Raw genomic sequence first — 72,089 nt, forward strand, 5'->3', positions numbered from 1 at the left:
ACACTGCCGGGTGTTCTAAAAGCAGAACTATAAAAGTAACACTAATTATAACGAACTGAGAGAAGTTGTGCTACAGGGTAATTTTCAACAATCTCTTGAGGGAGGGTGGTTCCCCCTCCCCTCTTTCTATCCCTGTTTGAAGTACTTCCCACTCTTGGATGCCCTTTGGAAGTATTTTTTTAGTACTGGAGTTCTTTTTGAAGTACTTTATCACACCATCATTCCCTACTCTTAACTTCTTCATTTTCTCTATCTCATGAATCCTTCAGAAATCCATGCTGTGAAACATTGGTGAGAGTTGGATCCCTGACACCCATGAAGTTACACTTAAGGTAAAGGTAAAGGGACCCCTGACCATTAGGTCCAGTCGTGGCCGACTCTGGGGTTGCGGCGCTCATCTCGCTTTACTGGCTGAGGGAGCTGGCGTACAGCTTCCGGGTCATGTGGCCAGCATGACTAAGCCGCTTCTGGCGAACCAGAGCAGTGCATGGAAACGCCGTTTACCTTCCCGCTGGAGCGGTACCTGTTTATCTACTTGCACTTTGATGTGCTTTCAAACTGCTAGGTTGGCAGGAGCAGGGACCGAGCAACGGGAGCTCACCCCATCGCAGGGATTTGAACTGCCGACCTTCTGATAGGCAAGCCCTAGGCTCAGTGGTTTAACCCACAGTGCCACCCGTGTCCCAAAGTTACACTTAGGACCCATCAAAATCAATGTGGAAGCTGCTACAATATTTCAGCCTGAAATCCTAGCCACACTTACTTGGCAGTAAATGCCATTGACTTCAGTAGACCAGAAGTTGCTTGGGTTGTGCTTCATGGCTCCTCATGGTTGGTTTTGTATAGTTGCCTTTTTCTGGAATAAGCAGAATGTCACATTTCATACTTGGAAATATGACAACCTTGCTTAAATTACCCAGCTTTGCCTCACAATGTGGGGCACACACAGCACACCCCTACTCCCTGTGTGAGCCTACTACCATCAGGTGTGCTGCCACACCATTGGGCACAGTCTTGTCCTTTGCCTCAGGCAGCAAAATGTATTGGGCCAGCCCTGGGACGGTACAGCTGCGGATATAATGTTTTAAGTGCATTATAAAAACGTGACACTAGATGGCAATGGTGAGCTAATGGCAAATTCAATATATTTTTAAAAGCATTTATTTTAAAAGCATTTTCACAGTGTTTTTTTTAAATACAAATGTAGATTCCACCCTTTAAGATCGTTTAAAATCGTTTAAGATCTACGGCAGCTGACAACTCCATTGCCGCAGATACTGCTGTGCTGATAAATCCTATTCTAACTCTGTGCAACCCAATTATATCAGGGAAGGGAATTATGGTATATTTTATAAGGGTTTGGTTAGCTAAGGGCCTGGACCTTCCAGGTAAATACTTAATTATTATTATTTATTTTAAAAAAACAGTAAAAAAGAAAGAAAACAGAAATTATTGCAAGTAAAGGAGACCTGCTTTACCTGATTTAGGGCAAATGGTTGGTTGTTCTACCATAAGCAAAACCAGCCTGTAAGACTAGATTGCCCAGTGTTGCTGATCTTGCTAAAATGGCTTAACTTTCCATTGCACCCGAGATCAGCATCACTCGGCCATTATCTTGATAGCACTGATAACATGCAAATATGAACCCAAATCTTCTTCTGCTTTATCTTGAGCAAGTCACGCAAGGCCTATCATCTTAGCTGAGTCATTCTTGTCCTAGCAGGAAGACCGATGCTCTCATCCTTTATGTGCCTTTGTTCTGTGTGCACTTTTCATCACAAGAGTTATCTTATCTGGTTTTCATTTGTGTAGGCTCTCGCTTCAGAGTATAATCCCCTGAGCGCTAGCTGCGTGCAACTCCCGTTTCAAAACAGCTCGTGATGAGTCGCCACTTTGTGGAGTGTGCTCTCATTGTTTGCTCCACTCCACTGTATGATACTTAACATTATGATGATGGAGGCACTATGACAGCAACACAGACAGTAGGCTTCCCATCCATCCACTCCAAGTAAATTACTAAAAAAAATGCTATGTCAAACTGTTTCCTAAATTGACCCAAACTTGAAGAAAATAAGCACATGAGTTGCATGAAAAATAATTCCGCCATGGACTGGAAAGTGAAAATAAAATTATATGCTATACAGAGAAGGAGAATATGCTGATATAACTAATTCTAATAATTTCTGGGCAAGCTAGAAAGTCTGCCCCCTGTGTTCATTCATTCTACAGGTAATAATTTGAAGGGAGGGTTAAACATTCAAAGACTTCACAGGCAAAGGTTGTTCCTCATTTCCAGTTCCTTTATTCTACACACCAGCAATTTGAATAAAGAACATTCTGATACATCCCTTTGTTTCCCAAAATAACCTTTGAGGGACTCCATAGTCACAACACTGCTATAGGGAAACTCTCTGCTGTGAGATGATCTAGCACTGTGTCTGGTCCAAAATGTCATTTTCATACAGGAAGCAGGAAGCATAATGCCCCGATGGCAAACATATACCTACCAATAGGAAACTCAGGATTCGGCCACCCCAAAATGATAAACTCCTGCCACTGGGAAATAGTCTCTTTTGTGATGTCCTAACATAATATCAGGTCCAAAGCATTACTTATGAGCCAGGTGCTTAAAAGGACAACATCCTCACTCTTGCCACTGTATCCACAAATAAGGACTCCGAGGCTTTGCTACTAATTTAACTTTGTGTTAGCCCAGGTCATACATCCCTGTTTCTGGGATATTTCTCCTTTGGCATTGCAACTGGCCCAAACCTTTGCAAGGTGAAAAGGGGTATTTTTTGGGAGCAGAGAATGCATCTGTACCTCTGGGTTGAATAAAAAAAGGGGAACCAGGAAACAATTTGAGCCTCATCAAACTTTTGCTGCTCTTCTGACTTTTCCTAAGTGTGTGTGTGTGTGTGTGTGTGTGAGAGAGAGAGAGAGAGAGAGAGAGAGAGAGAGAGACCAGACAGAGACAGAGAGAATTTACAAACCATTATTCAATACTATTGGATAAAAGTCTGCAAGAAGATTCAAAAATTGGGGATAAATCACCCTCAGAATTGTGCAGAAGCACATGATGTTTTGTTTTGCAGTCGCACTCTGAGTAATTATCCAGAAGAGCTCTGATCAATGATTCAAAATTAAAGTATAAGCGCATGGTACCTATTCCATCGCAAGCACGAAAACCAGCGTCTCCATTTTAGGGAGCAATGGTGATCTGGATTATCCATGTCAGCACCTTGACAAACTCATTACTTTTTATCAGATGAATTATAAAAATGGCCAGTGCTGTAACAAGACGAAGAGTAAATCCCCCAACACTCCTTTTGCTGCTGTTTATGCTTAGCCAGATAATTTCATATGGCAGGAAACCACATTATGGTTGTTAAGTTAATGGAGAAGAAAAATGTTATTTAATGCAGCTGCATCTTTCATAGACATGAGCTCCCAGTCCTTTGCGAAAGACCCTTGTGGGTAATGATAATAAATTTCTAGTTGAAGCGTTGTTAATATGACTGAAAATCTATTGAATGACCATCCCCTTGTAAATTCCGTCAAAAGGCACAAAATGATAATATGTCTAAATAGCCACTTAAATATTATGGTCAATTACTCTGTATCTCTCTTCTTTTGGATTCAAGCTGGAAACAAAATGACCTGCCATATTTACTTTCTATTTCTTAAGGAAAGAGGCCTTCCGGTTACTTAATACGTGAGGGACGGCATTAAAATGCTTGACATTATGACTGATAACGAGAATGAAAGATATATTTGAGGGATAAAAATAATAATACCTCACCCATCTGACTGGCTTGCCCAGCCACTCTGGGCAGCTTCCAACATAATTTAAAAACTCAGTAAGACATCAAACATTAAAAACTTCCTGATATAGGGTTGCCTTCAGGTGTCTTCAAAAAGCTGCAGCACAGAGATGTATGTCATTTGTTGACCTACACTTGATTTGAGATAGAGTTGGCCTAAAAAAACAACCAAAACTCTCTGCCAATTGTGTAGAATAGATCAATGGTTCTCAAACTTTTTTCTCTGGGCTACACAGAATAAAAAATTACTCGTGACATACCTTTTTTTTATTGATAAGAGATACATTGGAAAAAGAAACAACTGCTAGGAGGGCTTGATTTATAACACAGAACACCAACAACTTGATAATATGATCACAGGACAGTATAAAACAATGCAGCTACATAAAAACACAGATCATTCCCAAAATATAATTATAAATGAACCTTCTCCAGCACTCTGTTTGAACAACAATTCTAGATCACAATTAGAATTGTGCTCCATATCACTTGGTTCTCTTGCTCTCATTCTGACAGGATATCCATCCATATTCTGCAAATAACAAAAAATATTTTGGTGCTGTTATATATTATACTACACAGAAATATTTAACTGTTTCTTTGATTGTTCTTGGAACTTCCCATCACACTTATCCTTTCCTGCCACACCAATGTGGCGTCCCACACCCTTTTAGAACCACTGGTCTAGATGAGTATTTTCTGTAGACAGTATTTCTCTAGATGAATAGTTTCACCTAGACAATTATCAAATCATGGTCAAGTATTTTAAACATTAATTTACTGAAACAGCAGAAATACTTTTTAACATTGGGATCACACCAGCTAAGCCACTTTGCACATAGTGAAATTAATAACTTTTTAAAAAGCAATTCAGCCCCATGAGGCAAATATTCCTTCATAAATGGTTTGAATCTTTCAGCCCTTTAAGTCCAGAGTTCTGTGCATACATAAGGCAGTGTTGTTATCCACCCAGACACATCTGTTTGTGGTGACTCCTCTGGACTCAAGCCAGACTAGTCATTTCTTCTAAATCTGCTGTCAAAATAATCTGAAGCGCATGCCACACTCATACCGTGTAAATATCGCCGAGAATGATCTAAATCAGGAAGAGCCAAAGTGGTAGCCTCCAGATGTTGGACTACAATTCCCAACACCCCTGTCCACTTGCCATGCTGGCTGAGGCTGATGGGAGTTGTAGTCCTAACGACTTTTGAAGAGCACCACAGTGGCTATCCCTGGCTTAATCGTTAACTTACCAACAACCCAAAGAGCAACTCTCAAGATTCTCACTGGAGAAAGCAAGAGGAACAATGCAAGGAAATTATGGAAACATAATACACAGTTTGGCAGAGTACAAATCCTTAAAAAGAGGCCCTGCATTGGATTTCACAGGAGCAACTCTTGCTACGCCCTTGGGATTTCTCATGTGTTACTTGCCTTCAGCTTTGGCAAGACCATAATTCAGTGGCAGAGGACATGCTTTCTTCAGTTGCCTTTGATCACCCATACTTCAGATCAAGTGCCAAGCACCCAGTGGGCTCTTAGCAGTGCTAGAAACAGACCAGTGACACCAATATGCACTGACTGCCTGAAATCTGCAAGGTAACACTTCTGAAATAGGGAGACCACACAAAAATATGATGACATTAAACCATTACTTGAGCAAAAACTACCCACACAATGTATGGGGTCAGGGGATTACAAATGTGGAACACACACTGCTTTGATTTAGCCAACCTATTGTTTCCTTTTGAGAAAATCTCCATCTAAATACACCTTGAGAGACCTACAAGTCCTGACTGGTTTTGTTATGTAAAACAGGTTGCTGACATGCTGACGTATTCCCAAAAGTTCAAAGAAGGAATGCTTCTAACAACCGATCACCACAATGTGTTTGAAAAGAGCTGATTTGTACATAAAGTGTGTGTTTGTCAGGGTGTGTATGGCGGTGGGGGCAGGTTCAAAGGGTTGGGGAAAAGGAAGAGGTGACATTGTGCCAAGAAATCTGCATGCAATGAACACCAAGCTTTCTAAGCTTGTAAACACATTATTCTGGCTCTAGTGTGCTCCCAATGCTGGCTTTAAAATCCATGTACACATGACATTACCCACAATGCAGAGCGATTCTGTAGTTTCTTGAGAAATGCTGCTGTTTGATGCATCTTCCCTCAAACCTGCTTCAATCCAAAAGGAAAACTTAAGCCACACTCAAACTGAGGCAAGCTAAGCATCTTAAAAAGCAGAGACATCACCTTGCCAACAAAGGTTTGTATAGTTAAAGCTATAGTTTTCCCAGCAGTGATATATGGAAGTGAGAGCTGGACCATAAAGAAGGCTGATTGCCGAAGAATTGATGCTTTTGAATTATGGTGCTGGAGGAGACTCTTGAGAGTCCCATGGACTGCAAGAAGATCAAACCTATCCATTCTTAAGGAAATCAGCCCTGAGTGCTCACTGGAAGGACAGATCCTGAAGCTGGGACTCCAATACTTTGGCCACCTCATGAGAAGAGAAGACTCCCTGGAAAAGACCCTGATGTTGGGAAAGATGGAGGGCACAAGGAGAAGGGGACGACAGAGGACGAGATGGTTGGACAGTGTTCTTGAAGCTACCAGCATGAGTTTGACCAAACTGCGGGAGGCAGTGGAAGACAGGAGTGCCTGGCGTGCTCTGGTCCATGGGGTCACGAAGAGTCGGACATGACTAAATGACTAAACAACAACAACAACAAAGCTGTGTTATTTTGTGGGTAGGGAGACCAAACAGGTGAAAATGTGACTTGAAGTGCAGCAGGGTGGATGTGAAATGCTGTGTTTTAAGCCACCAATGTGTACATAGCCTGAGTTTCAATTGTTTCCCTTAAACTGTTTGCAGTTGCTTCAAGGCCAAAGTAGCAAGAGAGCCCAGCAGAGTCAGATAATCTCCATACTCCCTTTACAAGACTAGCACAGGAAGAAGGTGGACAATCAGGCTATGAGAGTCTGCATCGGCTGTCTATTATTATTCGTCTTTGATTTATACAGCTCCACTGGGTCTGCTGCAGACAAACTACCAAATAAAAGCCCTTAACACAAGAAAGAGAGTTTTGGACAGACGGTTTTAAAATGGCATGCTAAATTCTGTCTGGAGCATTAATATAAAACTATTTATTGAAAAAGACCTCAGAGTGCAGTGTTTCAGTATGATGACTTTAACAGCTCTCCAGATGAGGAGAAGAAGAGGAGGAGGAAATTAGCTTATCTGTAACTGTTTTACTGACTCTCAGGAAACTTTGTCACATTTGCCTATCAAGCGTGTGAAATGGGGATTTCACAGCTTGCAACCCATTTTCTCCATGCATGCATCTGATATCTTCCTTACCCAGGAAAGATAAATAAATAAAACAACATCTCTTTGAAAATCTAAAGGAGACAAATTGGCGGGTCGCTTTAAGATGGAAAGTCTGTGTAAAAAGAAACTGGATCTGAAAGTTAGGGGGCTTTTAAAAAATATATCAAATAGCAGAATTAAGGATGAGTTGGCAGAAGTAACAGCGATGCTTTCGGAGGGAAAAAATGGGTGAGGTTTCTTCACAGGTTTTGGAAGAGAGACATAAGTATGACACTAATATCTAGGATCAAAGTTAGCCTGGGTATCTTCACTGTGCGTTCAAAGTTCCTGGTTCTGGTAATATGCCTGAAGTAGCTCATCACCACTGTAGTGGCTACTGTAATGGCATGTGGGTGGCACTGTGGTCTAAACCACTGAGCCTTTTGGGCTTGCCAATCAGAAGGTCGGCGGTTCAAATCCCCTCAACGGGGTGAGCTCCCCTTGCTCGGTCCCAGCTCCTGCCAACCTAGCAGTTCAAAAACATGTCAAAAAGTGCAAGTAGATAAATAGGTACCGCTCCGGAGGAAAGGTAAACAGCATTTCTGTGTGCTGCTCTGGTTTCGGTGTTCCGTTGCACCAGAAGCGGCTTAGTCATGCTAGCCAGATGACCAGGAAAAACTGTCTGTGGACAAACGCCGGCTCCCTCGGCCTGTAAAGCGAGATGAGCGCCGCAACCCCAGAGTCATCTGTTACTGGACTTAACTGTCAGGGGTCCTTTACCTTTACCTTTTTACTGTAGTGGCATGACTTAAACTTGCCTTTGGCTGTGCACATATCATACATTTATAACACATTTAAAGCATGTGGCTTCCTCCCAAAGAATCTTGGGAACTGCAACCTGTCAAGAGTGCTGGGAATCCTAGTTCTGTGAGTGGCAAACTGCAGTTCCCATGATTCTCTGGGGAAGTCATGTTCTTTAAACATGTTTTACATGTACGGTGTGTATGCAGTCTTACTGGGAACAGACTCTCTGAACATGCACTTGGGTGCTGAGAGAGGTTTTTGGAGACATGTTACTTGAAACAGATACCCCAAAATAGATACTCCAAATGCACTTTCAACTGTATGACCACCAAGCTATGACGTGTGTCATGCATACACAAAATCACACTTAAAATACATAGCCCTGGGAAAGATTGTTTCTGGCTGCTGATCTTGAAAAACTGCCATTGTTTTCATTCAGAAAGCCAATGTCAAAAAACCTCTTATTTTGTTAGCTTTTCATTGTTTCCCATATTATTTGTGCAAGTTTAGCATATTTTCCACTGTCCGGCAGCACAGTAGTCCACATATCCAGATGCAGTTTTATAGTAATAAAGTAATCTTCCCCAAAGAGCAGATCAACCACCCCAGGGTCTGTCTTCATCAGAAAAGACAGCCTGAGTTCTTATAATGTTTTTGTGATAATATTTTTATTTTATTTCTTTAAACAGTTGGAGTTTGTGAAAGAATGGCTGAGAGGTAGCAACTGTCAGCACAGACAACGCAAAAATCGAAAGCAGAGCAGACACGCGGAAATATCTCACCAGAGTTCTCATGCTAAGCTCCTGCATGTAGCTCTTGAGACTATACCTTAACTGCATATACACACTTTAACATGACTTGTTTCTACTTCAGAAATAGCAGTTGTGTGGTGATGACAGTCATGATGGAATCAGGATCAGGAAGTGGTGCAATGTTTCCCTCCGGTAGTGTGTGCTCCTGTGCAAAACCCTCTCCCCCAGCTGATAACCATACCAGGAAGGAAGCCAAATGGAAAGAAAGACCAGCTTGAGGCAGGAGCGAGGCTCCCCTACCCCATGCTCTCCCCTTGCACCCTCCCCAGTCATTATTTTTCAAAGTAAAGAGCAAGGCATATTCAAAACATTTACCATTTAGCTTTGCCCTTGGTCTTCAGCTGAGCTAAAAGGTACTTAACTTTGACATAGGTGGGATGCAGCAGCGGAGCATGTCTTCCTAGCGGCTGGGGCAGGTGCGCCTGGGTGTGCTGAGGGGGTGGAGAGTGATGTGAGGAGGATGCAGCAGGGCAGGCATGTGCCCTTCCAATCAGCCCAATTGGACTGATTGGAAGGGTGCGCGCATGGTGCGACGGCACAATGGCACTTTCCTCCCTAGTGCTGTTGGGCCCACCCTCACTTAAATATAGTGCACCTACCTCACAGAACACCAATTCCACAAATTCCTACAAACTACCCCAGATTATCTTGTGGGGGACTTGGGGGGCATAATAATTTGGAGTCTCAGGCAGGATTTGATCAAATAAACAATAAAGATTTTATTAAACAAAGGAAGTTTATGACAAAAAGTGGGTAAAACATAGGATGCTTCAGATTATAATGCTATTTCACTTCAGTTCTTTCTCAGTTGTTGCACAGCTGCTGCAGCTTAATACTTTGGTTCTTAAACAAGGTGGTACTTCCTGTCAGTTACACACCTCTTTGACAACCCTACTCCTGAAGTACTCCAAGTAACAGACCCAAGGGATCTCCACACCCCTCTTAACTGGCTTGGGAGTCTTCTCTTTTGGTAGAAGAATCTCTCCCCTCCTGACTGGAATGAGTCCAGTGCCGGATTTATGTATAGGCTATGTAGGCTGAAGCCTAGGGCCTCTAAATCTAGGGGGCCTTGTCAGCCCTCCCGCTCCCCAGTGGGCAGTCTCCCCTCTTGCAAAATTGCAAACCCAAGACTTCATGTGAGGGCAGGATAACTTGGGCCTCTAAGTCTAGGGGGCATTGCCAGCCTGCCTGCTCCCCAGTGCCACAGTGTCTCCTCTCACAAAATTGTAAACCCAATACAGTGGTACCTCGGGTTACATACGCTTCAGGTTACAGACTCCGCTAACCCAGAAATAGTACCTTGGGTTAAGAACTTTGCTGCAGGATTAGAACAGAAATCACATGGCGGCGGCAGCGTGGCGGCAGCGGGAGACCCCATTAGCTAAAGTGGTACCTCAGGTTAAGAACAGTTTTAGGTTAAGAACGGACCTCCGGAATGAATTAAGTTCTTAACCCGAGGTACCACAGTATTGTGGAATTGTTCTTGCAACTGTTGATTTTCATGATGCATCACTGTTCTCCTTGTAAGCCATCTCTCTCTCTCTCTCTCTCTCTCTCTCTCTCTCTCCCCCCCCCCCCTTGATGATGCAAACTGGCCCTTAACTCACTGCAAGTCCAATTTACAAAGATGGCACTTTTAATTTAACTGAAATAGAAAGCCAATATATATCTAGGGGAACCCCTCACCTATGACATGGACTCCTTTTTCCTTTCAGAGAAATCAAAATAACATGCCACAAAGAGCAAACGCTGGCTTATTTCAAAAGAGAAAATCAAAGCGCTGACACACAATTTTGCAACATGTGCTATGCAGCTGCTAGTTCTAACCCAAGATATAATTACAGAACCAGGGATGCTTATGAGTAGCTAGCTTTCCATGTTCCCTTGGGGGCTTCTTCTTCTTCTATGTTTGGTCCTCCACACCACACAGAGAGATGCACGTGGGAAGCCCAAGGTCCCCTCACATGCCAAAGGTCGCAAGCTCAATTCCTGACATCTCCCAGTAGGGTCGGGAAGGACTCCTGCCAGAAAGTCTGGCAAGTCACTGCCAGTCAGTGCAGGGAATACTCAGCTAGATGGATCAATGGTCTTATTCAGTATAAATCAACTTCCTGTGTCCCATAGCTGCTATTCATTGGCGCCTCTCCATGTGACAGAGAACACACTATGCAGAGGGGGAAACGAGAGCCCAAGCGAACGGGCACAGCCAACGGTCACTCGTTGCGCTTTGAAAGTTAAGTGGCTTCATCTATTAGAGGCAAACACTCATTTGATTGCTTTGCTGAATCAATACCTCCATGGCGCGTCCAAGGTCATACCTGCACATCATGAACTGGAACACAAAATCTGTTCACATTGCTTGGGTAAATTCCTGCTTCCTGTCTCCCCTCATTTCCCCTGGCCGTGTTTTTATAGGATGTTTGAGTCTGCTCAAACACTCCCTGCCATTTTCTTCTCCCAGCAAAGGCGGCCTTCGCTTTTCGGCTACTCCAGCTGCGGTGTTTAATTACATCCCGTTCCACTGGTGTGTGTGTGTGTTTTGGAGCTAAGCACACACGTAGCCCAGGCAGAGTGTCTCTGCTATTTTGGAGGATTGACTCTGTGAGTGTGCATGCGAAATGTCTCCCCAACATGCACACTCCCTTTGTCTCTCTAGGGTTTCTGCTTCTGTGCTTAGTTTATGGCCTGTTGCTAAGGTGAATTTCCCAAGCTGGGAGCTGACTGGCTTTTGCTAACGTCTGGCATGTGCTGCTTAGCTTTGCCTTTATGACAAAGTTTAGCAGGAAATACCCTATTAAGATGTTATCATGTGTTCAGCAGGGCCCTAGTGAACGCAGTAAGGACATAAAAAGGGATGTTGCCCTCCTACCTCATCCTCCCAGGACGATTTAAACAACCTAGACTTTTTTATTATGATGACACTGGCCTTGCTGAATACACTGAGGACATTTTACAGCTTTCAGTTACCAGACAGCTCTTCTCCCCTGGAGAAAATTCATGTGTCCTTCACTTCCACTCTGGATTATTCACTAAGCGTACTTTTTTTCTGCTATGTTTGCAGCTCACCATATCTGGGGTTGAAGACGAATGCATTGAACAAAGCTCTGGCACATATGGAATGGGGCAGTTTCATCTTCTTGTCACTGACAGTAACAATATCCAGACCCTGAGCCTCCTTATTACGGCCCATAATGTCCTCCTGCTTAACACAGCTTTCCCATCACAAACACACTGGCCTCCCCACTCCCTTTTTTCTAAGAAAAGCCCTGGAGATAAATAGACCCAAACAGAACCTTTTTACCCAAAGAAGAATGCAAAGGAGAAGATGCTAGGAGAATCTTGCTCAGCATCTCATTTTAGCTCCTGGATGTGTCTAGGGCAAATTAGAGGGGCATGATTAAAAACTTCCCATCTATTAAGAAACAGAAGTGTATTTTTCTTTGATGTAGCCTATGTTGTTGGCCAAAAGAAGGAGAAGAAAAATCTGCAAACTTTCACCCTGTTACACATTGCTGATTGAAACCAATGGGGCTGATGTCCAGTCAACCGGGTATGCTTATTAGAGCCAGAAACTTCAAAGGCGGACTCAAGATTGTTGTTCACTGAGTCATTTTCCATCGTAACTGGATAATTTCTGCCGTCCTTGTGGCAGGATAGCTGGGAAGTGCTTGAATAACCACTCTTCCTTAGAAGCCTTCATAAATCATAGTTCAAACATCGAAATGCACCATCATTCAGTTGGACAAATGGCTGAGGGCAGGAATGATCCAGTGGGGGGTGGGCCCAGACTAAGCAGATTCCTAGGATTGTGATCAGCCGCATGTTGTGCAGGATCCAGAGATCTTAAAAAGAGTTAAGAAGTCCTAACAGCAAAAGATGCAATGCTTGGCACAGAAAGCAACCACTTACAAACTTGAGAGCTCAGCACCTGTAATCTAGTTATTGACTGCAGTTCATTTATTGTCCTGAGGTCTACCATTTTGTGAATGAGGGCCATTATTCTCATCTCACTTAACTGATAGTAAGCCTTGTGGTCAGGCAAGTGACCGGCTGCCCTTTGAATGGCTTTCACTTGGCTCTTGTTACGCTGCATTTGGACGAGGTTCGGTTCCAGTTCAGTTCTCTGTTACATAGGTAAAGGTAAAGGTACCCCCTGACCATTAAGTCCAGTTGCAGACGACTCTGGGGTTGTGGCGCTCATCTCGCTTTATTGGCCGAGGGAGCCGGCGTTTGTCCACAGACAGCTTCTGGGTCATGTGGCCAGCATGACTAAGCTGATGTAAATGAGTCCTAAGTTGATGTAAATAAAACATCAACAAGTCTACAAACTGAACAATTTCCACATAATTGATAATCAGATATAAAATAAATACAAAAAATACAAAATAACAGCAGCAACACACACACACACACACACACACACATACCTCAACAAAACCCCATAAAAAATACCTCAGCCCAAGAGTCCATTAGGGACTCAGAAAACTGGTGCTGATGGGAAAATACTCAGTAGAGCCGGTCCACTTGCCTGTGGGGCCATGTTGCTGGCAGGCCACCTGCTCTCCCCATGCACAGTGGGGGTGTGGCAGTGCCCCCATGTCATAGGCGAATCCTGGCTGCGTCACGCCCCTGGCCGACCAATCTGGTTGGTCGGGAGGCGTGATGTTTGGTTGGCTGATGTCATTAGGTGTTGGTTGCGGGTGTGAGGGTATTGGCTTTGAGCCGTGTGGCTCAAGCGGTGGTTAGGCATTGGTAAAACCCAGTTCATGGGAGGGGAGTTTGTGGCCATCACCTGCCCCTCCTCTTTATGGGTATTCCATTAAAGGGATCCGGGGTGTGTGGATCTTGTCATGCCACAACCCCATCGGGGACCCTGGGGGAGCTCTCAGTTGATGTACATGAACAGGGCTTCCCCTACTTGTGGCTGACCCTTACTGGACTACCTGCATCGTGGGCAGGAGTCAGATATAGTCGGTTCACTTCCTGCCAATGCCACTCACATTCTGTAACCAATAAAGTTGTGGCCTTAATTAGCCCATTAAACTAAAATACTGGTGTCCATTTGTTTTATTATTCAACAAATGGGGGAGGGCTCGGGGCCTTGACATACAATTGGAAGTTTCAGTTTCAGTTTATTACGACCATAGACCAGCATTTTAAAAATAGCTAAAATACAAAATTATAAAAGCAAGATACAATAAAATGAAATAAACAAAAAACAAGCCAGAATAAGAGCAGGGGGGCAAGAGTCACTGACCAGCAGGTTAAAACAACTAAAATTACAACTAATATAACTATTACTAAAGCAATCCAGTTGAAGAGTCATGTGTCTGAAACACAAGATTTCATAAACAAAATAGCAATAGTCCCTCTATATGGCATTTGACTGAAGTAGTTGGAAGCATTGTGAAAGTGTCCTCATCTTTAGAAAACCTGCAACAGTATTTTTCTGGGCTTCATCCTATATTTAGTGTTCTGTCTGAGATATGTTTCAGTGGTTTCAATATGAGAATGCTGACAAAGTACTTGAGGGATTTGGCCAGCCACTTATTCCTTGCTGAAAACCTAAGCATCCCTTGCTTGCCTAGCTTGGCCATTCACAGTACATCTAGCCATAGACTGACCAGGTGGCTCCAGGTGTTTATTAAGGTCTCCTTAAGACAAGAAGTGGTCCCAGCCACCTCAAAGAAGCCAGGTGTGTGGGTACTCCTTGACCACCTTGACTCCTTAAGAAACTTCCTTGACATCTGACAGGAAGGTATTCCACAGAAATATTTCAAGCAGTCCTTATTTTGTCACTAATACAACCTTGGAAGCCCCAGTGAAGCTGTAGAACCAGTGCTAGGATTTGTAATGGACTGGATGAGAGCTGAAAAGCTAAAGCTGAATTCTGACAAAGTTCTAGTGTCTAGAAACAAGTTCTGCACAGACATGAGCGAGCGTCTGTGGAGGTAATACAATTATCCTTATTTGATCACAAATAAAGATAAGACCTGGTGAATTAAATGGGGGATGAAAGGATATTAAATATGGAGCTTTAGAATGGATTTGTTTTCAGAATTCTCTTGAGTGCATCGTCTTGGCATTTGTATCAGTTCATTTGCATTTGTGTTAGTTTACTGGGTTTCTTTTGAAGCACAATGAAAAGTCTTGAATTGGTTGTTTTTGATTATGTGTTTTGTTTTGAAGTCCTTTGGAGCTTGGTGAGATGAAATTATCCAGAGGACAATACATTTTATTCAGCTTTTCCATTGGGAAAATGTGTCAATCTTTGAAAGCCAAGTGAAACGTACAATGCTGAGATTCAGAATTCAAAACTATAGTTCACTTCGAAGAATGTGAAGCTCACTGGAGGATTGTATTGAAACACATAAAAATACTTTCAAAATGATACAAATATTATCATATTATGAAGTCTGCATAAGAAAACCCAAGCTGGAGTGGAACAAAGACCCCTGTATTCCAGCAGTCTCTTCTTATAGTGTTTAACCAGCTGCCTATGAGAAGGCCATAATCAGACTATGAGGAGAATAATACTCTGCAGTTTCTAATCTCCAGCAACTGTTGTTCAGAGGCATAAATATACATCATTAGTAGCCCAAGATAGCCTTATTGTCCATGAATTTGTCAAATTTGAAAGCTGTCCAAGTTGGTGGTCACTACTACACTTTATGGTAAAGGTAAAGGGTCCAGTCGCAGACCATTAGGTCCAGTCGTGACCGACTCTGGGGTTGCGGCTCTCATCTTGTTTTAGTGGCCGAGGGAGCTGGCATACAGCTTCTGGGTGATGTGGCCAGCATGACTAAGCCGCTTCTGGCGAACCAGAGCAGTGCATGGAAACATCATTTGCCTTCCCGCTGGGACTTTGACCTGCTTTCAAACTGCTAGGTTGGCAGGAGCTAGGACCCAGCAACGGGAGCTCACCCCATCACGGGGATTCAAACTGCCGACCTTCTGATCGCAAACCCTAGTTTCTGTGATTTAGACCACAGCACCACGCGCGTCCCACACTTTGTGGTAGTGAGCCCCATATTTTTTATCATGAACTGTGTAAAGAAGAAGTTCCTTTTTGCCTTTCCTGAATCTGCTGACATCCAGCTTCCTTGACTGACCCTGGGTGCTTGCTTGTGTTTCTGTAGGTGTATAAGGACTACACAGCTTCAGAAATATACTGCTATTCATACAAAAATCCACAATTTATTGGGTAATAAAACATAATACAATTACTCAGCTTTCTTTAACGAGAAGGAAGTCTTATGTATAACTTACATGACGCACCAGAACTTTCACACATAATAGTGTTTGGAGTGGAATGGCAGTAACTCAGATCCTTGCTCCAAATATTCTGTTGGCCACGTTGAAATGCACCCTGTTCTCACAGATTCAAAGAATGCAGGTTTGTGATGCCTCTTCAATGCTACCACATTATTGTTGTCTAGAGGGGCTATATTGCAACAATATAGACATTTGTGGTCTGAAAAGTTACAGTATTTCAGCAGGAGGTTACCGGATGTACATTGATAGGAAGTGAAGCAGTGTGACTGCCCCCAAACTTTTGCCAGCGTAAAGACTATTAAAAGCAGGTGCCATTCCCCTTTGACTCACATCAAGGACACTATACATCCCATGATGCAGTGTGTAACACCAAGTGCATGTTGCATACACCTCGGGGGACTTAGAAAACTTGTGCTGAGGAATTTAAAAACAGCACAACAAAACATCCATCTTTCTTTCTTTCTTTCTTTCTTTCTTTCTTGAGCAATTAAAGTACCATGCAATAGAAATAATAGTCACTTTGTATTCAAATTGTTGCTCCTATTGGCCAAACTGCAAGTGAATATTCTTTTTGTGTTTGATATGCAGGACTTTTTTTTTTAATGCAAATTGCAGTAGTTGTGAGAGGGCAGGTAATTAATGGGATCAAAGCAGGTATGGAGAATGAATTAGATTAAGGCCTTCCCATTCCACTGTGGCTGCTAGCAACCCAGTTTAAGTTCTCGGCCAATTTATTGCACCAATAAATTCATGTCATTTGATTCTGTGAAGAAACCAATTATGACATTCTATTATTTAACGTTAAGTAAGTGTTAAGAGTTATGAATGGTTATACATTTGGTACTGTTATTAAATACCTCAGCTTGAAACATGAGAAAAAGCAGTGCAGTATCTGATTAGGCCTCAGACCTCTGTAAAGGTAATAGTGTATGGCGAGCGCCACTGCAAACAGAAAGCTTGATTACAGTTGCTAAGAAGGAAACGCCTTTCCAGCTAGCATTACTGAAAGTGAATGTCCTGGGTGTGTATTTATTAGACATGTAAACCAACTAAAAGATGCACTTTGTAGGCTGCCCAATTCAGCTTGTGATCCAGATGAGCCTGCTCCATCCAGTGGCGTAGCGTGGGGGGTGCAGGGGGGGCGGCCGCACCGGGTGCAACATCTGGGGGTTAGGGTTAGGGGGCGCAAATCCACGGGTTAGGGGGCACAAATTACTTGCCTTCCCCGGGTGCTGACAACCCACGCTACGCCACTGGCTCCATCCCAACTCCTGCAGTGCACCACTGGGAAATAACAATAATAATAAATGGATATAACTTTTATCCCCTCTTAGGTAAAATGTAGAGAAACTTATTCATGTATGCCACTACAGCGGCAAGAATGTTACTTGCCCCTAAACGGAAAGAAGCAGAAGTCCCAGCAAAGGAAAAATGGCTACAAAAACTTAATGGAATATGCAGAAATGGCGAAACTTACTGGAAGAATAGGAAATCAAGATAACAATTTTTTAAATAAAAGAATGGAAATGGTTTATTGAATATTTACAGTTGAATTATAAACAGATAAAAACCTTGGCAGGATTATTGTAATCATCTGTAGTTTTATAAGAGTATATATTTAAAGAAGATGAATAAATGAGTGAATTAAGTTAATTTGGACATGCAGAAGATATTAAAAACAAATTTAAGGAAATTGTGAGGTGGCTGCAGATTATTGGCCAGAGGCTGTGGTCAGGCAGTAATTGGAGATGGAGTAGGGCAGAGAAAATCCAGATAGAGGAAGAGAAGAGAAGAATGAAGAGAAAGAGAAAAAGAGAATGAGGCTGTCAGAGCTGGTAGGTGGCTGAGCCTGAGAGAAAGACTCATAGCTGGAATAAATCTTAGATAAACATGGCAGGACATTTGATGTTATAACATTTTACCTCACAACAGTATATTATCCTATGATTTTTATAATCCCATTTGTAAATATACTGATCCATTTACTAAACGTACTATTTTGGTATAATTTTTGTTAAAGCTTAGTCTCAGTTGTGGGTCATTCTCATGCCTACACACTATTAATCAGACTACTATTTCTTAAAGGTGAAATTAATAAAGTAGTTATTTTACAGGTATATGCCAGCAATGGGGATTTATTTGCAGAGACAAGTTAAAAATATATATCATCTTCCTGAAAAACCCAGCAATCATAATGGGAAATGTCTGCACATTTTAAGTATCAGGAATGCTTGAAAGCCATAAATGAGTAATAGTGAACTCAAATGTTAGATTATTGTCATGATAAGAAAGCAATGATGCTGGGAAATATTTTCTGCAGTCTATGGACTAATTGATAAAAATGGGGTTTCAAAGTTCATGCAGAATTAAAAGTTTCCCAGAGAAGGCTTGCTCCAACCACATTTTTTTTGCAAACACATTAGGGCATTTCACCTATTTCAGCTATTTCAGAATGCTCCTTAGGAGGAAATTAGCAATTAGGTCTGTTTTCTTTAATTTTTGAAATATCTGAATATAATATCTGATATAATATCTGAATATAATTTTTGAAACTCTGGTAAGCCAATATCATGATCAGCCCTGTGGAGACGAAACAATTAGCTATGGCTAAGTGTCATGTCTCTCAGTCTTAACCATGGTTCCAGTTGCAGATAGGTAGCCGTGTTGGTCTGCCATAGTCAAAATAAAAAAATTCCTTCCAGTAGCACCTTAAAGACCAACTAAATTAGTTCTTGGTATTGGTATCTGAAGAAGTGTGCATGCACACGAAAGCTCATACCAAGAACTAACTTAGTTGGTCTTTAAGGTGCTACTGGAAGGAATTTTTTTATTTAGTCTTAACCATGGTGAGCGACTGTCAGTGACCAGCTTGTAGAAACATCACTAATGCAGGTTTGCAAACAATAGTTTATGTTAGCCATGGCTAGCCATTATCTCTGTGGCTGGGAATGTTTTCCCAGAAGTCCTTCCTTTCTGCTTGCAAGGTCACAAGCAAGGTGTGTTGATGTCTCCCACCCAAGCCTCTTGGAGCAGCGCTTGACTGAGCAACCAGAATTAAGTCAACAAATCATGGTTAGAGATTGTCGTGTTTTAGCAGTGTTTTTGCCTTCATTGGGCCTATGTGGAGCCCCATCTCTGAAACCCAACTACAGTGGTACCTCGGGTTACATACGCTTCAGGTTACATACGCTTCAGGTTACAGACTCCGCTAACCCAGAAATAGTGCTTCAGATTAAGCACCTTGCTTCAGGATGAGAACAGAAATCGTGCTCCGGTGGCGCGGCGGCAGCAGGAGGCCCCATTAGCTAAAGTGGTGCTTCAGGTTAAGAACAGTTTCAGGTTAAGTACAGACCTCCAGAACGAATTAAGTACTTAACCTGAGGTACCACTGTACAAGCTAATTTAGAAGATGGAATACACACATGTAGACACATTTTAAAAACAGCTAACCATCTTGTGATATTACTTAATGCATAAGCAGGCCCTCTATCAAAGTGCTCTCTCTAGTTAGTCCCAGTGCCTTAACCTGTATTGATAGCTTTGAAGCAAAGTCAGAAGGACCCCCAAAATCTGACGGCATCACACAGACCCCATCAAACATGGGGGAAACTATTCCCTCCCAGATCATGACTGTTGCAATATGATTTCATTACCAAATAGATTTCATTTTGTGTGTGAAATAAATTTTTATGTGATTTTCCCAGATATAAACATACAACAAAACCAATTCCAAATCTAATTATCGAGTTTACTCTGAATCTCCTGACTTTCCCCCCATCCTATTGATCCTATTTTCAACTGCATATCAATGCTTCTCCAATTTTTCATCTTCCTAGGTTATCTATGCAATCTGTTACAAGTGTATTTAAAATCCTGCTACTGTTTACAGTAATTTTGTATATACATTATAAACATTTCCCATTCTTTTTTTAAAAAATCTTGTCTTCTTGATTCCTTAGCTTCCCAGTGAGTTTTGCCATTTTGGCATAGTCCATTAACTTGATTTGCCATTCTTCTCTGGTACCAAATAGATTTCAAAGTTTTAGCTCCATTTCACACATTCCATTGGAGCAGGGCTGGAAAATGTCATGGAGCTCCTTCTACCATGCTAATAACATCCATTATGAAATTTTTGATGATGGAGAAAAACTAAGTGCTCAGCTAGTCATGTGAGCTGGACTCCTCCACACATGGAGATAAGATCTGATGGTGGAATATAGAGAGTTGTGTTGTTACTCCTCAAGGCTATTTCAATGCCATCTACAGTTCATGGTATGATAGGGGGCTTAGTCTAATGCTAATTACATACTTCTCTCTTTTACCTTTCAGAACTCGAACTCATTCAACTTGGCTTGTGCAATTGAGGTAACAAATCCAAGTGCTAATAACCACCTCCTTTTACCGTCTTTCCAGTGACTCACTGAAGCCTTCCTACTACATCTGACATTGCTCAAGAGATGTGAGACAAAAAAGGAAACTGGGTCACAGATAACGCTTCTGATACAAGAGACTTCAGAGAAATGAAAACACAGAGGGGTAGGGGAAGGAACAAAATGGAATAAATGCTCTTTTTAATTCTCTGCAGTGATTTCTTTCTAGTGTAAATACAGTTAATTGGGTCTAGCCAGTTTTCATCAAAAGAAAACATGCTCACCCATAATATATATATTTTTAGAATTTTGGGGTAACATTCACTTTTGATCATCATTGAATCTATAAATATTTAAATAAATGAAGACTAAACATATCCTCCCTGCACACTGTCATGCTGATCACATCGTGTGTGTGTGTGTATAATTTTATTTTATTTTAAAATGGCAAGATTGCTAATTGTGCCATTAACATGAGTAGCTCAACCCTTAGTACTACTCTCTCTCTTTCTAATTTAGCTCCACCTACTGAGAAAACCCACTAGGTCCTACAGTCTATGTCTGGTTAACAGCTAGATTCTGACATTGACCATAAGTTTCTCCAGGTGCTATCCAAGCTCTCACATTGCTCAGTTGTATTGCCTCTTTCTCTGATCTCTCTATCTACTTGCCTTCTCTGCTCTTCTTTACTAGATCAAACATCTAGTCCCATTTCACCTCCAGATTCTGCATCCTTGTCTGGGACACATGTCTCAGCACAGGCTTTTTCAGTACATTCTAGAGTCACTTGGGAAGACAGGCGAACTAATATCAGTGTACTGGAAGAAGCAAAGATCACCAGTGTTGAAGCAATGATTCTTCAACATCAACTTCGTTGGACTGGTCATGTTGTGCGGATGCCTGATTATCGTCTTCCAAAGCAACTACTCTATAACAAACTTAAAAATGGAAAGTGTAATGCTGGTGGTCAACAAAAGAGGTTTAAAAGCTGTCTCAAGGCAAATCTATTAAAAAAAAGTAGTGTAAACACCGACAACTGGGAAACACTAGCCTGCGAGTGCTCCAGTTGGAGAACAGCCTTTACCAAAAGTGTCATGGGCTTTGAAGACACTCAAACTCAGGTCGCAAGGGAGAAACATGCTAGGAGGAAGGCACGCTTGGCAAATCCACACCGTGATCAACTCCCACCCAGAAACCAATGTCCTCACTGTGGAAGGACACGTGGATCCAGAATTGGCCTCCACAGTCACTTACAGACTCATTGTTAAAACCGTGTTTATGGAAGACAATCTTACTCAGCTACGAGTGACTGCCAAAGAAGAAGAAAGAAGACATTCTAGGGATATCATAGTGGTTTTAAGCCAACAGGTCTCAGTCTCCACCTCTGCCCATATGAGACATTTGAGTATTGGCATAAGGGAGAAGGCTTCCCACCCATGTTTTCATATACAATGGGCCAAATTTTCAATGTCCTTACATGCATATGCCTCCACATGACTCCACATTTTTGAGAAACCTGGAAAGGCAGGGCAGTGTGCAGTCTATCACCCCTGCATTCAGAGGCTGAGCTCTGTTTGTGAATGGAACTCAGGTCTAAGCATGACCTGAAAGATCATCTCACCACTTGAATGCCCATTCAGTCACTGCCCATTGCAGATGAGGCCTTCCTGGCTTTTAGTGTTGTGTCACCTCGCCTTTGCATTTCCCTCCCCTTGAGTATCAGACAGGTGCAGTCTCTGCTGTCATTCCAGTGCCTACTGAAGACCTTAAATTCTTTTAAGCTGAAAGCTTTCCCAGTATGCATTGGTTTTATCATTATATTCAAGGTGGATTTTAAGATGTTTTAAAGATGCTTTTAAAGATAATGTCAATTGTTCTATCACTTGTTGTTTCACACACACACACACACACACACACACACACACACAATATCTTCCTACATGCACCAGACATTTTATTTCGAGATTTGTGCTTAGGGCTTTGCTTTTTTCCAGTTCTATTTTTTCCTTTGTTAGTATTCACCTGTATTTAAAATGCACCTTTTCTGATCTAACATTTATCTCTTTCTACTTACTGTTTCCCTAGAGTTTTGGCTTTTAAACACCCCCCCCCCCAATGTCTCTGTTGGCCAGTTCCACCTACATATGTTCAGCTTTTCAGTGACTCATTTCAGATGTTCCTCCTGCTTAAATTCTTGTCAGTATTTGTTTCCATCCTTCCCCATATGTCATCAGGTTATTTTGAAATCATCTGCCTTCCCATTTAGGCAGTGGAATTAGCTAGGTTTTGGATGCAGAGATTGTTGGCAAGTTGAAGAGAAGCATTACCACTACCATAATGTGTGTGTGTGTGTGTTTTAAGTACTTAGAGTTGTAGTCCTGTACCCACTTCCCTGGGAACAAGCCTCACTGAACTCAATATATTAGGATACTGCTATAAAATTACTAAGTGCTGTACATTTTTTAAAAAGATGATCTAAAAGACAAAGACGACCATAGAATTGTAAAGTTGGAAAGGACCATGAGGGTACACTAGTCCAACTTCCTGCAATTCTTTGGCCCAACATGGGGCTCAAACCCACAACCCTGAGATTAAGTCTCACGCTCTACCAATTGCACCAATACAATAGGAAGGACACAAGAATGAATGAGAGAGAGAAAAGTAAGAAAATTAACCATTGGTGGTGCTTCAAATTATTATTTTTTTAAGCATTATCATTTTTTAATATCATCTGCTTGACAATCTGAGCAATTATGTATCCTATAAAATAGGTGTTTCAGAAACCGGATGCTGTCTTAAAAAGGAAACAAAATCAGGGTCAGCAGCTTTCCAATCTCTGCCATTGTGTGAAAGAAACGTGTGCGGCCCATCACATACATGATCATAGAATCATAGAATCCTAGAGTTGGAAGGATCTAATCCAACCCCCTGCAATACAGGAATCTCAGCTAAAGCATCCATGACAGATGGCCATCCAAACTCTGCTGAAAAACCTCCAAGGAAGGAGGGTCCACCACCTCTGCTCCATGGCTGAACTGCTCTTACTGTCAGAAAGTTCTTGCTGATGTTTACCGTATTTTTCGCTCTATAAGACACACCAGACCATAAGACGCACCTAGTTTTTGGAGGAGGAAAACAAGGAAAAAAATATTCTGAATCCCAGAAGCCAGAACAGCAAGAGGGATCGCTGTGCAGTGAAAGCAGCAATCCTTCTTGCTGTTCTGGCTTCTGGGATAGCTGCACAGCCTGCATTCGCTCCATAAGACGCACACACATTTCCCCTTACTTTTTAGGAGGGAAAAAGTGAGTCTTATAGAGCAAAAAATACGGTATTTGGAATCTCCTTTTTCTTGAGATAATCACTTGGTGCTGTATATGTGGCTGCCTTAAAAACACACACAAGGGCAGTTGATTATTCAGTGAGTTACATATTCTGGGAAGGTGAAGCTAACTCACTAGAAGGAATGACTCAACAGGAGGTGTCCAAACAGAGATCAGCAGAACAACAGACAATGGAAGCCTTCCCAGATGACCACAGCCTCCCCTCTACTGTGCCCTTTACTATCAGTTAACTCCATCCCTAAGCCATTCTTTTTACTTAGTCATTCAATTATTCTGTCTTGGCCCTTTCACCTTTCACCTGATGGAGTAATGCAAACCTTCCTTCTGCATTCCATATGGTGCCAGCCTGGCCATTGCTGCCATTTCAGAAATATGAATGGCAATATAGCAAAGACGCTGGCATTCATGCCGCATAGCCGATAAGGAAAAGCAGTCAAGCCAATGTTGGACTGAGATATTTTTGTAGCTGCAGCAAAAGTCAAGTGTGCACACATGTCTGGACAAGTCTTCTATGGAAAACAGCTGATATAATAAAAATTGACTCCCACAAAATATAATCTTTGAATTAGTGGTAGGGAGGAACCTGTGACCCGCCAGATGTTTTTGGACTGTATCATCCTTGCCCAGTGACTATGCTGGCTGAGGCTGAGGGGAGATGGAGCTGTACAACATCTGGAGGACTATAAGTTGCCCACTAAATACATGTCTCTGGCTTTTGCTGCTTTACCATATAATAATAAGACGTTATTCATAAATTTGTATTCTGCCTTGAGAGTGGAGCACCCCCCTTCAAGTGTCCAACAATGTGCACAAAATAAAATTTTATGTAAAACGTTATAGTTAAAAAATTAGAACAAATATCCCCACTAGAAGGGATTGGGAGGTAAGAGAATAAAGGAATAGTTTTTTAAGCAACATATATATATATATATATATATATATATATATATATATATATATATATTTAAAAAGAACCTGAACTCAACAAGGGGGGGGGATGACAATTGTGGGTGAGGGAGACATAAGTCCAATGATTAAAGAATAAGCATCTAATCATGTCTTTAGCTAACTCTGTCCTCTTAGAGTTCCATGAGGCAAGACAGAAGTGTGCTTCTGCAATTAGGGGCACCGACTTGCCCTCCAGATTGAGGGGGGTCCAGCATCACATGGCATGTCCTGCCCCCGCCTGGGGTGCCAGCGCTCTCACATCGGTGGCGGGAGATGGACAGCATGGAGGGTGAACTTTGCCATCCATGCGTTCTGCCCCCGCCTGGCACACGAGTGCTTGCCTGGCAGTGGCAGGGGATGGGGAGTGCAAAGGGTGATCTTCATCCTCCACACGCCCTGCTCCTGCCCAGCAAAACAGCACCCACTCAGTGGTGGGGGGGGATGGTGGCCCCCTCAATATTGGGGGGGGATCTCAGCCACCTGCCCACAAATATTGAGGGGGCCAAAGCCCCTTGACGCCCCTGCTTGCAATAAAATGTTGCAGCATGGAGAGTTCTCCATTTCCCAGGCATTCTGTTCCTACACGCGCACACACACACACACACACACACACACAGAGAGAGAGAGAGAGAGAGAGACCAATTTTCCATTTCTCCCTAACACTCAGTCAGCATTTTGTGCCCATTGAGCATGTTCAGTCCTCACTAGGTTGTTTCTGAGGCCTCCCTCTGAGCTGCTGCCGCTGCCACTTCTTCTTCTTCTTCTTCTTCTTCTTCTTCTTCTTCTTCTTCTTCTTCTTCTTCTTCTTCTTCTTCTTCCCATAAGAAGTTAAAATAAACAACCGATGTTTAAAAGAAGCTGTGCCTTTACTGCCTCGTTTAGAAGCCTGTAATATCTTCTAAATTTAGTATAATTATAAATTAGTTAGCTGTTTCCAGAAACAACTTCATCTCCTGATACATCATCCTTTATTAATGCCCAGCAAAGAAAGCTCACTCCCTCGTATGTTTTATCTGTGGTCAAGGACAGTCATTAACTCTTTCATTTGTACAGTTGTAAAATTCTTAGAATGTATTTTGTATAGCCAACCGCTTAGTCATATCTGTACTTCATTGTAGTTGATTCCTTTGCTATGGCTTGTGGCTGATTTGCGTGTTCAGACCCAGAAACCTCCCCCCCTAAATAAATTCACACATGACTCAAATTTTGGTTTTGGTTTTTGGCAGAATTTAAGCCACAACTTAACTGATTACAGAAAGTGAGTGGTTGCATAGGCTCTGGTTCGACTAGCTCCCCGCACCGTTGCAGGTAGCACTGACCCAGGGCACCAGCATAGGTCAGCCAAAGGTGAACACCTGGATAAGCAGAAAGCCAGGAACGGGCTAACTCCGCCACCCAAATGTCCCCCTGGACTCAGGAACGGGCACAACCCCCTCTCAGGGGTTGACCAAACCATCGAGTCCCTGGATTCCTTTAATGGAATACCCTTCACATAGGGATGGTGAGAGCCTTCTCCCATTCCTATCACCTGAACCAGAGCCTATCTGCAACCTTACAAGTTGTGACGATTTGCTACGTGGCAGGCGAAACCCAAATGGCAACAGCCAATCAGCCAAGCGGGGGAAATTCCTGCCATGCTCCTGTCCCAATGACAAATGACACAAGATGGCATAGCAAGGTCAAGCACAAGCCCTAAAAGTAGAGAGAGGTGTGTGTGTGTTCCGAATGCATGTGCTGAAAGAGGAAGCTCTGGGTCACAGGCATGGGCATAAATAGGTCCCTCGAACCATTTGGACTGCACCCCATTGGCCAGATTGCACCCAGCTTCGAGGGACCTCCCAATCGGGTGTTGTGGCTGACCAATAGTACCCACCCACAACACAGGGTGTCGGTTGTCCAGGTCTCACTGCAATACGTGCCCTCTTTAAGGGAGGACCCAATTTGTTTTACCAACTTTGTTCTGTAAAATAAATCTTTTCTTATTTGTTCAACTTCTACCTGAGTCTCCAAGGATCTAAGTTTACCCCTCCACACACAAAAACCAATATGATAACCCATGGTGGTTATATAGAGTATAAACATGGGTGGGATCCACCACAACTGATAGCTAGAGTGGTGGGATCCACTACACAAGGATAAAATGTGACCCTGTTTTGACATTGCTAATAGAGTAAAAAAAGCTAATGCTGTATATACGGTGGAATTTGACAAATGTTTAAATATGGAAAGATGGGGCCCCAGACCCATCAATATAATAAAGGGGCAGCTATTCTGTCAAAATACAGCCAAAATGGAAAATTAAGTTTCCTGAAAGAGGAAAGAGCATCTGTCTTTTTCAGTCATAATGACTCATAGATCATGTTTTCCACAGCACAATCAGTCCAAACTGAATTTGCAGTTGGTGTTCATCAACCCACATAGCTTCATTTCTTTAGGTGGATTCAGAAAGCTGCTTTTCTCTGAGCAAAAAGAGATTTTTAAGTAAAATAAAATAAAAATGCTCTCCTGGACTTATGTTATGATCCTAAGAGCATTCTGAAGATTGAGGGTTAACGTATCTGATAGAATCAGTGTGCATAAGCTTGTGCACATGGTGAAATGGCTAAACAACACCTCCAACATATTTATGCCCAGCTCTTAGTTTTTCAATGACTTTTTACAGACCTTGGAAGTCTTTGCAGCAGCACAAGGCACTGTCATATAACTGACCTGTAAACAAGTCAGAACAATTCTCGTCAAAGTCTGGATATAAGCTTTGTGCAAGCAAATATGGATGAATGCTCAATTAAGAGGTCATGCGAAGGAGCCCTGAGACAGACCATTTAGCCCAACTGAAGCAACCCGTGTGCATAAAAAAGTGAGTTACACAAATGCTCCAATAATAATAATAATAATAATAATAATAATAATAATAATAATAATATACAATATGTATACTCCGCCCATCTGGCTGGGTTTCCCTAGCCACTCTGGGCAGCTTACAACATATATTTAAACATAAAAGAGAGTTTAACATCAAGAGAGTTTAAATCTCTTCATATTTATGTGGTGGGAACCACTATGGCACAGACATTTCCTGGTGCCATCTTAGAAGACCCCTGCTACGGTTCTTTTGATCACCAGTGTTGCTTTCCTCAGAAGTTGTGGAGACGTTGGCATGAGGAGAAGCTGTCTCATGGGTCCTCTCACACATGACCTCAGGGCATCTCACATTATCTTTGCAACATGGGAAGGTGCCATGCTGAAACATTTCCAATGCTGCAGTGTGTATGAGAAAGGGACAAGGCAGTCGATACACAACAGAGTCCCTTTATGAATAAAAAGGTAGAGTGTAATGGGAGGGGAAAGGTCTATTAAAAACAACCACGGCGGCTTATAAATAACAAACTCTCTGATTGTAAATGCCCAGTAACAATATGACTCAAGAGATCACCTCTTGTGGTTTCTGTGACTTCTTTGTTGCCAACAAATGAGCATTCCTGGAACACAGATGAGTGTTCTGAGAATTCCCTGTCTGTCCAGAGTCCTCTATTTTATCTCTGCTTTTTATCAGTCATTTACAAAAGGCTCTCCAGCTGCAGGCAAGCAAAGAGATGAAAGGCTTCAACAACATGGAAGCACAAGCTGATCTGCCCTTTGTAGTTAACCCGAGTTTATCTGAAGCTCATTGTCAAAACAGTTAAATGATACAACGTGTATGATGCAACCATACATACAAGAACACCTTGTGAATCACCATAGAACCCATACAACTGGTGAAACTGGGGCAAAAGACTGGTGGATTCATTAATTCCCCATGAATTCAATGGGAAGGATCCTAATCCCAAACATGTCTACATAAATGTTAATCTCATCCATTTCAGTGGCCACATCCCTGCTACATTCTGCATAGTTTAACTTCAGTAACCCAACTCATGATGACCATTCCTAAATAAGTATTACTTATTTATCTGTTTTCATATTCAGCCCATCCTGTCTGAAGACCAAGTGAGGAGGATTTCTGCTTCCAAATGAATCGATATCAAATACAAGATTGGCATGGTTTTTAAACAGGGAAATATCAGTATGAAAAGAAATTAATTCACCTTCCCCCCCCCTTGCTAGCTTTATTACCACCCTTCCCCCTCTGTCCCAAATGCTATGAAACAATACATGCAACTATGGAAATATTTTCACTGGAAACGCAGTCATAAAATTCATGCTTGTACGATGGCCAAATTAGATGTCACAGAGCAGGTGTATTCAACAATCTCCCATCAAAAAAAGAAGGAAACAAAAACAGGTGCTATGAGCTTCGGTGGAGGAATGGAAACAGTTGCATTACCCTTCCTTTGCCAACCATTTCCCCACTCAAAAACACTCCTTCCAATTGTTTTTCCACTCACAGAATCATGGAATATGGAATCTTTACCCCACTGGATGGAAAAACAGGTGGGTGGGTGCGATGAGGGGGGATTAGAATAGAAAAATGGCACGGTCAAAAGATGGCTATCAAAAGCTTGTTGTGCAAAGGTCTGCTCAATGCTGTATTTGCAGGGCTTTTTTTTTTTTTTCAGTTGAAGCTCACCAGAACTCAGTTCTGGCACCTCTCAGGTGGGCACTATTGCCATTCTAAGAGAATGAGGTGAGTTCATGGTGAGTTATTTTTCTAGGAAAAAAGCACTGTGAATTTGTATGTCTTTACCTGGTGTGTGTGTGTGTGTGTGTGTGTGTGTGTACTTTCCCTTTCTGCAGTTCCTTACATCATCTGGCCAGAAGTTGAAGAAGGAGACGGCTTTCTGGAGACTGCCCTGTGAGGAGCTATGCAAAAACCTTGAGTCCATTTGGGACCTGGATTGAGTCACCCCTGGATCACTCTGTGTCCCATCAGGGTTTCTCCAAAGTGCCAGATCAGGGCCAAACTCAGATTGGTTTGGGGCCCTCATTGATACATCTTTCTCACCTGAATATCCTCTTCAGGAAGTTCTGCTTTCCTAAATGTGATGGTGATTATCCTCATAACTATATTAATCACCTTGTAGACAACCATTTCCTGGCAAGGTACAATAAAGACAATTTTAAAACGTTAAAAACCATAGCTGTCAACTTTTCCCTTTTCTTGCGAGGAATCCTATTCGGAATAAGGGAATTTCCCTTTAAAAAAGGGAAACGTTGACAGCTATGTTAGAAACACGAAACAGCAAATACATTTAAAACAAAACTAAAGCCGCACAAAATTGCCATGAGTGTCTAAGGCCCATTTATCCAGCTGGAAAAGCCTGTCAGAACAAAAAAAGAAATCTTCAATTGTTTCCGGAAAGTGCAGACACCGGGCGCCTGTTGTATCTAGACAAAAGTTAATTTTACTTTATATTCCAACCACTGATACAATCGTATTCTAAAATGGGGTAGGGAATCTGTGGCCCTCCAGATGTTGCAAGATGCCAACTCCCATCAGTAAGAACTGCAGTTCAGATGTCTGGCAACCCTGAAGGAAAAAGATATGCTTGAATATTGTGGTTTCGTTAAGTACAAAAAAAAAATGTAATCACTCGTATTGTCCAGGAAATCAACAGAATTCTCTAATGCGATCCTTTTTGGCTTTCACATATTTAACTGTAAGGAATACTCTAACAAATGAATGTATTATATGACTCAGATTTGATGACTAAACCGTACAAACTCTTGCCTGCGTACTCTCAACCCCAAATTCAGTTTTGCCTGGGAAAGAAAAGCTGTCAAATTTCATATGCATGCTAATGAGACAAGGCTGGGTGACGTGGTGTCATCTGTCTTTAGCAAGTCATGCTCTTTATAGAAGCAATTGGGTCACAGAAAGGGTGATGGGTTGGTCATGCATTACTTCATTGCCTTCTGCTGAAACAGGGAGCAAGAGGAGAATATAAAACATATTCTCTACTTGGTTTGGCATAGCTCGGTTTGTGTTGGCCACAACATTTAAGGAATAAGCTGCTTATTGATTATTATTTTTTGTACAGCTTTTTCCAGCACAATAGCACAAGAGTGTGACCACCTGGGGTGGTCACATACTCTGGTAGAGACATTTTGGGGAAAGGTCTTCACAGAAACTAACAGTACGACCCAACAAACTATTGCTCATGTTCCAGTACCGTATGTTCCAGCGTATAAGACAACTTTTTAACCCAGGAAAATCACCCCAAAAGTCGGGGTCATCTTATATGCTGGGTATACATGGAGCCACCTGTTGGGAAGAAGGACGGGGAGCTGGTGAGCAGAGGCGTTCCTTCTGTCATCACTCCTCCTCCCTCCCCACAGAAGGGGACACAGCCTCCTGTGATGCAGCGTGAGGCCTGCCTCTTCCATACAGGGATAGCGCATATTCGTTGGCCGCCGCTCTCTCTTCACGCAGAAAGTCCTTCCGAGCACAGTGCTCACCCACCCACCCGCCCGCCTGCTGCTGCCCTTGTGGGAGCCGGATCCGGCCTCCGTTGTGGCTGTGCGGGGCTTCGCTCAGCCATGAAGAGCCTGCCTCGGCAAGGTGGTGTGCGGCTTCGGCTGGGGCTCCAAGGAGCTGGGCATCCCCACGGGTGAGGGCAGCAGAGGCCGAGGCGGCCACTCTTGGCCTTTTTCCAGAGGGAGAGAGGGAGGTGGGCCGGGCCTCCCTCCCTCCGGATGGCGGGTTTTGGTTTCTTTCCACCCACCAAACGCCTTGCCTCGGGTTGCTGCTGCTGCGACAGCAGAGGCAGTGGGAGGGGTGCGCGCTCTACCCCTGGTGGCGCTTGGTGGGCAGCCAAACTCTATAATTTAACACCAAAAGTTGGGGGGTTGACTTATACACCTAATCACCTAATACGCCAAACATATGGTGCTTGCAATTTTGCATATAGACTTTATTTTACACCCTAACAGCAGCAGGAATAATAATTACTGTAGAGCGCATTGGAAAAGTTCAGTGAGAGTTGGTGTTGGAGGCTTGTGGTCATTTATTAATGGAACTTTAAAGTTTGCTGTTTAAAGTTTGTCTTTAATTAAACAGGTTTTTTAATCTTGAATTCAGAAGATGTAGAGCAAATAAGCAGAAGAATATAGGAACATTAAGAAGAGAAGAGTTTGGATTTGATATCCCGCCTTTCACTCCCCTTCAGGAGTCTCAAAGCGGCTAACATTCTCCTTTCCCTTCCTCCCCCACAACAAACACTCTGTGAGGTGAGTGGGGCTGAGAGACTTCAGAGAAGTATGACTAGCCCAAGGTCACCCAGCAGCTGCATGTGGAGGAGCGGAGACGCGAACCCGGTTCCCCAGATTATGAGACTACCGCTCTTAACCACTACACCACACTGGTGTAGCCTGCTGGATCAGGCCAAAGGCCCATCTAAGCAGAGAGCATCCTGTGCTTACAGTGGCCAAGCAGGCAGTCTTGTCACAACACCAGCCCCCTTTGAAGGTGAGCAGACCTGTGGGAAACCTACAAACAGGACCAGATTGTAACATACAGTTCTCAGAGGCACACTGTCTCGGAGAATGAGCTATGTGATTTTACTGGATACCGAGTTGCTGATGAAAATGGCAAACCGTCAGGTATGGAAGGCAAACGTCACAAAACTGTATTGTTTTTAGACTTTGCACCTTGAAGGAACCTTTTCCATCTCATTTGTTTACTGAGGACCTCCCACATTATTATGGTGGACTCCCCACAACATGTTTTGAAGCTAGAAAGGACTATTGATCCCCACTCTAAAATATACCACCCAATGCTCCCCTGTTCATTGACTGTAAAAAGGTAAATGACCATTGTTGTGGACCAACTGTCTTTCATGGAAATGTCTCCAACATTATTTGGGACACATATCCCCTAATAAGCAGCTGAGGAATTTCAGTGTTTCTTTGGAAGATAATTTGAAAAGCATACTAGATTAAAAAGAAAGGATGGATACAAAACTCAGAACATGAACTGTCTAGGTACTTGTCAGTTTCATTTCCTAAGCATCTTATATCCTCACTAAATCAAATACACACCAATCAATATTTTTTTCCCATTTCTATGGCAGGGATAGTCAACCAGGTGCCCTCCGGATATTGCTGGGCTCCAACCCCCAGCCTGGACTATGGTCATGAGAAATCCCAGTGGATCGTGCAACACATGCTGCACTTACGATCACATCCTCCGCATGGCATGAATCCATCTGGTATGCTTCCAGGTAACAGTCACCAACCAGCACACGACTCTATTCCTTTCCAAATGAACTGCTTATAAGGTATTCCAGCTCAATCCCCACTGAAATGAGTCAAAGCTATACAGCAGCACAGTTTGGTGAACTGCACTTTCGGTGAACTGCTGCACAGCCTCAAGAAAAAAGGGATTTGTTCTCTTCCATGCATAGGATAAGCCAACCACGAGCACAATTGGTACTTATTTCTTGCAAACGTGTCATAATCTTCTGTTTGAAGGTACAGTAAGTCATCAATCATTCGTAATCAGGTGAAAATGTGCTTTGCAGAGTAATTACCATGGGGTGGCCAGCTTTAAACTAAAATCAAAGATCCTGTTACTGAATACACTAAATATGAGATTAATTGTGCTGAAGGGACAGATGGAAATAATTGCATGGGGGCTGGGTGGGGAAAGCCTGGAGTGAAATCACAATACTGCTTTTTGTTTCAAAGGGCAGGATTTGTTTAATCCTGATTGCGCACACAAAGGATAAACCCCCTAACCTGCAATTAATCATGCTGCCTAACACCTTTCCCTTTATTTCATTCATCGAAATAATGGGGAAATAGTCATCCGGATCAATAATCCTATAACAGGATGACAGTTAATGTAGCTAAAATGAGACCCAGCCAGCCTGATTAAGTATGACATACAGTCCATTGGCATGAGTTTCTGGAGAGGGGAGGTTGATGTGGTCACTTGGCCAGAAGCCCACAATCTCATCACTCACAGGGGACTTCCAAATGGAAAATAATAAGAGCTCTCAACCTGTTCGGCAAATGAGGCACATAAGCATGTGCTTCAGTTTAAGGCTAATTGTGTATAGTGGGCTAAATGCCGAAAGGTATAATTGATATGCAGATGCCTAAAGCCAAGCTCTGATGCCAACTGCTACAGTCCGAAAGCCCACTTACTCCCCAATCTCGCTGTTCATTTCCATTTCAATCTGGTTCCAGGATCATGGTCTACATGAAACATTTGCCTTTGGAAGAGCTTCCCAAATTGACTTCAGGTGTTTCACTCAGTATTGAACCCAGATGCTTAACACATGCTTATGCAGTTGACTGGATGGCCTAGGGAACACTTAACCCCTTGTAGGACTGAACTTACAGTGATACAATCATAGCTTTTTAAAGCCAAAAGGACAGGAGGAATGAAAATGACCTCACGTCTTCGTGTTTGCACAGCCTTCAACATTCCATCCATATGTTTTGTTGGAAGTGGGCTCCCTTCCTTAAGAGATCTTGTATCACCCCATCCCAATGTCCATCAGGTACAGAGGATATATTATTTTGATAGGTGGACTGCTTGTTGTGTTGAATCCTGTGAGGCACACATGACTTTAACATTCTTATACCTCTTATCTGATTTTACTTATTTAATTCAACAGGGGGGGGGGTTGCTCCAAGGCTTCTGAATAATCATGAGCATGGAAAATCACTTGTTTCCATGTGGTGATGGCAGTACTGAATCAGTAGCTCATGTACTGCTAGATTGTACTCTTTATAAAGATTTGAGGTGTGCGGCTATTACCCCTCTACTACTATCCATACCAGGTCACTCAAGCATTGCTATGGTGTCTTTTCTTCTGGCAGATCAAGATAACCAGGTGACAGCAAAAACTGTAAAAGATTTAGCAGGGGCAAGTAGAATAAGATCTATTATTTGATTAACTTTCGAACATTCCTCTGCTTTTTTTCTTTTAAAACAAAAGAAAGATTATTGGCTCACATGTTTTATCTGTAGCTAAAGAGTCATGTACCAATTGTCTCATTTTTGCTGGTGTAAACCTCTAGAATGTATTTTGTACAGCTAACTATTTAGCTCTAACCCCAGTATATTTTATCTTATTGCTATGGCTGGTGGCTAAGGCAAATAGTTTCTATCTATCAATCTATCTTCTGAACAACCATGAGCAAAGTGATCTGTGCCAACACAGCATCAAATCAAATTCAAACCTTCAGAAGACCCCCAAACTGGAACATCTCACACAGGCACCATTGCTTAGCTCTGGCCAATACAAGAAGCTCAGAGGAAACCAGAAGGAAAACCAGTAGACCAGAATCCATCAGGTGGCACTCCTCTGACCCCTATACAGACTTCAAGTCAGGCTTTATTTCTGGTATGAACAATTAGGAGATTGATGGTCAGCTTCCATTTCATTGTTGCCTTGGGGGGGGGGAACAGAAGAGAAGAGAATGGCAACAAAACTGCAATTAGTTTGCTCTGCCTGTCATTGGCTCTGTCTCCACCTACTGCTAGCCATCTAAGCCCATGGCTTCCCCCAAAGTGTAGTTTGTTAAGGGTGTTGGGGACTGTTGCTCTGTGGTGTATGATGTAGGTGTCACCTTGGTCTCCCTGCCCTCCACCCTACCAATCCCATTGGGCACCAGCTGCCATGAGGAGTTTTGTATCACATTAGATTTGTGTATTGACATATTTCACTCTAATGCTCTGATACCAAACATATCTTCTCTGAAATAAGGTCTATTGGTTTTGAGTTAAACTTCAAGTAAGCATGCTTAGGATTGCGGAGTCATTTCAATTTTTAGCTTATGGTTTTGTTATTGCTGTTACATGAAAAGGGCCTTTTCTTCAAGCAATCACATGAGTCCAGCAACGAGGGAGGGTGAATTATTTGTTGGGTGTGGGTGTTTATGGTGATGCCCCCACTTTGGCACTGTCTGTGGTTCCTGGATACAGACTGCCTCCAGTATAACCCTGCTACATTAGCTGAGTCATGCCAAGTACTCCAGCTAATACACCGTGTGTTGGTACACACTAAAAATTGCATTTTCCCAGTAGTGATGCATGGAAGTGAGAGCTGGACCATAAAGAAGGCTGATCGCCGAAGAATTGATGCTTTTGAATTATGGTGCTGGAGGAGACTCTTGAGAGTCCCATGGACTGCAAGAAGATCAAACCTATCCATTCTGAAGGAAATCAGCCCGGAGTGCTCAATGGAAGGACAGATCATGAAGCTGAGACTCCAATACTTTGGCCACCTCATGAGAAGATAAGACTCCCTGGAAAAGACCCTGATGTTGGGAAAGATGGAGGGCACAAGGAGAAGGGGACAACAGAGGACGAGATGGTTGGACAGTGTTCTCGAAGCTACCAGCATGAGTTTGACCAAACTGCGGGAGGCAGTGGAAGACAGGAGTGCCTGGCGTGCTCTGGTCCATGGGGTCACGAAGAGTCGGACACGACTAAACGACTAAACAACAACAAAAACTGCATGCATTTAGGACAAATGTCTAATAAACAAGCATGCATGACCTTTTCCCATTCCAAAATAAGAACTGCAAGATGAGCGCCCTTCCAAGTACATAGGTGTTGTAAGCCATAAGCCATTCACATTTGTAAGTGCTTGGAACTACAAAGAGTTATATGAAGTGCTAAATACACTTCATTGTTCGTTGTGGGAGAATTCAAAATCTGGCCTCTTGTCTGATAAACTCGTGGTAATCATACTAACATAACACATTCTGAATGAAGTGTTAACATATTTTGTTGGCATCTCTCTCTTTTTTCAATAAATGTGCAGAATATATAGGGGAGGAAATACAATGAGCTCTGCGATCATGCACACTCGGGAGCAAACTCAATTAATCTGAGCGGGACTTAGTTCTGATGTATAGGATGGAAGTGATCAACAATTGTAGAAACTGTAGGAAGATCACAACAAGACACAGGAGGTTACGTTATATCTAGAAAGTTGGCAATTACTAGTTCAATATATTAGAAGAAAGCCCTGGGAAAAGATATGTGCTCTGAACAAATGGGCTTGTGGCAAGATTTTTACATGGCAAAGTTCCTAGCATTTCACTAACAGTTCACTTTCATGCTTTATGTAATCTTTCATACAATGTAAGGGCCAATTCTGGAAATCTAATGGAATCTGGTGGAAGCTTAGCATTCATTTCCATGATAATTTTTCCCCAGGAAAAAAATGCAACCTCGTTAACTCAGAAAATAACGAGAGTTTTACATTGTCATTTTCCCACGGTTTTCACAATCATGCGACCACCATTTAAAATTTAGCATGGCATAGTAGTATGTCAATTGAAAAAGCCATAGTTCTATAATGCAACAGTTATTCCAGTGTAAGAGGAGTGCTAAAAATCAGGACATTTTAAGTAGTGAAACTAATGCAATGAACCGCTCATCTGAATGCAACCTTGGAGAATTGGATCTGAACATGATAGGCAGCTGAGTAAATTGCTAACTCACCTTGGCCAAGTCACGTTCTTGTAGTATTAGTTCCTTATCCAAAACATGGGGAGAATAATAAGCTCTCAATTAAGTTTTGAGGACAAGCAAACTCATATTGTACATTTCTGTCCCGTCCCCTCCTTTGTAGCACTGATACTATGGAACCCCTTTCTAATGGAACTTCATCTCTTTCTATGGAACAGAAGGATTTATGTTGGAGGAAGCTCCTATAGGGAGCCTTCGGATCCATCCAGCGCATAGTTTTCTCAGCAAATACAGAAGATCTAAGTGCATCGTTTACCTTACATTTTGTTCTACCCGGTAACCTTTGTGGTTTAGACATGAGTTCTCCTTGCTGATTATAACACACTGCAAACCTTCTATCTCAGGGAAAGAATGTGCGGCATGCTCAGTGCTGAAAAGAAGACAAAAACAGGCTTGCTTTCTCATGCGATAGAGTTCAGGTCTAGGCTACTTAGGAATCTTGAGGAATGAGTTGTGTTGTGATGTTGTGACAGTCTGGAGGAGGTGCTGAAGGGAAGGGCCGTGTCACACCGGTCTGCCTTCTGAAATTGTAATGCGAGTCAGGTATCTGCAACAGAATGTTGCAATATAGACTTGCAATATAGACTGCTCCAATTCGGGGTTCCAGCTGGCCAGCCAGCCAGCCATGCTGTTTTCCATGATGTTCTATTTATCTCACACACACACACACACACACACACACACACACACACACACACACCATTTTCATTTCAACCTTCTTTCAGCAATTAATCAGCTCCCTCTGCAGTGAAGTTCCCACAGTTACTGAAGACTTCTTTTAAAACTCCAGCAGACTTTAAGATTGAATCCTGATTTTATTAACTCACTTTTGGTGGTGAGGGAGGAAGTAGTTGGCAACCAGAGCAACTGTGAGACAGTGTGTAGAGCAGTGGTGGAGAACCTCTAGCCTGCAGGCAAAATTTGGACCAGCCTGCTTCCTAAGTTCTCCCGCAAGGCCCAACACAATGCCCACCTGGCCCTCACCAGGTGTGTTATGTGACATCAGGTGTGGAGCAGTTAGAGATGCAGCTACATCAGCTGTGCAATGAGTTCCCATGGAGAGTCTGATCCATTAGTCAATCCCTGCAGATAGTGGGCTTCAAGGAGGCCAATCTGTGGTGCTTCAGAGCACTGTACAGCCCTCCTTGCCAGCCTCATGTGATGCTTTGATCACCCGATGACGTTGTGACGTCATGTGATTGACAGGTGAGTCCAACTGCTTGTTAAATTTGGCCTGTGAGGAGTAGGGAAGATAAGGATTTGGCCCACTAGCCTGATCAGTTTCCCTATATCTGATGTAGACTAATGTGTAAATATGGAAGGGCTGGAATGCTAAGACATGCTGAAGCCAGGTTCACAGTTAAAAGAGCTTGCTTTGTGGGTCCTCTTTTAATATTACTTCTGTCTCCAGCTGACATTAAACACCTGATTATCTTTCTCATCAAAACCACTAGTTCCTGTACAATGCATGTGACCTAGATGCATTCACCTGGCAATAAGTTCAATTCATTTTGTCTCACCTCCAACTTGTTGCAAGTAAATACGCATAGGATCACCCTGTGAATTTGATGAGATCGTAGATATTGTTAATCACAGACTATACCAAAATGCCTTTAATTAATATTACTTTTTTATATACAGCTACCTACAGGAGCTTGAGAGAGTTCCGGTACGCAGAATGACAAGACAAAGTGTTACGTGAAGAATTGCAAGTGCAGAAAAACTTTCTTTTGTCCCTAATCTCTTGACTGTTTATTGAAGATACATTGTGAAAAGAAATTCTCAAAAATAATTTGTATTTATTGATTCAAAACCCATTGGATCCTCACAAGTGTGTTTAAACATTCATAACTCAGTGTAATCCATCCCCACATAACTGCTTTGAGGCTCTCCCTTTTCATGCCAGAAATTAGAAGGACAACTTCTATGGACTCTGATCAGACAAATAATGACAATACCTTATTATTGTAAAATGAGAATGCTTTTGTGAATCCATCATGCAGCTGTCTTTTGCATTAAACTGAAGCATAGACTGCCAGTGTGCCTTTGGTCACCAGAGAGAAGTTGGTGGTGTTGCTTTCATTCATATATTTTTCCTCAGGACAATGAAATAGCCCAAAACTCTTACTGGGCTCCTCCGGAAAACCTCTTTATTTAGTGTTCATCCTGATTTGCTTACACCATGCAAGGAAAATATTTGAGCAAAACCGATACCATTCTGCTGCAAAGTGGATATTATTTGACAAGAATCTCTGCTACATGATGGTCTCGAGCTTCTGCCTTGGATTCCTAACTAGAGTCCAGAGCTGTGTGTCTGCTGCAACTTGTGGCTCTGGCTCTTGTGGCACAGAACTGGTAGCTCTGGTCCTACCTTCAGAGAGCCTCTGCAAGTCAATGTAGGCAGTACTGAGCTAAATGACCCATTGGTCTGACTCAGTATAAGGCAGCTTCCTATGTTTCTATTGTTACAAAAGTTGCGTGCCTCCCCCCCTCTCTGCCAAGTGGTGGCAAAAGCCCATGAGGTTCCAAGCACTCACCCAGGGTCTGTGTTCCTTTGGAGAATTGAGGCATGACTGAGACTGTTGTAACTTTAATAAATATGGTTTAATCACCTGTTTGCACATTTAGTCTGCATGGAGAGAGTCCAGATCTTAGAGCACAGTCATTTCAATAGAAGCTTGTCCCCCACAAGCAGGGCAACCCATGGAGTCCAAGGCATCTCTCCTAGCCAGCCTTCAGCCAGCCTGCCCAAGATGGAACCCGTTTCTTCTTCCCCTTTTTCTTCCCAGCAGCTCTTGCTCAAGACTCCCCTTTCCTGTCATCTCAAAACCAGTCACCCTGGGAACCTCCCAAACCCCCCCATCTCTGTTCACACCTCCAGTGGTGGGAAAGATAGTTCTCTTGCCTTGCCAATGGCCCCCAGTATTGCTTTTTAATGGCCCGAGCTTGGCTAGGTTGTTTTGTATAGGCTAGCCTAGGAATTCCTCCACAGCTTGTATTTCTCCCTTCACATCCCAAATAATCAAAATCTTACCATTTATTCTTTTTTTTTAGGTTTAAGGGCCGCCGCCCCCCCAAAAAAAATTCTACATGGAAAGTCACTGGCCAAAGACATTTCTGTCTCATCGGAAGGAATACCAGTGATATATCCATAACACCCCACTAGAACTAAACAAAAATTAATGAAGTCTTGAGCATGGAGGGTTTCTGGATTGCATTGTTTCCTGATTTCTCGTTGTCTGTTTGCTTTATCTGTGGAAAGTGGGGCCACAGCTGATAAAGTAGCAGTTCATAGTACTCCACAGAACCAAGCACATTGTCTATCTGCCAGTCCTTTGCACTAGTATCTTATGCTCAAGTTGACACTAATGGCTTTCCTAGACCAGAGCCATATGAGGTCTTAGAGGCCTTGCCAGTTTTCTTTTATATCATGTTTCTGTAGCATTGCTATAGCAGCGCTCCTATAGAGCACTAATGTGATGCAGATATATAGTAGGCTTTTAGCAAAAAGAGATATGAGAGTAGAAATGGAGTCGGGTCTTCAAAGATGTCTGTTCTCTGTCCAAATGTACTCAGTTCCCAGAATAATTCAGCGTGTGTTAGCTTTATGGCCAAAAAATGTCTAGTCTAGAGATGCGCGAGGAATTGGATTTCTGTCAGCTGACATGTTCCACACCTCCTAAACTAATGTGCAAATAAAAAGGTAATTATATTTCAGATTTTGCACTTCTCTGGATTTGGCAGTGCTGTTCTCGACTCAGGAAACTTACCCAAGCCTTTAAAAGCGCCTATTTCAGAGTAAAATGCATTTAGAAATTCTTGCATTGAGCTAGAATACCATTTAAAAACATATTTAAATATGAAATTTCATGTGGAATTTAAAATATTGCCTAAACAGGACAGACCCAGCTTACGAATGAACAGATGTGAAACCAATGTGGACTAGGAGTAGAATAACCCCTAGCCTAGATGAACAAAGACAGAGGGAATGCCATATTCCAATAACCATATTTTTAAGAAGCCGCTGTTTGCCGTGAAGTGCATGGGAAATGCAGTTACCTTTCTCTCTTGGAGGTTTGTGCAGAAAAACCATCCTAATTCATCCATGTAGCAAACACACTACATTTCTGGGCATGGGAGAGTCGAATATTGGAATTCTAACACTAACAAACCAAGCCCCCATCCGTACTATACATTCACCCCAAGAATCCTGAAAATTGTAGTTTGCTAAGAGTGCTGTGAGTCTATACTGAGATTCCTGCATCACAGGGGGGTGGACTGCAGCTCAGGGGGGGGGAGGGATAGAGGTCTCTCAGCAACTTTCAGTACCCTTAACAAATCACAGTTCCCAGGATTCTTTGGGGGCAGAGCTTTAAATGCACAGTGCTGATTACCCTCTGCTCCCTCCCCTCACAGTAATGTCCAGTCATTTGAAGATGTTCTCCTTGCTCTTCTTCTTTGTACTCTTTTGTGGCATTCGTACGGAGCCCCCGGTCGTCTCACGGACTATTGACCCGTACACCACTAATCCACTGCCACCAACCAGGTTCTCCCCGGTAAACCACTTAGTCTCAGTCAGGATCTCAAGTTAAGAATGAAGAGTGTAGTTTATTGCAAACACAAATACAGTGGTACCTCGGGTTAAGTACTTAATTCGTTCCGGAGGTCCGTTCTTAACCTGAAACTGTTCTTAACCTGAAGCACTACTTTAGCTAATGGGGCCTCCTGCTGCTGCCATGCCGCCGGAGCACGATTTCTGTACTCATCTGAAGCAAAGTTGTTAACCCGAGGTAATATTTCTGGGTTAGCGGAGTCTGTAACCTGAAGCGTATGTGACCTGAAGCGTATGTAACCCGAGGTACCACTGTAAACTTTAAATGCATTTGAAACGCTGTTACCCTTTACCCTCTAGTCTTATTTTATCTTGTCTCTAACTCTTCTACCTTCCCTCATACAAGAACCAACTGCACTAACTGTCTCTCTATTTCCATCTGTCTGCCAACTGCTTTCCCAACTGCCTTTTCCCAACCAACCAACAACAACAACAAACAACTAACTAAACCTCAGGCTAAGCCCTTTTTAGACACAGGTAGTCTCAGCCTCTGGCTTTTCTATTGGTCTGCCTATTAATTCTTTCTCTCCCCCTGTACAGACATTTCCAAAAGAACAGGCAAACGCCACATCTCCTTTAATTAGTCATTTATTTATTATTTTGAAAAAGAAGTAAACCTGGCCTCCTCTTACACAAACCTCTCTCCTCCATTGAATATCATCATGATCTCACATTACATATTACAGAGGCAGAGAACCTTTTTCAGCCTGAGGCCTGCATTACCCCATGGCCAACCTTCAGAAGATCACCCCAGACAAAAGTGGGCAATCAATGTGACCAGAGCTATTTTCTATAGAACAAGAGGTGCCAGAACTCACCATGAACACCCCCTCTTGTTCTCTAATAATGGCAATGGTGCCCACCTGAGGAGTTCAGGCTGGGAAAAAATAAAAGCCCTGGATGTGACTCTTTCTTTTGTACAATTGTCTACATTTGAGCCACACAAAGTCAGAGGTCTTTCTGTCTATCTAATACACATACCTAAATCCAAGCAAGCAAGAGGCATTACCAGACAAACAACACTCTAGAAAGGTGTGGAGCAGGCAGTGGCGTAGCGTGGGTTGTCAGCACCCGGGGCAAGGCAAGTAATTTGCGCCCCCTAACCCTGAGTGAGCCAGGTAGGGGCAGAGAGCTGCAAGTGCGAGCGCACCCACCCCAAATGTTGCGCCCGGTGCGGCCGGCCCCCCCTGCACCCCCCACGCTATGCCACTGGGAGCAGGAGAGATAAGGTCTGTGGCCTGAGGAGAGTCCTGAGATCTAGAGAGGCTGTTCTCCACCCCTGCTGTAGCTCCTTATAGGGCTAAAATGTGTTTGGGGCACACTTACCATCACCTGGATGTGCCTCTAGCAGTGCTGCGTGCTGGGATGCTTGAACTCAAACCAGAATTTTGCGTTCTTGGCAGTAGCTAGTTCCACCATCTCAACTAAAAGACTTATAACAAGAGCGCTTTAATGTATATCAATCAGCATGCCCATTCTCCAACGAAGACAGATGGATTTGAGCCACTCTGTGAAGTCAGCTTATATTCACTGTACTTATAATTAAAAACAGTACATTATTTATTTTCTGGCCTAAAGTGGATTAAATATTACAGTGACTTCCACAAAGGTTGAGGATGATTTTTCAACAATGTATTAAGTGAGATGACAGAAGGAGAAAAGCCGCATGCGACGGGCTCGCTTCTCGGAATTTCTCTGGGCCTTGGGAATAAAAGCCCTCAAGCAGATTTAGCAGTTGAGTGGCTGCTAAGAGCTACAACGTCCTTGAAAACGTTTCCACTTTAATTTAACACCAAGCATAGCACGTATGGCAGGCTGAGATCCTGTACAGCTCTAAAAACATAGAAAATATTCTAACAGCCTTTAGCTCAATGATATGGCCCCTGATGGAGGCCAGGAAGGGATCTTTCATTCTTTATGTCAAGAGAAAGAACAGCTATGAAACACCCATGCAAATGTCATCTGCTCTCCACATTCAGTTTGAAAGTAAACGAAAGTACAAGGTAATGTGCGGGGATGAGGGGCTTGAAATATTTCACACGTTTGAAGACAGCCAGTGATGGGAAGATTGGAAAAGCAAGCTGCGGTGAGTCTTTCCTCATGGCTACTGTCAGGAGTGTGTGCAGGAGCCAGGCCCTGCGTCTGTTAGGGCTTCACAGGACTGGGGCTTTCCTAAATTTGTTCTCAAGAGCCAAGGCGCGACCGCACAGGTGAGGCCGATTGGTAACTCACAACACCTGGTGGCGAGAGCCAGGAAGGGATAGAAGGTCAGCATTTCCCTTCAGCTCTTTGCCACAGCAACACGCTTCCTGCCTTGCTGCATTTGGTTTCTTGACTCCTTGCTTCCTGATCCTTGGACCCTTGGTTTCTTGACTCCCAGCTCTCTGACTCTTGACTTCCTGACTCCTGGCTTCCAGACTCTCATTCCTGCTCCCACCCCGCCAACTTGCCCCTGGTCCCAACGTCCTCCATCAGGACTTCGACCGCCCATAAACCGGACCGTGACAGCTACTAAGCCTGATGGCTATGTTCTGACACCATTGTTGTTGTTTTTTAAAAAATATTTTTATTGATTTTTTAACACTTAATTAACACATACAAAACACAATACAATAACAAACAAACACATAAACATGTATAATTTCAAAACCTTCTTTTCATAACCCTGTTCTCTCCGACTTCCCCATACCCTCCCTTTCTGCATCCCTGTTTTCGAATTTCTTCCAGCAAATCCTCTCTTCAAATTTTAATTAATTGATCTTTAAACCCTCTTGTCATTACCAAATCAATACAGCAGTAACCTCATAATTTCCTAACCTTGGCGTTTTAGCATTCATTTACTTTATAATAGTTCTTAAGATAAACTTTGAATTTCTTCCAATCTTCCTCCACTGTCTCTTTTCCTTGATCTCGGATTCTGCCGGTCATCTCAGCTAGTCCCATGTAGTCAATCACCTTCATCTGCCATTCTTCCAGTGTGGGTAGTTCTTGTGTCTTCCAGTACTTTGCTATAAGAACATTGTTGAAGGCAGCATGTTTCTGAATACCAGTGGCTGGAAACCATGGGAGGGGAGAGAGCTCTTGGGTTCAGGTTCTGTTTGCAGGCTTCACATGGCCATCCGGTTGGCCACTATGAGAACAGAAACTGGTAAAATGGCCACTGACCTAATCCAGCAGGGACTCTTCTTATATTCTTATGTTTGCCCCACAACCAACACCAAGTGTGATCCATGAAAGCTGCATTCATTAGGAATTGGCTGGTTAAACGCTAAGCTGGCTTAAAGAAGATATACCACCACTGTTCATTGTCACTACTTCTGAAGTTACTAACGAGGCAATTATGGGTTGTATCCAATGCTCTCCATACTCAGAGTGGACCCGTTGAAATTAATAGCCACAACTAACTTTTTCTTTTTCTTTTGCAGCAGCTCACATCCATGTTTGGAAATAGTACAGGCTTCTTCAGGTTCTCTCCATCATTTTCTGTTGTTTGCTTCTTGTATCCACATAATAAGACTTGTTGTTAGCTTTAGATCATCTACCCACCACATAGGGAGTCATCCCCTTGGTATTTTGAATTTGTAGGTTCTTCATACTAGCGGTGCTTTGTTCCATTGGTTTGATGGTTTGATGGATAAGTTTGGATACAAACTTATCTCTGCAAATGTGGCTGCCATCTTTACAACTCTATGCAGGGCTTTTTTTCAGCCAGAACTCCCTAGATCTGTTCCAGTACCTCTCAGGTAGGTGCCATTGCCATGATAAGAGAACAAGAGAGGTGTTCATGCTGAGTTTTGGTACCTCTTTTTCTAGAAAAATAGCACTGACTCTATCCCCAACTACTGCTACATGAGGGTGTTCAGGACACTACAGCTTTAATAGGTTGTGCAGACTCAAAACTGGGCTCTTGAGAGGCAAAGAATCCCTAAGTTTTTGTCTACAGTGGTGGGCAACCTTTTTTCTGTTGAGATAATCTGTTGGGGGATCTGTGCTGGCAGCCAATTGTGGGCAGCACCAGAACCCAAAGTAGACAGGGCAGCCTCTTCTCTCTTCTTTTTGTCCCCCTTCCTTTCTCTCTCCAAATCTTTCTGTGGCCAACCAATTCATGAAGTGACTCATGAATTTAAATTAGCACACATTTTTTATAATTTTTTATAATTTATATTAGCATAACTTTTATGCAAATCAGTATGTCGTTGTTCTTTGTTATTATTATTTTTTTTTCATTTCCTGGTGATACATAAATGGTATCTGGCAGGAAGCTCTAGTAGAAGCAGTGATGCTCCTCTTATAAACAATTGGTAATTTCTGAAGCAACTCTTACTTGGGTGTGTTTTGTCCTGCTTTAGTTCTGTGCTATTTTATTTATTTATTTTTACATTTATATCCCACTCTTTTCTCCAAGGAGTTCAAGGTGGCCCACATAGTTCCCTGCCTCCCAATGTTATCTTCAAAACAACTCTGTGAGGTGGGTTAGGCTGAGAGTGTGTGACTGGCTTCAAGGTCAGCTATGAGTTGCATAGCTAAGTGGGGATTTGAACCCTGGTCTCCGAGGCCTTAGTCCAATACTCTAACCACTGCACCACACTGGCTTGTCTTATATAAACTATATCAAAATAGAATAGAATGCAGTCATAATGTGGATATAATTGCATGCCATGTTTTTTCAATTTTGTGCAGAATGAGAAATTTGATTAAGGGATGGGATGCAGGACATAGATTAGTGGTGGGGCCTTTTTAATAAAACACAGAAGTTCAGAACAATATTCTGATGCTCTGGAAGAAGGTTAGGCAAGCGTCTGTCCTAAGACTAAACATGTCATCCGGCAAATGTGGGTCAAGGCTTCTGCCAAAGGTGTCAGAGCATTGTTCAGAAAACAGATTCAAGGAGAGGCCATGATAATTCTTCAAGTGTGCATAAGACTGCCATAAAGCTGATGAAAACAATAGCTACTGGTGACCAGTGAAGCCAAGATAAGAAACAATGGGGTTTAATTGCGGGATACTAAATTTAGGTTAAATATTACATTAAGCCTTCTAACAGGAAGGCGTGAGCAATAAAGCAAGTTGTTGTTTTTAAAGAAGGGCTGGTAATCTCTTGCTTGGGTGCTCTAAAGAAGAAGGAGCTGAATAAACAAGATAGCAGTCAAGTACAAGATGACTAGAAAATGCATTGCAGAAATGGAGTTAATGAACTGTTATTCTGCCATGGTCCAGATCCTAGCTGCAAAGGCAGAACTGTGCATAAATTTCAGGCAAAACATGCAATGCCGTCAATGGAAGTTTCCTGTGGAGAGATTCAAACTACTGAATTAGCAGTGGTATAAAACACTGTAAGTTTACATTGAGGAGACCTGGATACCATAACCCAGCTTTTCTTTTTCTTTTAGCAAGTTTTATATACTGCTTTATCAATCAATCTCTAAGTAGTTTACAAATTAGTATAAAGTGATCATTAAAAAACAGTTATGAAAAGAGACTTCAAGACTGCTTAGGCCAACAAATCAATAAACACAAATGGAGCTCTATATGGTCTAAACTTCCACTGCATAATATTTCAGCTAAACTGCAGGAAGCCTTTTTAAAGGTCATCATAAGATGACACTGGACACCCTTACACCTTTCAAGAGTTGACTATACACACTCACCCTTATGCTGGAAAGTTGTAGGCTTAAATGCATGTACCTCCATATGTGGTGGGACTGTCCATTGTTTAAAGAATTCTGTACCTGGATTTTTCACCTTCATCTGCCATTACAGAGCAATATATTGTCGCTGATCCTATGTTAGCTCTGTTGTCAATGGAAAATGACATAAATCCAAACATGAAGCATAAAGTTGGTTTTCAGATTTCAGAGATATATGTAGTTGCTTCCAACTGGGGGAAAAAAACCTCCTTCCACTGCAGAAACTTGGGCCCAATATTTTGTGCTCTCATTTTGTACTTTTATGTTGCCAACTGTCCTGTGATCTGCGGATGAAGGGTGGTATACAAATTTAATAAAGCATAATAATAATGTGTGGAATATAGCACTTATGGACTGCTTGACTCACCATTAGTGGGTGATAATAGGAATAACCCAGGATAACCTCACAATTAATTCTGGGGTTATGTTATGAGGATATTTCCGAAAGCCAACATCATGCATAGTCAAAACATATCTGGTTCAATCGCAGATGGAATTTCCAAAGTTTTTTCTCCCAGATGCCCACCCCCTCAATTTTTTATAACATTAGCCAAGCACGTAATACTGAATATGCACAAGTTAAACACACGTAAGTTGCAAGTTGTGTGTACATTATTAGCAGTAAACAGTCTAATACAGATGTCATTTAGCCTGGTATCAGAATCTGCAAGTGATATCCTACATTGTGCTGGAGCAGCCTTTCTCAACCTGTGGGTCCCCATATGTTGTTGAACTACAACTCCCATCACCCCTAGCTAGCAAGGCCAGAGCTCAGGGATGATGGGAGTTGTAGTCCAACAACATCTGGGGACCCACAGGTTGAGAACCACCGTGATGCAATGGAACTCCCCTTTCCTCTCCTTCACCCTGTAACACCCACGCCCCCCACCTGCTCTGGAGGGTACAGCATGGGCAGCATGAGGGTACAGTTGGGATGTAATTGCTAAGTCAAAAATCACCTGCCTCTCACCTGATCTATGAGCAGCAAGTCTCATACTATCTTCCATCTGTATGTGTGCTCCATTTTCATTCCACGTGAAGAGGTTGAACAGCCAATGCATGCAGACTTCAGAATAATTTCTTTAATGACAACTGCCCACCCTTTCATGCGAAAATCATCATGTTTTCCTTATTTGGCAGCGTTGGATAAAATTTGTACACACAAAGCATTTTGTCTTCTAAATGCCAGGCAAATTTTCTTCAGTGCTGCCAAATATGGAGAGAAAAAATGCCTAACCGAAATCTGAAAAACAGATTGATGCGCGCATCTATTGCCCAATCTATTCTCCATCTTTTTCAGGAAGTTCCCACACACTGTTTCTCCATCTTTTTCAGGAAGTTCCCATGCATTATTTCAATACATCGTGGATCTCTTCCAGTCATTTTGAGCACTCTGGAGCCCACATGGTGCAAAAAAGTGGATGTTTTAGACTCAAAATAGGTTATAATGGATAGCCAAGGCAGGGCTTTTGGTCTCCAGCTCCCATTAGCCCCAGTCAGCACAGTCAATGAACAGGGATGACAGGAGTTGTATTCCATCAACTTTTGGAAGGTAGAATGTTGGATACTTGTCTTACACCAACCAGATGCAAATTCAGTTTTTAAGACTGCTCTAGATGTGTCCTAGCAGCAGCAACAACAACAAAACACCTCTGGAAATTTTGAAGGTAACTTTTAACCTGAAGGCTGGGAGATTACTGCTTACAGAGTCCCTAGGAGGTTGTGATGAAGGCTCTGTGGGTTAAACCACAGAGCCTAAGACTTGGCGATCAGAAGGTTGGCGCTTCGAATCCCTGTGATGGAGTGAGCTCCCATTGCTCGGTCCCTGCTCCTGCCAACCTAGCAGTTCAAAAGCACGTCAAAGTGCAAGTAGATAAATAGGTACCGCTCCAGCGGGAAGGTAAACTGCATTTCCGTGCACTGCTCTGGTTGGCCAGAAGCAGCTTAGTCATGCTGGCCACATGACCCAGAAGCTGTACGCCGGCTCCCTTGGCCAATAAAGCGAGATGAGCGCCTCAACCCCAGAGTCGGCCACGACTGGACCTAATGGTCAGGGGCCCCTTTACCTTTACCTTTAGATGTGTCCTAGCAGCTGCAACAACAACAAAACACCTCTGGAAATTTTGAAGGTAACTTTTAACCTGACGGCTGGGAGATTACTGCTTACAGAGTCCGTAGGAGGTTGTGATGAAATTCATTTTCTTAGCCTGCTGCTATCTATTAATTGTCTCTTTTTTGCATAAGCTGTGGCATACAGTGAGGTCACTAGGGAAGGGCCGTAGCTCGGTTGTAGAGCAGCTGCTTTGCATGCATAAGATTCCAGGTTCAGTTCTCAGCATCTCCAGGTAGATCAGTGGCGTAGCGTGGGTTGTCAGCACCCGGGGCAAGGCAAATAATTTGTGCCCCCTAACCCGTGGATTTGCGCCCCCTAACCCTAACCCCAAGATGTTGCGCCCGGTGTGGCCGGCCCCCCCTGCACCCCCCACGCTACGCCACTGAGGTAGATTCTCTGCCTGAAACCCTGGAAAGCAGTAGCTAGTCAGTGTGTTTTGTAGGTCAGATTGTAGAAAGTGAGGAAGCTATTTTAATAAATGATAAAATGCTGACTCATAGGACCTCCCTTTTCAGGTGTGCTCTGGGGGCTGCAGGAGGGAGCAGAGGAAGGGAAAGTACCATTGCATAGGCAGAAGTCTGTTTGTTCTGTTAGCAGAACAGCAGCATTGGATTCAAAATTAATGGAGAGAGAGAGAGAGAGAGTGAATACAGTGTGTGTGTGTGTGTGTGTGTGTGTGTGTGTGTATACATACACACACATACAGTGGGCGCTTGGGTTGCGAACATGATCCGTGTGGGAAGCACGTTCGCAACCCGCAGCATCCGCAACCCGCAGCGCTGCGTCTGCGCAGGTTGCAATTCGGTGCTTCTGCACATGCGCAAAACACAATTTAGCCTTTCTCTGCATGCGCGAGCGCCAAAACCCAGAAGTAGCCCCTTCCGGTACTAATGGGTTTTGGCGCACCTGTAACCCAAAAACACGCAACCTGAAGTGTCTGTAACCCGAGGTATGATTGTATAGGAAAATAAAAAATGTTGGGGGAAAGTACCTTATACATTAGTTTCATAATAGCTGGAGATTGTGATGTGAGGTTAAAATGAATATGAAAATAAATTGCCAACTCTGGATGGACAAATGTTTTTACTTTTTTATTTTTCTACACTAAGTTCATACAGAATGTGAATCACAGTAAAGGATTCATGAATCGTTGGCAAGTTGGAATGCACCTAATATTAAACAGATCCTTGTGCATAGCAATGGGCACATCACCATGCCAATTCCCCCCCCCCCCAAGCTGGCCAGGAAACTAGTTCTAGTGGGCAGATTCCTTCCTGCAGGAAACAACTGCATGTTTTCATTCCTACTGTGACTTTCCCCCCTCTCTTTCAAGGTACAGTGGCCTTTGGAAGGTTTTTACCTCTTGGTGGTGTGTTGTGGTTGTTTTAGCCATTCTTTCTGAGTTAATTACGGCTTTCATTGCCTGGTATGTCAATGAAAATACTTTTAATAACAGTTAAAAAAAAAATCTCAGCAGGATGCTTCCTGGAACAAGCAGGACTGTCATTTGGATAATAAGCAGCATAACTTCTGACTTGCTTAGTGGGTTGATCTCCTGAATTCAGCTTTGTTAATGCAATGTAACAATGCCATAACAAATGACAAAAACAGAAAACCGAAATCCATGACTGCATACTAAATAAAGTTATTGACTAAGCAGTGCCAGAACTACAAATTCTGTCATGGGGTCAAAAGTCTGCACTGCTGCCAGCCCACTCCCGATTGTGAAAAACTATAACAGAAATGGCTGCTTCCCCAGCATCCAGGTGGGCTGTGGCTGTGGCCTGTCATGTCAGGCCTCTGGCCTCACAGAATAAAGGCCTACCTATCACGAGGCCAGCTGCAGGGGGGATTTCCCGGAGAGCTGCAAAGGTGGCTAGGTTATCCTGCTACCCACTGGTTTGAAAGTCAGCCAATCGGGAGCCAATCATATATCAACTGAAGCACTGCTTCGAGGCAAATAATTATATCAACCTTGAGGGTACAAGGAGAAGGGGATGATAAAGGATGAGATGGTTGGACCATGTTCTCGAAGCTACCAGCATGAGTTTGACCAAACTGCAGGAGGCAGTGGAAGACAGGAGTGCCTGGCGTGCTCTGGTCCATGGAGTCATGAAGAGTCGGACACGACTAAACAACAACATGTTATACATCACCGGTCCAGCAGCCCATCTACCCTTAGATCATGTATTCTGGCTAGCAGTGGCTTTTCAAGGTCTTAGGGAGGAATCTTGGCCAGCCTTGCTACTCAAGATCCTGTTGGTGGAGATGCCAAGGACTGAAATTTGGACTCAAATAATGTGTTCTGCCATTGATCTAACAGCACTTTCTCAATGTTGCTTGAAAGACTATCAATATATTATTCGTGTAAAGGCTCAGCAGCCTTCAGAATGTTTTAGTGGTATGTAATATATTATCATTTATCATAGGTTTCCCACCCAGAAATAAACATGGGTTATTTGGATGAGAATCAAGGAAGTATGTAACTGAATTCCCATCTCTTGAGACAAAGAAGAGTGTCCTTCTCATTCATGCAATGATTGTGCTCTTCCCATAGGTACCTAGCCTAGAGCCCAACATTTCTTTCATAAATGAAACATAGTTCAAAGAATGGATCTTCCATGTATCCAAGTTTCTCCTGTACCCTCTGAAAATCTGATCCAAGGTGTTAGAGGATGCTGCTGTTGAGAATGGTTTGGGATAGGGAGGAGATACTTAGGAGCCAAACCCTTGTTGGACTTGATGGACTTTTGGTCTGATCTCAGCAAAGCAAGTCTTATAATTCTCACAAAGAGTAATCCTTATGGGACAACAAGATTTTCTTTCTCAGAAAAATATCCTGAAACAATAAAGGCTTCTGTAGAGTTTTATGAGTGCAAGGGTGCCTGGTAGCATGGGCAGCAAGGGGGCACAGGGGGTCCAGCTACCCTAGTGATGGGCATGATAGCAGAGCTGGAGGAGATGGGGCTATCCAGAATTGTGTCCATACTATCACCAGGTGAATTCGTACTGTGAGAGCTTAGCAAAAACAGCGACCCAGTGACACCTACTGCTCAGTGATGTTCAAGTCATCAGGGATGCATTCCTAAGACATCCCAGAGGCAGCTTTGGCCACCACCCACCTTCAGGGTAGCTTATGGAGGCATGAATGGAACACAGAAACATAATCACATCCCCAAGATGCTGTTGCCCCGAATGGCTCTAGAACGTGCTTGGTAATGACAACGGCAGAATGCCAATATCTAATCTGGGGTTTGGAGGCTGTTGGGGCTCCCATTGCCACAGTGAATTTGCCCAAAAAGCTCAACAAGTTTGGGCTGGGCAAAACATCTTTTCTGTCCTGACTATCACTGCTTGAAATATGGCTACCCTATTGTGGTGGCATATCTGCAATTCCATTGGTGTGGTGGGGCTGCTGCTGAATTCTATTGCCTCTGAGCCACTACTCTTAACACCTCACTGTTAGCGGTAGGAAACACAACAATGCAAAAAGTAGTGGATTCTGAAGCCACATCTGAAAAGGTTTACATGTGTGCTCCTTGACTATGCAATCAGAAATTTATATAAAAATTCCAGCCTTTGGGTGGAAATGACACCAAATGCTGAATATAACATTTCAAAGGCATTTATAGTGGTCTACACAAAGACAAAAAAAGAATTCTCAATTTAACACTAAATGTGGTTCTGGTGTATTAACTTTGCATTAATTATTTCTGTTTCTCACTCATGCCTTGTTATGTCATCCAGATTTTATTCTGGACCATTTATCCTTTGCCATCTGTTTCTAAGCAGGAAATATGCATGGGTTCAGAAACAGAGGCAGATGTAGAATACTTGTCAATAATCACTCATTACATCCCCCCCCCCAGGGACACAGAAGAACAGAATATCAAAATAAATATTAGTCAATTTTCAGTTTCAAGGCATCTGAGCTCCCAATCCAAACTATCAAATGCTGATGTAACAACTCTTCAGCATCAATGAATTCAAAGTTTATAACAGTAGCCCTCAGACATAATACCCATGTGGAAACAACACATGGCTGGTTTTCCTTAGCCATTTGGCTTTGACTTTTCACCATTATTCTTCAGAGGAAGTACAGCACTTGGAACTGTGAGTCTTGTGGCTATTTATTTATTTATTTATTTATTTTAAAAACATACTTGCATAGTGCCATTTTATTTAAATTCAAAGCAAATGTTATGTACTTTTTTTTAAACTTTATATATGGTTTTATTTCAGTTAAGAGTTATTTATCCTTACCACTGATGGCATGCAGCCATGTATTTCTTCTTTGAATTGGAAATACTCAATTAAGATTCTCTCTTCTTATTCTTTAAAAAAGCAGTTTACAACAACAACACACACAGAGCACATCACATAAGAATTTAAAATCAAAGAGCTTCAGCTAACTATTACAGAAGATTTTTTTAATGCCTGCTTAAGCCTGGAGGCATATAGAAGTTTTCAGCAAACCTTTAGGTTTAGATAGCAGAATCATGATTTTTGTTGTCGTCATTTTGATAAGAGCAAAAGCAGGGTCATTCTTCTTCCATTTAAGATTTTACAGAGGGTTTATTTTTTGTCCCTTGTGATTCTTCACGGTTGCTTTATTTACCTTGAAAGTTACACTCCATTTATATAGATTTTAGAGCCTTACGCAGTCCAGTTAGCACAAGGCTCCAGGGACAAGCCCCCTTTTGAAAGACAATTCTCTGCAAATCTGAAGGCATGTGTGATATGCTTTCGCTGGCTATGTGAATTATATTACATCACACTGTGTATAGATCAGATAACATGTGGTAATGGTTGAAGCGCTGCATGTCCCCCACCAAGTCAAAGTCTGCATCTGATGTACAGGCAATTATCTGCATGGCATAATGGTTACCACTTGGCTTATGACTTCTCTCAAAATGAGCTTATACTGCATAGTTGACCCTCACCAATGTCTCCCTTATGACACAGGAGATAGTAGAAATCTCTAAATAAAGGGGCATGTGACTTCAAGCAGAGACTACAGAGCAAAGAAAAGCAAGAGGCAGAAAGATTGGACAAGCAGCAAAGACAAATTGTGTGCCTTTTTATAAGCCAGAGTTTCTCTGGTCATCAATCAGACTCTTCCTCTGAGGTAGTTACAGTCAGCTGGGAAATGTACAGGCCTGCCAACTGATAATTTATTCGCGCTGAACCAAAGTGGCAACTTTTAAAACAGGAAATCACAGTCTGAGGAGGGAGGAATTGAAATGTTCACACTTTTTTCTCCAAGCCAAGAATTTATAGCTGCCATATTCCACATTTCATGAATAAAGCAAGAGTTTGTTAAAAGTCCTCAGAATGTGCCTATCAGCAAAATATTACTAACACTTAGATTATAGCTTGCATCTCTGAAGAAGGCAAATGCAGACACAGATCAGCACTTTTGTCACATTTTATTTTATTACAGCTTTGCTCATACTAATGCTGTCCCAGTAGCCGCCTTAGAGACTTGAAATCAAAAGGCAGCTTATAAATATTTTAAAGCGTATAAATATATACGTTATTTATGCATTTCCCATTATTTGTATACTTTTCTTCTCCCAGACGCAGAGGTCCGAGGTTTGTTTTCTTAACGCTGAATTTTCACAGTTGTACACACATATTCACACTTGTGGTGCAAAGTCAGTGAGGAGGGTGTGGAGGTGGGGGGGGGGACCTTTCAAGAGAAGATAGTGAACAAATTATGGTCCCAGTAGATAACAGCTTAGGAAAAATGGACTAAACTAAGTGTTAGATTCATTCTTGTATAGATTTTCTGTGGTTACATTATGAACTGACACTCTTCCCTATCAGAGACACTCTTTGCTCTTTTCATGTTCTGGGATGGAACACAACAACTTCAGTGAAGACAACTGTGGTCCATGGAGCACAGATAGTAAAATCTCAAGAGGTTACTCTGTTGATTTTAGGGTTCAAAATAGAAAGTTTGGCAGAGCATCATTTGAGTTAAGTTATGCTCCCTTTGTTTAGTCTCTTTGGTCATAACCTGCACTTTCAGGTGAGCACTCAAGAGAAAAGGGAAGTAGAGCAGTTGTCGGAGCTGTAGTGTAAGGCTGACCTTAGCATTCCAAACTGGGTCATGTTTCCATCAGAGGTAGCCACCCCCCAGAAGAATGTACTAGAGTTTTCCAGCCTCACAATTAGAAAATTAGTTTAATGTGTTGGAAGAAGAGCTTCCAACTGGAAACCTGTTGAGGAGCAAAAGTGCTCTGCTCGATGGGAGTGAGAGGAAGGAGGGTTGAATTTTTTTTTTCTTTTTGACTTTGCAAAGAAATAAAGAAACCTGTAATCTTAAACCATTAGAAGTGGCCATGGCAAGTCAGCACTTGTGAATTAATGCTTGCCACTAGGCAGTCTCAAACACCTGCAACAAATCTCTTCTACTTTGAATTGTAAATAAATACATGGTTTTTATTAAGCAGACACACTTTCTGTTTTCTCTCTTTCTCCTGCTCCATTCTCTCTCTCTCTCTCTCTCTCTCTCTCACACACACACACACACACACACACACGTAATTTAATGTTCTGGCTGAAATGAAAGACATATGTGAACTTCATTAGTATGTTCATAACACAATTCACACATACGACTGTATTCCAACAGATTTATGTCTCATAAAGTTTCCATGCAACCTCTTTGCTTATGTTCCTTTTTCTTTTACCCATATGGATAATTTAAGGTTCAAATATTACTCAAATGCATTGGGAGAGCTGTGGAATAGTAAACCCCGCTGTTCACAACCGGTGTCTCATTCTTTCATTCCATGGGGAGATTCTATTTCAATGTGTTTTTCATTTTAACTTCTGCTTCCTTGAACGTTATTTCCTTTCCTACAGCTTTCACCAAGGTCAAACAAATATTTAGCAAATAATTAAAAAAAATGCCTGTCTAGTCATTTACTGGAAATCTGCCCACCTGTATCTAAAAATATCAGGTTACAAAAATGAGTCGTGGAGACACCTATGGTTGTCCAGGCCCCACCTGGCAGTGGCTGATTTAAATGCTCTGAGGCCTTTAGCGGATGAAGTCAGGTGTGCCTCTTGCCACCTGTCCCTTTATGCTGTTCCACCCACAGAATGCGTGTCTGAGCAGAAGGTAGAGCAGCTGCATTCTCTATTATTGCCTTGGAGCTTTTGAAAGTAAAAACGCCATCTCCAAGGAAGACCAAGCAACTCCGACATAAGTGCTGATGTGAATTGTGAAAAGGGCTGGGGATTCACCTGCGACAGCTTCGTCTGTGGGGAGGGAATCATGTTTTGAAATGCTCCTCAACGTCAAAGAGGATTGCTGTATGTAGAAAAGTAGCTCAGCAAATAGAGCTGCCTGGAATCTTTCTCCTTAGTTCTTAGTTCTCCTCCTGAAAGGAGTTCTTAGTCTTAGTTCTCCTCCTGAAAGGAGTCCTTGCACGGAAGAGCAGTCCGTAAAAATGGAATCTCCCACCTACAGTCTGAAGTGGTGCAGTTCCTACCACCTAAGGAGGGGAGAACTTCTGGCCCTACAGATTCTGTTTTGGATTCCAGCTCCCCTTAGCCCCAGGCACCACAGCTAGTGGCAAAGTATGATGGGAATTGTTATCCAGCAGCATCCCAGGCCTAAACATTTTATTATCTGCTTCATGTGTAGATCATGCTTAAGCCTATTGAAAGCAATATGTCTATGTCATGACTTTTGGATTCTGTAGGACTCTGAGATATAATGCAACTTCTCACTGAGATGGTAAACGTGCATCTGAGTTATACCACTTCAGACTGCAGAACTAAAATGATAAACTTAAAATTTGAGAGGGCATACCCCATGTACATGTGAATTGTTGTTGTTGTTGTTGTTGTTGTTGTTGTTGTTGTTGTTGTTGTTGTTAGAATTTTTATACAGCCCTATACCTGGAGGTCTCAGGGCAATTCACAGAAAAAATCACAACACACATATATACCAAAATAAAAACAATAACCCAATAACACCCCCCAAAGGATTTATAGGGTGAGTTAGTCTTTGGGAAATGTCTCAAAATAGATTTTGATTCTGGGTTTGGCTGTGCACATTTGTTATACTGCTCAAGGCAGACTAAGTTTGCATAGTCAAGCTTATGTAGGGCTCAGTTCTGCATTTTATTTGGTCAGTTTGTTAAAAGAGATGGGGACTTATAGCCAGATTTATGAATTCAGCTGTGAGGACTAGAAATGTACACTTTAAAAGTCAACATGAATATTAAGGGTTTCTAACTTTCTCAGGGAACCTTGGGGAAAAGGTTCGTTTGTGGTTCATTAAGATTGAGAACTGACCTAGACGAGAAACTGTGACCAAAGTCACTTAAATAATGCAGATGGACTCCAGAGGGAAAAGAAATTATGATAAAATTTAATTGAGGAAGCTTAACAAAATAGTGCATAACTTCAGGAGAAAGGAACAGAGAGGTTTTTAATTTCTTACTTTAGACCTGGTACATAGTAAACATAGATTCAGAGAAAGAACTCCCTCAGAACTACAGTCAGAACATGTGTTACCTTACTAGAGATCATGCATCACTGCTTGGTTGCTAAGCAGCACCCCCATGCATCCCACTCTTGGCTAATGGACTTTAACATGAACATAATTAACCCTCAAGTAACAAACTGAATGATCCCTCCTGTGGCATTTCCAACAAAAACATGCTAAGGCTGAAGCATTTGTACATTCCACATGGTTCTTGTCTCATTTTCCTCTTACTACTTGTGCCAGTCTTTTTCAGCTGACTTATTTATGTGTCCATGATGTGTCCATGATGCAGAGGCTTATACTTTAAGCACCTTTATTAGTGATTGGTGAAAAGCCTCAACTCACTGAAAAATAACTGGGTGATGTTACCAGAACGTTATAGAAAAAGGGCAGTGGCAAAGATTTCAGAAGGTGAGCCTGGTGAAAGTTATCAATGGACCAAAAGTTTGTGACTTATTAACTGTAGCCAGATGTAATGTTGTAAGAGGCACCATGTAATAAGAACAGGTGGCCAGTGGATTCTTTAGGCATGGGAACAGCTTGCCAGAAAAAAGGACAGTATATTTAAAGTATATATAGTGCTAGGCTAAATATTTATTCAAACACATAAAACTAGAATTTGAAAGCACAGTCCAGCTTCAAATGAAAATTGTCCATGTTTCTCATGGACCCAATGAGAAGGGCACTTGTTAACTAGAAGAATAGAGAAAAGTAGAAATCCTTTTGAATTTCTATTGCTATGAGTTGACTAAACAACCTTTTGATTGACTAGAAACAGGGCCATCTTTAGCATATGCACCGCCGGGCTGCAAAGATCCGCCCAGCGCCCCCAAATTTAGTTTAGCTGCCCCCAATTTTTTAGGGGGGGGACTCAAAGTTGTTGGGCTTATTTTGGGAGGAGGAAAGCCAAAGTTGTTGAGCATGGGAGGGGGAAAGCCAAAGTTGTTGACATTTTCTTGAGGAGGGAAATTGCTCACCTGTAGCAACAATGCAGCGGAAATAGCTGCTTTTGTATCCTGACTCGTCAGGAATATTTGACACTACGGAGTAACAGAGTGATGGGAGGGACTTTCGCTCCTTTGCTTTTCACTGCTGCCAATGCATTTGCCGCCCCATCGAATTCGGCGCCCAGGTGCACCACACCCCTTGCAGCCCCAGGTAAAGACGGCCTTGACTAGAAACATAGCCAATGAAACAACCAGCAGATTGTTTATTTGAATATGTTGGTCAGCAGTCTGTATTAATTCTGTGGAGAGAAACCTAGGCACAAAAAAGGTAGAAGAAGCCTGTAGCAGGGTCATATGATGAGCCAGGCTCACCAGGTCTAGTCTGAAGCAAGAGTGGCCTGGCATTCTGAGGAACTTCAAGGGGAGATTACCTGACTCTGAAGTGTAACTTTTGTATATACATATCACAGGGTTTGGGTGATATGAGGGAAGGACAGAGCCAGAGAATGAAGCCAAGAAAATGAAAAGAGAGAGAGAGAGTTTGAAACACAAATGTTTATCTCTTGCAAAGAAGAAGGCTTGTATGGAAACTCTTCCTCAGGGACCCATGGTGACCCAGGAATAAAGTGAATGGATTAGATACCATGCCTATCTAATCCACTCATGAATTTACAGTTGGGGGTTCTGCCTTAACTCGATGACAACAAGCTGAAGAGGGTTGTTTTTGTCCCCTGCAAACTAAGAACTGAATGCAGGCAAGCTTTTTTCTTTTTTTAAGAACTCATGAACCCTGCATGGTGCAGTTCTCAAAGCAAGACAATTTTATTCTCCTTGAACCCTCCCAGCTGTTGAAAGGGAAGCTGCTCGATGGGGAGCGATCCAGCCCCTCCTGTGCCCTGCTGTCCCTCTGCAACCTCATTGCTCCGTTTAGGGAGCGCGCGGACCTTTGCTAGCTGAGGCTGCTGCAGCTGTTGCTGGCTACGCACCGCTTTTAAAAGTGCCTGCTGGCTTTGAATCGCCTGCCTCCTCCCAGCTCACTGTAAAGCAAGCAAAGGGAGAGCCGCGCAAAGTGGGACAGAAGACCTGTAAGCAGCTCCCACTTTGCTTGCTTTACAGTGAGTGACGGATGAATGGCTCCCATGTAAGCGGCTACTGCCCGCTTTGCTGCCATGGCTCTCCTTCCCTCCCTCCTCTCGGCTCCTCCGTGGGTCGCTTCAAAGCAAGCAAAGTGAGAGCCTCGTAGAGCGTGTAAGCGGCTCTCACTTTGCTTTCTTTCATAGAGCGACAGACAGGTGCCATGGCTCCCGTCCGCCCCTCCTCCTGGCTGTAAAACAAGCAAAGCTAGAGCCACGCAAAGCGGGACAGAACCCCTGTAAGCGGCTCTCGCTTTGCTTGACTTACGGGAGCCATGGCTCCGGTCCAGTGCACTCGCTCCATAAGACGCACAGGCATTTTCCCTTTCTTTTTAGAAAGAAAAAGGTGCGTCTTATGGAGTGAAAAATGCGGTATGTGTATTATCTTGGGTCTCAAACTAAAACAGAACACAACATAACCCAAATCCCACCAATCAGTAATTTGGAAGGGCAGGGGTAGAAACTGAGCACACACACACATATCCATGTATGTACATGTACACAACACCCTCCCTGGAGAATAGCTGGTTGGTGACATTTCAACTTTTTAAAGGCTATTACGTGAAATCTTGAGATCTAGCCCTTGACTTTATAATTACATCTGTAGCACTCACTGATGTGTGTGATTTAAGTCCATTAAGAATTGCATAATTTTCTACCCAAAAAGTAAATGTTACTTAGTATGTAACCTACCATTATTTAGAGGGAGGGAAACCCAGGTCATCTTTCTATATAAATAAAGACCACTTTACATCTTTCTGTTAATATATGCTGTTTTGTTCCATTGTACCATTCTGCTGACGTTACAAACCCTTCACATGAATGTTTCAGAGTTAACATACCCATTAGTATTAGCTTTAGAATGAGAAAAATTGCTGCAATTAAGAGAGCCATTGGCCTTTTTTATTTTTTAAAAAAAAAACTGGCCAAGCCAATTTTTCCTCTCTCTTGCAAGCTGCCAGAAGAGATGGCTAGAAAGCTGGAAGTTTCAACATTAATTTATTTTAAATAAGCGATTGAAGCTCAAAGTAACTGAAGCTGGGCTTTTAAAACTAAACTTGGATTCCAGATTCTCCATACGTTGTAGGCCAATTCATATGTGTATAAGCCAGGTTTGATTCATAGTGCATTTTGCATTGTGGGGAGGCACTTGTCAAAGTATTTCACTTATTAAAATATTACAACCAAGCTTAAGACCAGAGCTTTCCAAACTGTGTGTCACGACATGTTAGTGTGTTGGCCGCCGTGTGTAGGTGTGTCACACAAACGCTCTCCACTCTCCTCCCGGGGCTGGAAAGGGTTAGTTTAACCTCCAGTTTGCTAGTATAACTGAATTGCGCTGTCATGAAACGATGCAAAACTGAATTGCTGTGTCACAAAATGATGCATGTCCGAAAAGTGCGTCACCAACTTGAAAAGTTTGGAAAGCTCTGCTTTAGACCAATAGAAGAAGGAGTTTGGATTTGATATCCTGCCTTATCACTACCCAAAGGAGTCTCAAAGCAGCTAACAGTCTCCTTTCCCTTCCTCCCCCACAATAAACACTCTGTGAGGTGAGTGAGGCTGAGAGACTTCAGAGAAGTGTGACTAGCCCAAGGTCACCCAGCAGCTGCATGTGGAGGAGCGGAGACGCGAACCCGGTTCACCAGATTACGAGTCTACTGCTCCTAACCACTACTCCACACTGGCTACCTGTCACGATGGCTATGTTTATGTCCAGTATCAGCGGTAGTGTGCCTCTCAATGCCAGTTGTTGAGGACCATGAGTGGGAGAGTGGCCTTGTGCTTCTCTCCTGCTTGTGGGCTTCCCTTGGGCATCTGGTTGGCCGCTGTGAGAACAGAATTCTTTGGTCTGATCAGGAGGGCTCTGCAACTTGCTATTGTTGTCAAATCCATGCTGAAGTATGACACACTCAAAATCTGCAAAGTTGTATCTTTCAAAGGCCAGGAAGATCCAAAGATCTATTTTAGACTGATAATTCAGATGCGCCTCATGAGATCATCTACTTTTGTACCAGCAGACCTCTTAAGGATTCTTCCAAACCGCTTTTGAAATTACTTTCATTTTCAAAAGCAGTTTGCCATAAGGCACAGAGGCCCATGGCACTGTTTCAGTAGTTCTTTGGATCTTGGTTAAGCTCAGTGACAACTTTTTAATTTCACAAAGCTCTTTTCCAAGAAGAACATTGTGATTATCGTTCAGATAACAGAAGCCACATTGCAAATTCTATCCTTTTCATTGCTGTTGTGTTTTGAAATGAGACGTATGTAATTAGATCTGTAATACATAGAATAATTATCCCAGATGGTTTGAATGTCAAGAGAAATGTGCATTCTGCTTGCTTAATGTAATGTTTTACTTTACTTTGTACGTAATTCAGGTGACGACTTGCCTCCAGGTCTTAGATAGTAAGATGATGGCAGCTTTCCTTAGATAGTTTGCCAGTTGCAGCATTGATGGTTCAATTTCCAGTGCCCACAGGCCTCATAATTAATATAATGTCAATCTTGTGGGAGTCTTCTCTGCCAACAAACCTCTAATGTGACCAGTCATATATTTGTTAATGCTTTACCAAAAGGGGTGGGGGGAGGAAAAGATTCCGAAATTGCTCCTGAAAGTTTAAAGACTAGAAGGTAAAGCTTTCATCCTGATCATACTATCTCTTTCAAAAGCTCAGATGTTGGGAGTTTTGTTTTTTGTGTTTTTTTTGTTGGAAGAATCAAATGTGGTTTTTTTCAGCCCGTTTTTATGCTAAGACTAGCTAGGTTTAGACATGTTAACTATATGCAAAATCTGTTTTCCACTGGCATATTGCGGGGAGTATTATTTAATGATGATGATGATGATGATGATGATGATGATTATAATAAGAATTATAATAATAATTGTATACTGCACCATACCCACAGGTCTCAGGGTGGTTCACAGGATATCAGGGCGGTTCACAGCATATTTGGGGACTATAGGGAATTGGGTAATATTCCTCTGCCCAGGGAGGATAGAAATTTAGAGGTGGCCCCTTAGGTGCCAGGAGATTACTTTCATCCAGTTTTTTGTTGGTTACCCTGGTGCAGACTACTAATGTCCATCCAATCAGCAACTATGTGCTTGTTTATCTACCTCCACTGATATTTCCTGGCACAGAAAGGTAAGAGTGGAAAGTCCTTCCCTGCCCTTCTTCCCATGCCAAAGCTGCTAGTGGTTTTATCTTGCAAACTGCAGCGGTGGCCATTGCTGGCTGTAAACAAAATGTCTTGTTACTCAAGTTGGGGGCATCACAAAAGCCAGGTAAGGAATGTTTGCAAGAACTGTGCACCCTGCTGCAATGTCCCGTGAGCTAATAGCCTCCAGGAGTCAAATAGCGTGCCGTCTTTCTGTTAAACAGCCAAAGACAGCACACATTCATCATTCAGACATAGGGATTGCTGTGTTAGTTTTCCCGGTTGCATGGCTAGTGCTTCAGTCTTGTTTACACTGCAGTACTTGTTGCATTTTGGGTCTGTGGCTTTGGGGTCACAATACCACCATGCCAGGCTAAATTTCACAAGGTGTAACACAACAGCAAACATCACCAGACATGTCGCCACCCTTTATGCACATGTGTGCTTCTGTTTCCCCATGATTAACCCATGAAAACAAAGGAACAGTATGCTGGGATACTGCCCCAAATGTCATCACATGGCATGGTCCATGAAAACAGTGGCAAAATTACACTGCAAAACTCCTGTGATGTTCCCAGTTAAAGGAGTTGCAGACATTTTTTTTTCTCCAGAATCTATTATCACCACCAAAATGAGCCCTAAACTGCCACTAGATTATGCCACATTTCCAGGAGTTGCTTTTGTATCATGTGAAAGATCACATAAAACACAAAAATGATCAGGTAAGGAAATGCCAGGAAAATGAAATAAAGTGCAGTTGGAATGCAGCCAGTGAAACAACAGGAGCAACATCCATGTACAGTATGCTGAGACTCATTTCCCATTATTCTTACCCTTCCTCAAGCTGCCTTAAAAGGGAGAGGAAAAACATACTGAAGATTGCAACACATATAGAGACCTCTGGGTGGTCTGCCTGCTTCACAAGTTATGTTAGGCATGTGGTAGAAGCACATGGGATGTGCCCATTTCTCCACGGTGCAAAAAAATGATTGCCACCTTATTTTGAACACCATCCGCTTAGATAAAACCATGTTATTACCCACATTAAAAGCCATATGTGTATGTGATATTCAAGCACTACATATTTTTCTGGCTTAGTATTTTCCAATAATGCTAAGATCTTTGAAATATTGTAGCTCGAATTGACGATGACTTGCATTGCCCGTTCCAGTTAGTTTGAAGGCCTGGTAATATCCTACCTGTCATGTAACCATAACAATTTTGTTTTTCTACCATATTTATGCAGTGTGTTGGTTTCTTGCTTAGTCATGCTCCATTCTGTCTCCCAAGAATTGGCAACAGCTAGGAATGTGTAATCCATTAAGCTCTTCTGCATGCCAGCTTCCAATCCAATTTCAACAGGGTTTGAATACCGCAAGCCCCATTTTGCTCTCCTTCATTGCAAAGTTAAAGAAGTTAGAGGAACCTAAATTCTTGCTGCTTGCTGTCCTGAAAGGCACATTAAGTGAGTTTCTCTTCTCTTTGGATATGTACTGTAAGTGAGATAAACATACAATCATCAAAGTCACAGAAAGCCAAGCCCTCTCGCTGTGCTTTCACTGTATTTCCATTGTGCATGTATGGGGTACTTTGTTACAAGATACAGTGGTACCAGTGAGAGCTGGACCATAAAGAAGGCTGATCGTCGAAGAATTGATGCTTTAGAATTATGGTGCTGGAGGAGACTCTTGAGAGTCCCATGGACTGCAAGAAGATCAAACCTATCCATTCTGAAGGAAATCAGCCCGGAGTGCTCACTGGATGGACAGATCCTGAAGCTGAGGCTCCAATACTTTGGCCACCTCATGAGAAGAGAAGACTCCCTGGAAAAGACCCTGATGCTGGGAAAGATGGAGGGCACAAGGAGAAGGGGACGACAGAGGACGAGATGGTTGGATGGTGTTCTCGAAGCTACCAGCATGAGTTTGACCAAACTGCAGGAGGCAGTGGAGGACAGAAGTGCCTGGCGTGCTCTGGTCCATGGGGTCACGAAGAGTCGGACACAACTAAATGACTAAACAACAACAACACAGTGGTACCTTGGATTAAGTACTTAATTCATTCCGTAGGTTCATTCTTAACCTGAAACTGTTCTTAACCTGAAGCACCACTTTAGCTAATGGGGCCTCCCGCTGCCGCTGCGCTGCCAGAGCATGATTTCGGTTCTCATCCTGAAGCAAAGTTCTTAACCTGAGGTAATATTTCTGGGTTAGCAGAGTCTGTAACCTGAAGCGTATGTAACCTGAGGTATCGCTGTACTGTTGTTTTTCAAACCATCATCACGTCAATTGGAGTCCTTAAGCCCTTTCTAATTCATTTCTATCCAAGGTGTAAACACATTTGCATAGGGTCAAGACATCCCAGTCCATTTAGCACCCCCTTGTGTGTTCACAAACAGAAAGGAATTGAAGCCCTGCTGATGTGAACAGCTGGGGGTGGGGATGCTATGAAACACATTGAAGGAAAAAACAACAATTTTGTGGTGCATCTGCCTCAATTCTTCAACACAATTGAAGATGGCATAAATGTGAGGTGTTTTTTCCATGTTTGATGTGTCAGATATTCAGTTTGTGGGGTGCTGCAAAACATTGAACCCCCCCAAAAAAATCCTGCTGAACTTTGGCTCAGGCTTGCAGAGGATCCCAAATTTGGGGGTTTGTGGTTAATGGTACCATAAATGCGGTTCTAATATAGCCTTCCAACCAGGTACCAGACCTCTTTTAGTTTCGGTTTCTGCATCATGCCTCTTAAGCCAGAATCCTGCATGGTAAATGCTTCTGTGCCCCTGTGCCTTTCATAATAGCTCCTTGCTGCATCACAAGAAGAGGTCAACAGATGTAGCTTCTGTTGCCATTGCAACACAAGAAATGAGACCTCTTAGACATTTCCGGGCCACTAAAGTATTCGAGGCACAGGGGTCCTCCATGGCTCATGAGTTGTTTATTCCTATTTTGGTAACAGATCTGGCTTGTGGCAGGGAGTCCTATGGTATCCATGTGTAATTTGAGAAGCAGTTGCCACGAGCCTCATGCTCTTAGGGAATGTGGAAATGAGGCTCATGTAGGAAGGCTGAAGCAGGGGAGCTAGCAATATGCCATTTGTAAGGCGCACATCTGCTGCGAACCATTGCATAGCTTTCTCTAGACTGCCTTAACCCAGAGGCCATTTTAAATGATATGTTTCCCTGGCAATTATCCTCCCGACAACAATGTGATTATGTCAACTTTAGAGGCAGGCAGTTCAGCGCTCTCTAAGCACTCTGTTCTTGTGTGAGCTTCTCTGGAAGGGATGGGGATGTGAGGAACAGAGCCCAAAGCACAATTTATATTAAATACAACATGAAAAGCAAAATTAAGACATGGGGAATTACACGCCAGTTTGAAAGCCCCATGAGAACTGTTTACATTTTCCAAAATCAAAGAAGTAATGGATCATAGGGCTACTGTTTTTCCCCAAATAACCACTTGTGAAAGGGATTATTCTTTATAACATTTTAAAATTCTATTCTACATTTTCCCCCAAATGCATTTGTGATTAAAATCTCTTTCAATAGGCTACAACACATACCATTCTATGCAAATTATATCCTGGGTTTATCGTTCTCAACATCTGTTCTTGCGGATTGTGATAATTTTACCCCAGAATGTTTTGATACAAAAAAGGAGCAATCATTGAGAACCAAATGAGTTTTTCTTCACTTGACCAGAACTCTTAGCATGGGAAACCTATAGACGTACAATGTGATCCCTTTCTATTGATAAAATATATTTTAAATGTTGATCAGTGCCTTGCATTTACTTTCATAAGCTGCCGTTTTTCAAAACAAGTGAAATAACAATAGTTTTGTTTTCAAATGTCAAATAAGTAACTGCTTCTTTTTAAAAATCCAAGTTGCCTTTTTTCGATTCATGGGAATTAATATAAATTCCTTACTTCTGACTTCTAAGGAAATGTCTGTTGAAAAACCTGTAATTTGAGGTAAGGGATTTGAATGTGCACACATGCCTTCTTTGAAAGACATCTTTTGATCTTCTGGAGGTCTCTGTTATTATTTGCACATGTTTACACTATGTTCACCATATTCAATAGAAGGAAACCATATTTTTTAAAAAATCAGCCAGCAGGAGATCAAGGAACACTCTTTCCTATATATTACTGCATTCTGAAGGGCCATTGGATAATGGTTCTGTTCATTAAGAAGTACCATTCCGTAATGTTTATGAAATTATTTGCTACAGTTTTGGAGCAGAACTCACTGAAATGACTCCACTCTTTGTCTGCATGACAAATGTTAATCTACTTTAGCAGGATGATGATCCAGGATTTGGTTACTTTCTTCTTCCAGAGGTTTTTCTCTCTCTACCCCCCTCCCTCTTGCCCTTGCCCTCACATGTCTGTGAAAGCATTCTTGCTAATCCTCACAGGAAGTACTAGAAGGGGACAGGGTTGGTGGTATTGTAAGACAGCTGTTTCCCTAACAGGTCTGTCTCTTAACAGGTTAACCTGCTCAAATATATAGGGTTATTGAAACAGACAAGATACCATCTGAAGAAGTGTGCATGCACATGAAAGCTCATACCAATAACAAACTTAGTTGGTCTCTAAGGTGCTACTGGAAGGATTTTTTTTTATTTTGTTACACTTAGATATTTACACTTACGCCCAGCTGTTAAAGGATCAGTTCAAGCCATCATTCTGGGGGCTTGTTTTCAATCTGAGCACTTTCTTTGCTGGTCCTGATTGACTGTACATATATTGAAATGGCTATTTAGTGTTCACAACGTCAAAATATACTACATCCCTATGCTGCTACAGATAGATTCAATTGGAATTTTGCAGCGGCAAAAATGAATCCAGTTTTGTGGAAGAATAAGGTAGCAGAAATACGCATGTCCCCAAAGCAGTTATCTGAATGGCTTTGATTCAGCTCACTGAAAAATATATGTGTGGGCATATGAAAAGAGTCTTCAAAGTTGCATCAGGTCTTTTATAAATGCAACATTGTTTATATGATAAGATATTATATGATGTACGATTACTCTGGTCTGTCAGTGACATCAATCGTTTACCCACCAAAATTATGCAACCCACCAGGAACTGCAGTTGGGCAAATCATTACCAGGGTCATCTAGTTGACTACTGTGAAGAAGAAGGTGCTGAACAAGATGGACCTTTGGCTTGATTCAGCAGCAGCAGCAGCAGCAATCACCATCACAATAATAAATTATTTCTACTCCGCCCATCTGACTGGGTTGCCCCAGCCACTCTGGGCGGCTTTCTTTTTTTACATTCTGATTTAGGAGCAAAGCTTTTTTTCAGCTGGAAATCAGTTCCGGTACCTCTCAGGTGGGCGCCATTGTCATTTTAAGAGAACAGCCAAGGCATTCATGGTGAGTTCCGATATCTCTTTTTCTAGAAAAATAGCACCGCTTAAGAGCATTTTGGAGTTGCGCTTTCCACCACATGCTTATTCTTTTGCTCAATACATTTTCCTCATAAATGTCAGGTTTCCTAGATCCTCCCCTCAGTTATTAGGATTGGAGGCATAGGTGGTAATATATTTACACACCAATCGAAAGGTTCTTCAAGGTGTATGCAAGCTCCAGCTTCCCCATTTGAAGACTTCCTATCACTTGCACTCCACATACACTTCACACACCTTTCGTTTGCAGATTGGATGCCTTAGCTGAAAGGGATGACGAAACCCACACATAAAAGTTCTTTGTGGGCACCCCATGGCACGTATGCTGTGCAGTGTAGCACCCTGGGTGGCACTATTCAATGCTGGACCACCCTGTGCCATCAGAAACAAAGGCTTGGCTGTCTGAAACAAAAAATCCCCGAGTAGTTGGTTACGTTTTTCATCTGAAGGGGATCCTCACAAGGCAATATTTATGGTGTTTCCCAGGATCAAATTACATTATTATGTGAGCTTTAAATTAAGCTTCTATCCATGACCTTTAAGATGGCCAGTTGCAATTACGCTTCCCAGATGATGGTGGGAAGCTTGAGCCCCCTGTGTGGAACTGAGTGAGTTGGATGAGATTTAAGTATGTAATCAAGTATAGATTCATTTAGCACAGCTGTTCAATGGAGCATCTAACATGGGGTTATCACAAGGAATGCCCTTTTTTCCTTTAAAACAAAACGAGTGTTTATAGTAGGAGGCCCAGCTTGTTGGTGTCAGGAAAACTAATAGAGACATTTATGGATATTGGGGTTTTTTTGTTTTTTGTTTTAACTGACCATGTAGAAAAACGTAATGTGATCTTCTGGGTCAATGTATTCCGTGACAAAGGGGGGGGGGGACAAATCAGTGACTTTTATTTGTTGCTTGCAATTCTATTTCTAGCAAATTTAATCTCACAGGGAAATAAGCTTTCTTGAGACCAAGAGTGGCTAACTAAGAAAAGCTGAGAGACAAAAAGGTATGTAGACGAGAAGGTAGAGGCATCGCTTTTCTATTCTGATCGTTCAAGACTTTAACAGAGAAGGATTAGCTGACAGCAGTAGACCATAATACAAAGGAAGAGGGAGCAATCCAACAGAAGAGACCCATGTAGCAGGGGATCAGCTGATATCCTCTATCACCTGAGGACATGTCTTCAAGAGTAGCAACTTTCTGGTAGTGAAAAGATTTGATGCTTAAGAATAGAGAGATGAGGTTTTCTGCACCAGATGATGACTGAAGGCTGTAGATATCAACAACAACAACAAATCCGTTTATTGTGAGGACCATGCCTGTACACAAACATCAACACAACAATAGTAAAAAATATTAAAATTCATTAGATACTATGCCAACAAAACCATCATCCCACAAAATAAAAAAGAGGGAAAACAAGCAACGAGTTAAACAGACGATGAAGGGGTCTTTACATTGTCATCCATAAATCTTTCCCTGGCTTTCATGGCCTTCGGCTGTAGATATCAATTCATGGGTGACTGAGTGTATGTATTTAGTAGTGGTAAAATAATAATAATAATAATAATAATAATAATAATAATAATAATATCCTGCCCATCTGACTGGATTGCCCCAGCCACTCTGGCTGGCTTCCAACAAAAATCATATCTAAGTAAATAATATCTAAGTTAATTTTCAAGACATTTCAAGGAGGGACTCCTTGAGGTGAGGATGTTATGGATGAAGGCAGTCCTTCACGTGGCTCAGGCAACATTGTCTAGGGGTCCGAATGAGCATCTTAAATGGGAATCAGCACTAGATCCAGACACTCAAAACTGGCTGCCTGAAGAACTGGGTTCCAGGGAAATTTTATCTCTATACCAAGGCTGTAAACCATCTTGCATTCTGAAGTGATTGCATTTACTTTAGAGCAAACTGTGCCAGAGAGCTCTGTAATAGGCACCTCACTGTTCTAAAGTACTTTATAGACCAGGCGCTGTGTTTTCTTCAATACCCCTTATTTTTGAAATGTCTGACTAGGAGATGGGACAATATGATACTGCAATTTTACAGTATTTATTGGGGCCAGACAGGTTCCACAATGTGAATGCCAGCAACAGATTGAGATGGGGATAACTGCTGGGTTTTGTGATTTCAAAGAGTGAGTTTCCATCACTTCTCTATCCCAGCATGCCTCTCTGTGCAAGGTTTTGCACTAGGCACAGGTCTAAGCTAATGTGCTGCTCAGTGGGTTCTCCCAAATACCCCACTGAGCCAATTTTGGGGGAAGAGAGAGAGAGAGAGAGAGAGAGAGAGAGAGAGAGAGAGACCCTTTGCACAAGCTGGAAGCCCTTCTGTGGGGTTTCCGCTGATGAGGTTTCTTAGGTGAATCTTGCTCAGTAGAACTTACAAGAGACAGTTACAGATAGGTAGCCGTGTTGGTCTGCCATAGTCAAAATAAAAAAATTCCTGCCAGTAGCATCTTAAAGACCAACTAAGTTAGTTCTTGGTATGAGCTTTCGTGTGCATGCACACTTCTTCAGATACATTGAAACAGAAGTTGCCAGAACCTTCTATATAGTGAGAAGGTGGGGAGGGATATTACTCAGAAGAGTGGTGGGAATGGGTGATTGGCAGATAGCTGAGATGAGCCTGTTGACGACTCTTAACGACTGCAATAGGTCTTACAGGAAAAGGCAAGGGGTGAGAAGGTGAAAAGTTAAAACAGTACAAGTTAAAACAGTACAACGCATCATCAGAGACCTACAACCTCTCCTGGACAATGACAGTTCTCTTTCTCAAGCTCTGGGAGGAAGACCTTTCATTGCCTACAGACAGCCACCCAATCTTAAACAACTCCTAACCCACAATAATACTACAACCAGACTTAACACGGACACTGGCACCAGAGCCTGCAATAAACCCAGATGCCAACTTTGCTGCCACATACACCCGGACAACACCATTACTGGCCCCAACAACATCACACATACCATCTCGGGACTATTTAATTGCTCATCGTCTAACATTGTGTATGCCATCAAATGCCAACAGTGTCCTTCAGCTCTCTATATTGGACAAACAGGCCAAACCTTACGCCAAAGAATAAACGGACATAAATCAGACATCAAGAATCACAAAACAGAGAAACCAGTAGGAGAACACTTCAATCTCCCAGGACATTCTATACAAGATCTCAAAGTAGCTGTTTTACTACAAAGGAATTTCAGAAATAGACTGGAAAGAGAAGCTGCTGAATTGCAACTCATTACCAAACTTAAAACCATGGAGAGACCTGGTCTGAACAGAGACATTGGATTCTTATCTCATTATACATGATTAAGCCATTTTTCACCTTCTCACCCCTTGCCTTTTCCTGTAAGACCTATTGCAGTCGTTAAG

Source organism: Podarcis liolepis (assembly GCF_965112155.1).
Source record: "Podarcis liolepis genome assembly, chromosome: 10".
In the NCBI taxonomy this organism is placed as follows: domain Eukaryota; kingdom Metazoa; phylum Chordata; class Lepidosauria; order Squamata; family Lacertidae; genus Podarcis; species Podarcis liolepis.